This window comes from Protopterus annectens, chromosome 13.part0, assembly GCF_019279795.1.
Source record: "Protopterus annectens isolate FY-2018-M chromosome 13.part0, PAN1.0, whole genome shotgun sequence".
Taxonomy (NCBI): domain Eukaryota; kingdom Metazoa; phylum Chordata; order Ceratodontiformes; family Protopteridae; genus Protopterus; species Protopterus annectens.
In genome coordinates this window covers 672443449-672515537 of record NC_056747.1, presented here as the reverse complement: position 1 = coordinate 672515537, position 72089 = coordinate 672443449, and positions in this window count along the sequence as shown.

Here is a 72089-nt window from a genome sequence, read left to right as displayed (position 1 = left end):
CATATATTTTTTATGTGCAGTGTCCAAATGTATCTCATCACCTTCTAAAATGTCTGTACAATAGTTACATCTACCACATTTTACCATACCCTTTATATTGTGGTGTGAAATCTAGAATTGTTTTTGTTGTTTTCTAAAATACCTTTAATGTTCTCAGCTGTCTTACAAACAAAGTGAGGTTCATTCTGTATGGTAGAAAGTAAAGATGCATTCACCTTGAATATATTCCAGTTATTATTCACATTTTTTCCATTTCATTTGTATTACTAGAATACTTTAAAACCATAGCTCTCTCAAATCCTTTATCCTCCTTTTTATCTTTTCTGTATGTTCATTACCATAAACAAATCCTTCCCCTAATAAAGTCTTCTACTTAACACCCTACCCTTTTCTAATCTCCTTAGAAATACTTTCCACTAACTTTTTTGGGTAACCTCTTGATGTAAACATATTACAAAGTTTCTCCATCTCTGTCTTTAGTAGGTCCCGATTAGAAATCATTCTAGCTATTCTAATACATTGCCCCTTGAATATACTTTTTTTTACACTAAAAGGGTGACAACTATTAAAGTGTAGGTATGTATTGCTAAAAGTCGGTTTTCTGTATATATTGGATATAAACCCATTGTTCCCAAAAAATGGAAGCATCTAAATAATGAATTTCCTTATTGTTGAATGGGTATGTAAACTTTAAAAATGATGTAGATGTCTCTAAACATTAAATAAAAGCTCTTAGTTTTCAGTGGGCCCATCCCAAAAGAAAAACATATCATCTAAAAATCTAAGATATAGTTTGTGTTTAAAAAGTACCATGTTAAAAACCTAGTTTTGTTTCCAAGTCTTTAAAACTAAATTAGAATAAGTGGAGCACATGCAGCCCCCTAGTTACACCTTTAATCTGCCTGTATAACTCCCCCTCATAATGAATGAAATTGTTACACAACACTAATGACCATACGGTCAGTTAGAAAATTTACTTCAGAGCTAGAAAGTAATTTACAGTTTGTTAAACTTTCTCAAAATAAATCCGAACCCTCTAGTTTCAAAATACAACTAACTAAATCTACTATATCTATTATAAGAAAAAATAAGGTTCTCACTCCACAATTCATGTTTCAAATGACCCAGAAAATCCCAAGAATCTTTTAATATGCATGGACAAGATAAAATAAAATCAGTTTCAGGAGCATATCTATGCAAGTAGCCAAAGGATATGTTTTAGCTCCTTGGGCTACTACAATCAACCTGAAAGGATGATCCAAAACATTCTTGCAAACTTTTGGTATTCCAAACATTGCTCCTAACTCATTTCTTGCCAATCACTACCTAGTATAGCACTCCATTCTCTGTGATGTTATTTACCTACAACTGAAAGATCCTTCTGAATGGAAATTTTCGTGCTCTCATCCAACCTAAATTCAGACTATTCTGTCCTCTTAATTCCTCCTAACTCATTTCTTGCCAATCACTACCTACTATAGTACTCCATCCTGTGATGTTATTTACCTACAACTGAAAGATCCCCCACCACAATCTAAAAAAAAAATGTTTTTGTATTTCCAACTGAATGATTCTTGTTGAGTAATATATTTTTAATTGTATATATTTTTCTTTTTTGCATTATGATAACACTTTGAAAAATGGGTATGTGTACACATAAATATTTGTACTTGGCTGTACTATGTACTACTATGGATTTTATACTTCCTCCCTATGTATCTTTATTTTTTTCTGGTGCTTTTCTCCCTAGGACTCCATTGAAAATGATCTCCTTGCAGCCCAATGGAATATCCTGGAAAACAAACTGCAAATAATAATAATAAAAATAATAATAATAATAATACTGGGGGATGTATATATAATCCATTTGATAACTAAATGGACCATTACTATTATATTTACTTTAAATGTCTTTCATTTCCTACTTTTAGATGGCATTGCAGTTATTAATTTTAGCTTCATGACTGATTATGTCATTTTAAGAAATTAAGATTTCTTATGAAATGTTTCATACAGAGTGGTTGTAATAGAAGTTTATGTCCTTTTAAGAAATTAAGATTTCTTATGAGATGTTGAGTGGTTGTAATAGAAGTTGTAATTAATGTTTGTTAATTGACTTTTATTGGTCTAATTAATTTTATTAATAGTGGTTATATAGGGATTGATTTGTTTAATGGAAACTCAGTTCTGATGAAGTCTGTGTTCAGATGAAAATTCTGATTTCAACTTCATAGCATTAAATGCACTGTTTTATTATTTTTGGTGGCTAATAAAGATTTATTTTGATTTATACTTTAGTTTTTACCTGTGATTTTTACTGTTATAATTAGGTGCAAATGTGAGCGATAATAAATTATGTAATAAGTTATGTAAAAGAGAACCAGCATTTTAGTGTCAGTGGCACAACTTGTACAGTAGGTCAGGATGACAATTTTATATATTGCTTTCTTTTGTACAAGGTTAGCTCAGTGTACTTTAATATTTAGCTGCATACTGTAAGTGAATTTTCTTCATACAATCTGACTTAAATTATTAATTGTTTTAATTTCTCTGAATTCTGTGGTTACTGATTTTAATTATTCTAGTCTTTTAAAATGCTTTACTTGTTTGTACCTGAGAATGGCTGCAGCTATGCTATTACTGATTTAGTAAAGCACAACTATCTTTCTCAATGTACTAAATGTCATGTGTATATAAAGATAACACTGGAGACCTGTGCTTCTGATGTCAAAGGCTGGATGATGTGCTTACTATTACTAGTAGTAAATACAGACTTACTGATAATTGCACTGTTGTTAGATATGTTAATGACTGGTAGGATGAGATAAATAATATTAGGCAAAGTGCAACTAGAACACATTTAGGAAAGGACATGCCCGCTGTCAGTAAAGATCACTCAGCCTCCATTACACATGATACTATGGATGACTTCTTTGAAAATTAGGATACAATTATTCAACAATCTTAGGATTCACAGCATGCAGAAGAAAATAAAAAAAGGAAGAATTCCACAACAGTTAACTAGAGAGAGAAATAAATTAATGCCTATAATGCAAAGAGAATATATACTAAAAAGACACTGGTTTGTTACATAATACACAAATTACACAGAATTATAACATTGTTTAATCTTAAAACATTCAGTCTAGAGAAAATGATTTATATTTTTCCAACAGAGAAGATAGAAAACAGAGGCAAGGGGCAGTCAAAAATTAATAAATCAAAATTGAACTTGGAAGTATTAAAGAACATTACTGTAAGAAAAAAAAGAGGAGAAAGACCAAAGTTGACAACATGGCTCAACCTGTGAAAGTACAAAGATAGCTGAACAAGGATTCTATACCTGCAAATGAAATAAGTAATTAAAACGGTGAGATTAATAAGAGTAATGGTGGTGAAGATCATTCCTTTGTAATAACTGATGGAGCAGACATTACTGAATTAGAAGTGGAAGGTTCTTAAGATCTGGTCATAAATTGTATGCTAGTAATTGGAAATTCAATTATTAGAGGAAGTGGTACTTACCTTTTCAGAGAGTTTTATGAGCATTGAATAGTGTTATGCTTTCCACAAGCAAAAACAGATGTGAGTAGAATATGGAGCTGTTTTTATTCAGGTTGGTACAAATGATTTCATCTTCAAGGACTTTCTGACTATTAGTAGGGAACTTACAGCCCTCGTAGATAGTATAGGTTTTACCAATATTAAGAGGTATTTCTCACAAATCACATATAGGAAGGAGAGTCAGGTCAGTGTGAATGAAAAGATTTTTGGGGTAAATACCGACACAAAAAATGGCCTATTTTAAGAAGCAGAAATGTGTAGAAGATACAAGCCTAATTTTGGGCACACATATATTTAGACAGAATGGAGTCTACCTGCCAAGACAAGATAAGGGAATTTTTGCAGCAGATATTTTGCACTATTTGAATAACACAAGACAGTATTTTTGGCAGGTCAGAAATTTAACATTTCACAGATAGCAACATTTGATGCATCTGTGCTGGTTGTTAATGCTGGGTGCATTAGTAATAAAGTTTTTTAATTGGAACATTTGCTACAGTCCCACAATATTAATATCATTGTTTATGAAACATGATTAAAGATCAATGACTTAAAACCAGTTCTGTCAGCGTAAATGTTTTTTTTCTGTAACAGACATTCTAACAAAAAATTAGGTGGAGATGTTATGATAGGGATTAACGATTGTTATGAAATCTTCGATAAGCACATACTCAGTGATAACACCAATACTGTAGATTGTGAACTCTGAAAATAAAGTCAGCCTTGGAATAAATAATTGTTGAAGTGTATAGACCATCAAAGTCAAACGCTGAAGATCTAGAGGGATTCGTACATTTCTTCCATGAAATACAGGAGGGAAAATAATAGTAGCTGGGGACTTAAATCTACCATAAACAGACTAAAATAATATTGATTCAACAACATTGGCAAGGAAATTATCGCAACATATTTTCAAGAACAGCAATTGTTGCAGACTTAAAAAAACTACCAGGGAAAGTACCATACTGGACATTTTGTTCCTAAGGAAATGGCTGTTACTTCATTTCAGGTTTTACCAATGTTTACATGCAGTGATCATAGAATTATAAAGGTTAAATTACAGCTATATAATTCTGCCATACTGAAATCTAAACCAATGCACAGAAAATTAATAAAAGATTTTAAGGAAGCAAAACATTCACTTTGTACAACTAATTGGAGAGATACATTCAGTGGAAAAACTGCAGAAGGAATGTGGCAAGTTTTGAAAGGGAAACTAAATGCAAAAAAATAAAAAAAAAGTTTATTATCAGGATCTAGGTATACAAAGTCAGGAGGAAATATTTCCATAACAACAAGATACTTAAGATGAGAGATAAAAATATAAGAAGTGGAGCATGAGATTGAACTATAACTTTGAAAACTAAACTAAACAAACTGGACAGACATATTAAACATGGTGTGAGACAAGATCACTGCAATTTTGAAGATAATTTATATAAAGACATTGAGCATAATAGAAAAACATTTTATAGATATATAAGATGTGGTGGGATTAAAGACCTGCAAATCAATAAATTGTGTGTAGAGTCTAAAATGTATTTTCAAACACAGCAGATTATAGATATATATACAAAATCTTATGTAAAACAGTTTGGCTACAGAAAGGTTTTGATAAATTGTCCTAGTAACATCTAGATAACTTCAGGTACTGAAAATTAGACAAGATTATACTGAAAAAGAACTACACAAACTGGACCCAAACAAAGCACATGGAATAGTTGTAATTAGTAATAATGATCTGAGGATACTTCATCATAAACTTACAGTACCATTATATCTTTTACTGGCTTGGCCATTTAAGTATGGGGAAATTTCTCAACATTGAAGATATACACTTGTTAAACTCATCTTTAAGAAAAACAGGAATAGGACAAGCCCCATGTCATACAGACTCATAAGTTTACTTTCTTGTTGAAAAATAATGGAGAAGGTTATTTTTGATAAACTGACAGAATGAAAAAGGCTGCGACTTGAAATCATATTTCAGCATGCATATGTTGAAAACAGACTTTTAACCACCTCTAACATGATGCTCTATAGCAATATAATAAGAGCTGTAACTGAAAGATTGTGTTATGATATAATTTATATAGACAACTTCAGCGTTTGATAGGTTCACAAAACACTGATCAATAAATTAGAACAAATAGATACTGATATGATCTCGATAACGTGGATAGCTGCATGGCTTACAAACAGGACATGGCAAGTATTATACAGCAACTGGACAGGTAAAATTCTAGGTTACAGTCAGAGTGTCTCACAGGGTCCCATACTTGTTTATGTCATACCTTCCAGATCTACCGTTTTCATCTGAGGTGTTCTACAGTCTTCATGCAGATGACTTGAAAATGTGTAAACTTGCAAAAGAACTTGACTAATTGATCATGATAATTACATTAAAAACTAAGTATATGAAGTTTGGGAGAGATAGATTGAAGGGTGAATATTTAATACAGCACTCAGTGACTGTAACTGTAGATTTGTTTAAGGCTCTGGGTATATGGGTAGCTCCAGCTTTGTGTTTTTTTTAATCATATCAACCAATTGGCTAATGAGTGTTATAAAACTATAGGCTGTATAAAACAATTTACAAAGTCTAGGAAATCATAAATGATGAAATTATTGTTTGTAAGTTATATTAGACCCAAACTAGAGTATGGAATAACAATATGAAAAACCTTATAAAAAAAACAAAAAAAACAAATGTGAGTAAACTGGAAAGAGTACAGCAGACATATACCAAAGGGCTCCATGGATGTGAAAATATAAGTTTTTATGAAAGATTAAAATATCTTAATGTGTACAGTGTCTAATAGATAGATATTTAAGAAAAAAACGTATTTGGGTACATGTGGCATTTAGAGACAACTAAGTCTGGGAATGTTTGGGGTTATTAAAGATACTGGAGAATCATCAGACAACCTATGCAGAAAAAAAGAAGTTATGTATTCTTACTATTATTGAAACAATACTGATTTCATGAACTTCAATCGCACTTTGATTTAGGAATGAGGTCCATTCCCATCATGGTATTAGAAACCCAAAAGACTTGGAGAAATTAAAAAAAGATTGAATAGGAATGAGAGTTGTATTAAATGGTTCTCTAAGTGTGTACCTGATGCATGGAATAGACAACCAAATTATATTACAGCACGCACTAGTTTGCCTGATTAAAAGCACAGTCCTGGAAATATGATGTATATCACTGTTGATGCAATTCCATAAAGGTGTCCCTACTACCAACCCCACAAACTATAATCCCATCAACCTAATAAGCATCCTTTGTAAGGCTATAGAACACATTGTAACAGGCTTTAATTAACATAGACATTAAAAATGTCATTAAGCTACATCTGCAGCAGTTTGTAAAAAATAGTTCCTGTCGAATGAACATGCTAAACTTCTTTTTAAAGGTAGTACAAGCTGTTGAGAACAGTCACACTGTACACACAGTGTGCCTTAATTTGGCCACATAATCTGACACTATCCCCCATGCTAACATAATTAATAAATTAAATGTTTTACAAATAGAGTCCTATATGACAACATGGAGAACAAATTGGCTAAAAGACAGAACCTACATGTTGTAGGTGACTCAGAAAGCATGAAGGTGACATGTTGTGTCCCACAGTGCTCAGTTCTGGGACTGCTTTTGTTCAGCATTTACTTCTCTAACATACAGACCTATGACTAATCAGGTTTATGGATGACTACAAACTAGGAGTTATTGTCAAATCCCACACTGACATAGCAGCCCTCCAACAGGAACTTAAGATTTATAAATGACTGATGTAATGAAAATGGTCTTAAATTAAATGCTAAAAAAATGCAACATTGTAGCATTTGAGAGACAAACTATTCTCCCAGCAGATAGCATCAACAATATCATGCTTCAAAATAAAAATGTGGTTAGGGACCTGAGAACCTGGGTTGTTAGTCCCCTCTCCTTTGATCAGCATGTAACAATAGTTGTCAGGAAATCATTCTACTTGGCAAAGCTGATCCCCAAAGGAATATCATCCAGATGAAAACAGGTTATTGTCCCCTTGTATTTCAAAGATACAATTCCCCCTTTAGCATACACCTTACCAGACATATCAAAAAGCTGGAAAGAATCCAGAAGTTCCTAACAAAGAGGATCACAGGCTTAAATCTCTAAACTACCAGAAAAGACTCTAAAATCTAGCCCTCGTTTCTGTGTCTTATAGGCTCCTTACAAGAGACCTGTGCCTTCTGCTCTGAGCAATGAAGGATCCAATATTCCAAGGTCTCCTGTACCTTCACAAATCAAACAGTCCACCAAATACCAGAACAAAGGATCTAGTCCTGCTTCAGCAAATCCATAAAACAAGGTGGAGAGAAAGTTTCATTACTCAACATTTCCCCCACTTCTGGAATAGACTCTCCTTACACAGAAAGCAGTGTGATGTGCTATCTTCCTTCAAACAGGACCAGGATAACTGGATGGCTATTCAGAAATTACCTTGTGCTTGGTTGGCCTAGCCCTCCTTGCAACAGGAGGTATAGTCTAGGGTGGGAACTGGCAAGGCATAATGGTTGTAAGACTCAGTTGCCTAGCATCTCCAATGATTCCTAATCAGATGAACAAGTCTTGTCAGACATGATGTGCATTCATCATTGGCCTTTACTACAAAATTCTGATGAACATGTCACATGGCAAACAACTTTTACTACTGGTAACACCCTTTAAAGTCACAACTGGATTACCATCACTATATGCTAACTAATGACTACATATAGGTCCAGCAAACTGCACGCTTTGCAGAGAATGTGTACTAATATTGTAGATATAAACTCAATACCATTATAGGAATGATTTTCACAAATACACACTTTCCAAATCACAATATCCAAACTCAACTCACTGCCTAGACACTTCACTGACAGGTCTATCCCTGATACTATCATCTATGTTGACTTCAGAAAGCTTGTGTAAAAACAAAAATACAGCAACAGCAATGCAATCTTATCTTGTTATTTATTTCATTGTTATTAAGTAGATAAGCATACAAAGTGAGATTGTTTTCAGATGTGATTTAGGAGTTTTGGTCAGGTTAAATAGATTTCTTGAAGCTGTAAAGCACTGACGTGAAATGTACAGGAAATAAATCCAAGATATGGGGTAAAGCTTATTACCTTAAATATTAACTAATACTTCTCCCCATTTAAAAAAAGTGCAGATTATGTTTTGTCTTTGTGGTTCAGGAATATCAGTTATAAACGTATTTCTAGTGGAAAGCTGCTAAATTCTATAGACTCCTTTTTCCAAATATTAGGGCATTAAATCAAAGATTGTCCCACGTGACTAAATGGATTAGCCTACAAGAATAAACTAGGAAATTATGACTAGAAGAGGTGCAACTGCAAAGTGATAAAGTGAAAATAAGGGAGTATCTGGATAATATGCATGCGTTTAGAAAAACTACTGTTAAGCAACTTGTTTTTGATAACTCCAGACCACAACAACTCTTAGCACAATTACTTAGGCAACAGAAAGTAAAAATGGTTGTTGCCAGACTTAGGAAACTTATAACAAGAAAAACAACCAGACATCCTGTAGCGGTATTAGAGATATTTTGGACATTTTATGAAAATTTGTATAAAGCAGAAAAAGGTGGAATCAAGAACAAGTACAACTGGAAATATTTATAGACTTAAGTAAGCCAAGGTTAGAGAAAAATACAACTCAACAATTAACAGTTAAGACAAGAGGAGATAACATTTAAACAGTGACATATAATCAATCAGAGAAAAGTCTCCACAAATCGATGGTATTCCTGTGGAAGTTTGGAAGCTAGGTGGGAAGAAAGTGATAATCTAGAAGGTTTTGTTTAACAGTATTTTTAAATGAGGGTAAGTAGAAGAAAGCTGTGCTAGCTGTAATACCTAAAGATGGTAAAGAACCATCAGTACCCAGCTTCACATAAGCTCTTTCTAATTTTAAACCACGAATATAAAGTATTTATGTCTATAATACCTATAAAGATGGCAAAGGTGTTGCCAAAATCGATAGATATGGATTAATGTGGTTTTGTGGAGAGAAGGCAAACATTTAACAACATTAACAGAGCAGTGATGATCCAGAGGGAAGCAAAGTGCAAGAAAATACTGCTGTTGTTGGTGGGTCTTGATGCAGAGAAAATATTTAACAGAGTAAGCTTGGATCTTATGAGTAGGGCAATGGAAGCATTTGCATTCCCTGATGCAATAATAAGAATGATTAGGAGGCTATATGAGGGAATGGAGGCATTAAACTGTGATAGTTCCTCTCTGATAAGTTATGTCTGAGCAGAGGAACCAGGCAGGGGTGTCCTTTTTCACCTCTGTTATTTGCATTATATTTACAGCCACTGGCAAAGAAAATAAGGGACTTCAATGATATAATCGGTATGGTAATCAAGAAAAGTTGGCATTATTTGCAGATGATATTATTCTGTACCCGATAAAACCAGAAAAGGACATCTCAGTGTTGTGCAACATTTTCAGCCAGTTATAAGTTGTTTTTTTTTTTTTTGGGGGGGGGGTATACAATTAATAAAGACAAAACAAATATTATAGCTGTAAACTATGTACCTGCACATGAATTGGCTCAGTAATACCCATATTTATGCAGACACAATAAAATGAAGTATTTTGGAGTATGGGTTAAAAGGGATTCTGTTATGACAGCTAAGGATATATGGAAAGAGACTAAACAAAAGATAATACAAAAAATGAGAAACTGGATGCTCTTATTTATGGATATACATAGCAAAATATACAGTGGATATAAAAAGTTTACACACCCCTGTTAAAATGCCAGGTTTTTGTTATATAAGAAAATGAGACCACAATAAATCATTTCAAAACATTTCCCACCTTTGAAGTGACCTATAACCTGTACAATTCAATTGAGAAACAAACAAACCTGTTAGGGGAAAAATATAAAAAATAAAAAATGTACAATAAGCTGGTTGCATAAGTGTGCACACCCTTAAACTAATACCTTGTTGAAGCACCTTTTGATTTAATTACAGCATTCAGTCTTCTTGGGTACAGACCTGCCATCAGTTAAAGAGACTCTGATTGACCCCAAAGTTCAGCTGTCCTAGTAGAATTTTCCTGACATTTACTCAGTTGCCTGCTACAGCAAAAGCCGTTGTTCACGGAGAGCTTACAAAGCATCAAAGGGGTTTCATTGATGAAAGGTATCAGTCAGGAGAAGGGTACAAAAAACTTTCACAGCACTAGATATACCACGGAACGCAGTGAAGACAGTCATCAAAAAGTGGAGAAAATATGGGACAAGAGTGACGTTGCAAAGAACTGGACATCCCTCCAAAACTGATGAAAAGACAAGACAAAAACTGGTCAGGGAGGCTGCCACGAGACCTACTGTAACACTGAAGGAGCTGCAGGAATTTCTGGCAAGTACTGGTTGTGTACTACATGTGACAACAATCTCCAGTATTCTCCACATGTCTGGGCTATGGGTTAGGGTTGCAAGATGAAAGCCTTTTCTTACACAGAAAAAACATCCAGGCCTGGCTAAAAGTTCAAGACAATACATCATGTCTCCCAAAAGCATGTGGGAAAATGTGTTATGATCTGATAAGACCAAGGTTGAACTTTTTGGCCACAATTCCAAAAGGTACGTTTGGTGCAAAAACAACACTTCGCATCACCAAAAGAGCACCATCCCCATGGTGAAGCATGGTGGTGGCAATATCATGCTTTGGGGTTGCTTTTCTTCAGCTGGAACTGGGGCTTTACTCAAGATGTAAGGAATTATGAACAGTTCCAAATACCAATCACTTTTGACCCAAAGCCATCAGGCGTCTGCTAGAAAGCTGAAGATGAAGAGGAATTTCACCTATCAACACAACAGTGACCCCAAGCATACATCCAAATCAACAAAAGAATGGCTTCACCAGAAGAAAATGAAAGTTTTGAAATGGCCCAGCTAGAGCCCAGACCTAAATCCAATAGAAAATCTGTGGGGTGACCTGAAGAGGGCTGTGCACAAGAGATGCCCTCACAATCTGACAGATTTGGAGCGCTTTTGCAAGGAAGAGTGGGAAAATATTGCCAAGTCAAGATTTCCCATGCTGATAGAATGCTAATCAAGAAGACTGAATGCTGTAATTAAATCAGAAGGTGCTTCAACAAAGTATTAATTTAAGGGTGTGCACACTTATACAACCAGCTTATTGTACGTTTATTATTTTTTATATTTTTTCCCCTAACAGATTTGCTTGTTTTTCAATTGAATTCTACAGGTCATAGGTCCCATTAAAGGTGGGAAAAGTTTTGAAATTATTTATTGTGGTCTCATTTTTTTATATCACAAAAACCTGGCATTTAAACAAGGGTGTGTAAACTTTTTATATCCATTCTAAGTAGTGAAAATGTTTTTAGTCCCTTTAGTTTTAAATACAGATCAGGCATTTTTTTTATCAACTAGAGGAGAAGTTTTGGACAGCAATTAATAAAGAGTTGAAGGATTTTATTTGGAAGGGGAAGAGGGCAAGGGTCAAGTGGGATAAACTGATCCTTCCAAGAGGAGGGTTGAAATTTACTGGAGAAAACTGGTTAAGAAACCAAGGTATTGGGAGCAAATAACTACAAGGGGAAACATAATAGAATGGGATGAGCCAAGAAGACATATGGAATGCAAGGTAGAGACTGCCTTCCCTATCAGGAATTGACATCCAGGAATAGTTAAAGAGAAAGACCTGCTCTGATAGAGTTTTTAATTGAATCTAAAACAGCAGCTTCTGTTTAAAAGGGGATAATTAGTAGGACATATAACATTTTGCATGATAACTACAGGAATCAATCAGAGGAGGTTAAAAAAGATTAGGAAGAGAGGCTGGATAAGCAATTCACAAGGAAACAATAGGAGGACATATGTATGCCTTTCAAATATACAACAAAGTCTAGAAGATTTAGGATTTTTGCTTGGAAGTGTTTGCATAGGTATTTTTATACCCTAAGCAGACTTCAAAGAATGTTTCCTCAGATGGATGGCAAATGTTGGAGGTGTGATGGAGAAAAAGATGTAACTGGGAACATATGATTCGGGTGTGTAATCAGTTGGCAGACTTAAACATTCCATACAGAGTACTCTATCAGAAATACTGGGTATACCTAAGGAAATTATATTTTTTGAATTGGGATACAGGATCTAGAATTTCCTAGACACAGTAAGGCCTTGTTAAGTTTAATTCTGGTGGCTGCCAAAAAAGTAAGTTCTGTAAAATGGAAATCAGAGTATAAACCAACTGTATTTGAAGTAGTGAGTATTGTAATAGAGAATATTATAACAGAGATAAAACAACTGGAAGTGGGATCTTTAATAAAGGGTAGGAGTAATCTACATAGAAAAACAAAATGGAAATTTCGGGAACAATACATGCAGAATAATATTTTGGAGGAGGAGTAAGGTTTAAGGGAAAGCAGGAATTCAGCAATTCATATAATGTTAGATTGATGATAATTGTATAAAAACATGTATGTTATGCAAAAATGTTTGTAAATGTGAACATTTTAACATGATTTGTTTTATTTTATAGAAATGTATGTCTGCCTATGTCTTAGGTGATAATTCAATAAAGGTGTTAAATAATAATAAACTAGAAAAATATGAGCAAGTAGTCTGGAATTTCTTTTTCCAGTATGGCACAGTTGGGATTTCACCCACTCATTGTGACTACAGGCATCTTCCATACCAGCAGTGCAGCCTTCATCTGCATTACATTTCAGATGTCCTGCAGCAGATGTAGGTAGAAAATTGTGAGTTAAAATCTCACTTGGGTGGGCAAAGTCTGAATTTACTTGGAAAACAGCTACCAAGGCCATTTAAACAGTCAGTTTGCTTTGCTCCTCTGTGTCTTTTAGTTTGTCAGCATTCCTGTTATTAGTTGACCTATGGTTGCATACCACCTGTTGTGTTAAGTACAAAGGTCACACACTGTCTTCAAATTTGGTCAGGACAGAATGTCTAGTTCCTATTAAAAATTCCATGCATGGAATCAAATGTCCACTAAAACATTGCAAAGGCAAAGTGTTAAGTGAACACTAAGATAATATCAAGTGTAGTCCATTTTCAGCAGACTGGAATAATAGAAAACTTCTTTGAGTTTACCAATATTGTCTGCTGTAAATACTTAGAAATAGCCAGCCACTGAAAAGAAGAAGAAGAAAAGGAAAATATTAACAATGCCTGACATGTATACACTTGAGTCTAGCACATAATTTGCCTCCTGTGAACAAATAAACATGACAAGCTCTCTTGCAGTGAGTGGACTTTCAAAATTATCAGATAGCCTAGTTTACAGAAATCTGATCTGAAATTATTTTTTTTCTGAATATACAAAAGTAGCTCTCCAGAAATGCACCGTGTATTTTCAGATGTTCAAAATGCCTAAAGGTAGTATAAAAGCTCCAATAATACTGCTACATATGCCAGAATATTTTGCTAAGATCCTATTTATATACATTTGAGTACCTTTTAAGAAACAGGGCACATGCACACACACACACACACACACACACACACACACACACACACACACACACACACACACACACACACACACACACACACACACACACACACACACACACACACACACACCAACAGAGGAGCATGCACTTTCTGTACTGTTGCCATGCCTTTGCTTCATAAAGGGGAATGAAAGGGAGGCTGCAGCTGCAGTGATTGCCTGTCAGTCAGCAGGAGCACAGAAGAGAAAAAAATACCTGAGAACTTTTCAGAAGAACTGTAGAAGAAAATGAAAGTCAGGTCAGCAGTCACTCCACTGTTTAATACTTACTTCCCAAGTTATCCTAGGTTTTCTCAGGGTTTTTAAAGACATTTCTTTAGGTAGCAATGACAGCAATAGTGACAGCAGCTGTAGGGAAGAATACAAAAATGTTATACATCCCAGAAATTTCATCAAGACAGAAAAGTAAATTATTTCAGCTTTTCTTGTCTCCCCAGTTTTTGACAGCCCCGACAGTTAGCTAGGTCAACAGTCACTACACATACAAGTTCTGCTTTCAACTTCTGATGGATATGTGGAAAGCTTTTTACAGTTCTCTTTTATAGACTTGATCCTCAAACCATTTCAAGCCCTATGCATATAGCACTCCAAGTAGCTTTCCCACTTACAGAAGCAATGCCATATCAGCAAAAGGGAACATGGTTCTAGTCACGATTCTTTATGGTACTAAATTAAGTCAAATAGATACCAGTAATAAACCTTTCAGCTTTATCAAATTGTTTTGGCAGTTAAAAGTTTAGAATGGTAATACTAAAGACTTTACCCCCATTACTGCTTCAGCACATCTGGATGACTTCTTTGGATATGGTCGATGAAACGCTAACGTGCTTTCAGCTAAACTAGCATGTGTTAGAGTTGTATTCAATATGTCCTCTAAACTGAACAAATTTTTGCTATAGCCTTTTACTGTAAGCGTGCACACTACTGCCCCCCCCCCATTTCTCTTCCTATTGTACTCCTAAGTCAATTACTTAAAACTACTTTCTTTCTCTTGGAGAATGTTTAGCTATGTACCTGCAGCCCATACTTGTAATGCTTTACCTATAAAAGTGGTGGTCCTTGTCACCAAACTGTAAAAGATTAGTAGCAAAAAATTTCTAGTTATTAGGAAGATAATGTGATACACTGACTTGGAATTGACTGAGCTTGGTTTTCCTGATTGTTTTCTTGGAAGGCGGCCTTGTTCAGTTTTCTGGCTCATCCCACTCCATTGGCCCTTGCTGTGCTTGGGCTCACTCTGCTCCCCTACTTTACCCCCATTCCCACCCACCCCTGACATCATTTTATTTATAGCTAAACCTGCTTTGCCCCACCATTGCACTAGCCAATAGACATCCCCACTCCACTACTCATACCTAGCATCACCATTAACTGTAACTCCCACTCCCCTCCCCTCCTGAGCCTTATCTTCTATTAACTCTTTGTTACTTAATTAATAAAACTCCTTCAATCAATCCTGATTTCTTCTACCAATGTTAAATACATTCTTTACTTTTTCTTTCTGACCTGAAACTAAATCATTGCTATACCGTTCAAAACTCTATTTCTCTCCCTCCTTTTTCTAATTCTTTTCTCAGCTCTAACCACTTACCATAATTTTCACCTGCTTACCACCCCTCTCCCACACACTCTTATCCCACTACCCACCATACAAACAACTACTCCACCCCTATTGCCCCTCTCTATTTAACCATTCCACTATATCATTTCACAAGTACAAAGTATTGTATATACCAAATGCCCAACCTCTCATCAAAACAAAACATCAGTTCCTTTGCAAATGATTCTTTCTACAAATACTTCAAAGGGCAATATTGCTCCTCTCTGGTGGCATTCATCCCAACCCAGGCCCTTGCCAACAGCACTCAACTGCCTCACAAGTAACTCATTACAATCACAAGCCTCCAAAGAAATCTATCTTTTTTGTCAATGAATATAGAAAGCATTGTCAATAAAAGCACCCACCTTCATGCCTGGATTTCTCAATATAACCCAGATATATGTACCATATTTGAAACATGGGTAGCACCTCATATAGCAAACTGTGGAATTCTCCTCCCTGGTTATAATATTCTTCGACTGGATAGAAGCAAAAAAAAGGGTGGAGGAGTAGCTATACTCTGCTCAGACCAGCCCCCCCCCCCCCATAACTATCCATGGCATTTGCCCTGCCAAAATACTTATGGCAACCTATAACCTAAATCAACACAAAAAAACTTGCCATTACAGCGATCTATATGCCCCCAGGTAAAACATTCTCATACTCAAGCAGTTTCTTTCTTGGATTTCTATATCCATTCCCTATGAAACCATCATCTTTGGGGATATCAATATTGACTGGAACCTTGTTAATACTACCACCCCAGCTACTCTATAAACTTTTATGGCTTTACCCAGCTGATCACCTCACCCACACACTGGCAAAAACATTCTCAGTATGGCTTGGTCATTGACTGGATATTAGTATCCAACCCCCAGTACTATTATTACCCTTCCACCCTATCTAACTCCCTTAGTGACCACCTCCCTACCTCAGTAGTAAGACACTCTTCCATTCTTAACAAGAGCCACCAATACAGAGAGTCTTGTAACCTTAAAAACTACAACCCTGTCATCCTAAATGAATTACTGTCCACTGTAAACTGGTCATTCCTACACACATCACCCCTTGATGAGGCTGTTGAAAGCTTTCACAATACATTCCTAAAAACACTTAACACACTGGCTCCCAGTAGAAAAATTAGGCTAAAATGTAATTATGCACTATGGCTTAACCAGGCAACTCAATCCCTTATGAACAACAGAGACAGTCCCTGGAGAGCATGGAAAAAAATAACAACTCAACTTTCCACCTGAACTTATATAAACAGCTTCATAACCAAACAAAAAAGCTGGTCCTACTGGACAAAAAAAATTGCTATCAAAAATCTCTGAGCAACCCACATTCCAAACCAAAGAAATTCTGGCACTCAAACAAATTACTATCTCCAGGAAACCCCGCTTCACCAAACCCAATCCCTAACAAACCTTCTAGCGAAAGTGCAACTCTACTTAAGAACCTTTTCATCAAAATAGAAAAACTTACTAAACCAGACACTCTCGATATTAAGACACCACCGTCCACCTCATCTCTTCCCTCATTCTCTCTAGCACCCGTAGCAATGTCTTTCATCAGCTCACTTCTTAACAAACTCAAATCCTGTTTACCATCAACCAACAAACTCTCCATTATTTCTCAAACATGCAGCCAAATCCATAGCATACCCTGTATCTATACTTAATAGAGCCATCCAAGAAAATACATTACCAGATAACTTGAAAAAAATTCTTCATAATACCCCTCCACAAGGGAGGAAATTCTACAGAACCTACAAATTACAGGCTTATTGCCATATTATCCCCCTTATCCAAAATACTGGAAAAATGTATACATAGACAAATACTAAACCACCTCTTACAGGAAAACCTAATTACACCCACACAGCATGGTTTCCGACCCTCGCACAATATTACCACTGCCCTCCTATCTTTCACACACATTGCCAAGCCAGAGATGATAATAAACTCATATCAGCTCTATTCCTTGACCTATCCAAAGCATTCGATACTGTTTCCCAGCTCATCTTCCTAAATAAACTTTCCAACCAACAACTCTCTACCTCCAAGTTTAACAGCTACCTCTCAAACAGACAGCAGTCTGTCAGATGGCAAACATCCTTCTCCCCTTTCCGTATTGTTAAGACTGGGGTGCCTCAGGGCTCTATCCTGGGCCTACTACTTTTTAATATATTTACAAATAACCTCCATGTCTCCTGACCCCACTCTACATTAATACAGTACACAGATGATTCCACAATTATTGTCACTTCCAACAATATACAAAATCTCCACACTGTCACTCAACAATCTCTGTACCTAGTAGAACAATGTCTAACTGAAAACAACCTGCTTCTCTACCGCAAAAGACCAAGCTTCTCCTTTTCCTTCCAAAAAACTACAATCCAGATAAAGAAAATTTCACCATCTCATCCTTAGATAATACAATTATCACCACCGACTCAAATACCAAATTGCTTGGTGTTACTATAGACAACCAATTAAAATTCAACCTTAATATCTTAAACTGTATCAAAAAGTCCAATCAAAAACTAGGTCTTCTGTACCACAACAACAAATATATACCTAACTAATCTAGACCTAAACTAGCTCAAACATTTATTCTACCATCCCTGCTATATGCTGTTCCCATACTTACTAACCTTCAAAATAATCTCTTAACCAAACTAGAAACCACCTATAACAAATAGCCAGATTTGCAGCCAGTAATAGCTACAAATCCCATCATTGTATATCCCTGAAAAGCTTAAGATGGCCCGAGCTCCCCCTCATGCTTCAAATATCACAACCACAAATTGCACATAACATCCTGAATAGCCCCAAATCCTGCCCGGCCCTTACATTCATATTTACACCCTATACACCCAATTGTGACCTCAGAAGCACACAAAACCTACTTCAGGTGACCAATCCAAACAAAAATATTGAAAAATTACTTTATAGTTGTTCAATTGCATACTCATGGAACAAATTTCGATTGTCCCTTCACTCCACTACCAAAAGTGGCAAAAACAACTAAAAATCCATTTCCAACATGCATGGATCTGTACTTGACAGGAAATAACCTAATGAATTTTTCTTCTTCTTTTGATTAACATATCTGCCTAGTACTTCGTATATAAACTGTCTACACATATTACTCTCTCTGCAGTTAATACCTATGTTGTTAAATGCATTTTTGATGTACTATGTAATGATGTTACTCTGAATTGTATATTACATATTAGAAAATATTTTTTTTATTTTAAGGCATTGCCATAATTCCTTGTATATAACTTAATGCTAACCAAATTTCTCAAACATACTGCTGCTGTATTCTCAAAATATTATACTTTTGCCTTGTAAATATTCCTGTTGTATATTTCTCTTTCTCTGTTTTTGTATTAAGTATCGTACAACTTGAAATGTTAGCTGTTTTTTTTTTCTTATTTTTACTAATTAATTTCCTGGAGCTTTTCTCCTTGGGTCTCTGTTGAAAAAGGTCTCTCTGGGCGCAGTCGGACTAACCCAGTTAACAAATGTAAAAATAAATAAATAATAAATATGTAAGGTGTTTGCCTACACAGTCCTGTGTGCCCAGAATTACCTTCAACCTCAACTGAAACACTTCAGTTCCTGTTTATAACGCTCATTTTTGGATTTTCTATGCCACTCCAACCCGGTCTTTAACTTCCTAATCACTCAAAATCTGTATATATTTGGATGCCATCTTGGTGATAGAAGAAATGTAGCTCTGTCTACAGCAGTCTCAGACCACAATAATCTACTTCAGTGAACTGGGATTACACTACGCAAAACTAAAGCAGCTCTGCAGCAATCTAATAACACAGTTCTTGGAAAGAGTTCTGACCTCTGAAGTTACTAAAATTTTCCTTCTGCAGGATGAACTCCGGAAAATAGCCATTTTATGTCATTTCACAACACTTCTTGCAGCTTCAACCAGACATTAACGTTAGGCTTCTGAGTCATACCTTCATATATTCATTTGTTTTCCCATGCAAACTACAGAAAAGGAAATTTCAGTGATCACTAAACATGCCTGAATCAAAGCTGCAGACCACCAGACAACCTGAAGGAGTCCTGTTTGTCCCCTTGGCCTAAAATTATTTCATTTCTCCCAGCAGTTGTAAATGACCTAGATTGCTGAATACAGCCAAACAGCTTGTCTCAAGAGTTTGCCTCTCTTCTCCTCAGTCTCCACAAAGTTCCTGTCAATAGCTTTTTCAGCCTTATGATTTGGGAGTATATCTGCAGTCCTTCAAAGTGCAAGGTACCATATGCCTTCTAGGGGCAACATTTTCACATTAGCCTGAAGAAGATAAGTATTTTTTTTTATTAAAAGCTTTTGAGTAAAACATAATTTCTGGAACTCAGCAGAACAGTACAGAAAATAAAATGTGGTGTTTAAATAAGCAAGAAGGCACTGTGAGTTATCCCTTGCAGAGAGACACCATTCATCTGGAAATGGGCAGTGGAACACATTTTTCATCTATAAGCTATCTCCCAAGAAAGGAGAACAGATTAGCAGATTCCAAAATCAAAACAGATCAGCAGAGAACACTTCTGGTAGAAGTTTGTTATAGGTCACAATTGTCCATTTCAATGCTTTTGTTTCTTAGTCTACCTCCAGAATGCCAAAGAGATATTCCTGCTTTTACTTCTATGGACTTATAAGCCCTTTTAATTCAGACATTCTTACTTAAGGTCAGAGCAGAGGAAGCAGACTTAAGCCTAACTGAACTAACTTGCCATAGGCAGCTACTGTATAGCATGCTTCTGCAACTATGTTCTCATTCTATTTCTCTCAGTCTCTCTCTCTCTACAGAAAGCATCACAGATTCTAAAGAATGATTGACATAATTCATTTTCATATCTGTCAACTTCTGAGTCTTAACGATTTGGCAGTGGATGCCTAATAGACATTTATTTCAGCCATCATGAATGACGACAGGATGCCTTTTCCAACAAACACGACTTATCCAAGTGTAAGAAATTATGTTGGTGAGCCCAGGATCAGTTTATATTGACAATTACTCCTGACCCCATCCCAATATGCTGGATTACCTACACAATTTCTTATAGTTAACTCATTAACTCTAGCAACACTGATTGCACAGTTGTGTTAATCATATTTGCAACAGTAGTATTGTGGGCTGCCATGTCCCTCAAGTCAATGATACTTGAAGGGTGGCTGAAAAACAGCATTTTTGTCTCACTATAACTTAATTGTGGTACTGAATTTGTGGTAGTCAGTGTGTTATCAATCAACTTAAAATGTGAGACAATGACTTAAGCTGAATAAGAAGTGCAGAAAGTACTTTTCATGTTCAGCTGAAAATATTTTCCCATATTTAATGGTCATCTGACTCTCAGCTCTAGTCAATCATGTTCCAGTCTGCAGGAAGTCAGGAATGTCACATTTAATTAACTGACTGCAAGTAGGTATACATGAGTTTGGTGAAGGCTTATCTGTGTACAGTTTCTGCATATGTACCATCAGTAACTTAGATTTCACAGTATCCAACTTTAAAATACTTTCTTAAAAGTATGCTGCATCTCAAGTCTCCTCTCATCCATCAACCACCCTAGGACTTCAACATTACTTAAAATATTAACCTTAGGAATTTGTGTGCATAATAGCTCAATATATCTAAAGCTTGCATTCTGGAAGATAATTATTATTGTTTGTTGCTTTGAGTAGAAGGATCTCTGATTTGCATGCATTAAGGGTCATGTCATCTCACATTATCTTCAACAATGAGACAGTACCAAAGAATATACATAATTCTTTTTTGAGTAGTCTCTGCTGCCTCTTTGAACCAGTCTTCTTCCTACCCAACATGCAACAATGGGGAATATTTACTTCACAGTCTGAGTATGCACAGGCAATCAAGTTACTGCATAGTAGACATAACTAAAATAAAAAAAAAATCATCTCATTTAAAAAAGAAAAATAGTCTTTATCAAAACATATGGTCTCTAGATGGCTTGCTAATTATATAGCATTTTCTTATGACAAGTATAAATAAAACAGATGAAGAACCTATGATTTTAAAGGGCTATAAATTCCATGGGAAAATCTTAACTTGTAGTAGCAAAACAGCCAGTTATGATAGATACTGAGTGTGATAGCAATACTCTAATATAGGTGATATACAGATGAGAAAGAAATCACGGTAACCTGTAGTTATTATTTCTGGTTTAGCCCTCATGAATTAAATTCACACCACATTGTATACATCTAAATCAAAACTATCACTTATTTCTGTGATATCTTTCAAATCATAGGTATAGTTCTGCAAATCACCCTATCAATAACATTGATATTTGACAAGGAGGATAATGTGTGGCAGTGGATTGGTCAGACCATTATAAACAGCATACCATAAACAGCTCAAGAAAGTTATGGGGCTGCTGTTTCCTCATATCCTCATGAGATAAAATTCAGTCTCTACTAATAAGACAGTTTAATATGAAGCATTCTCTATAATTTAACAACACAACAATTTCTTACAGACCCATGACTATCTCTTAACACTCAAAGGCAAACATGGGTGTGGTTCTCATTTGAAAAGGATCTTTTGAAGTTGCATATTTGATAAAAGTCATACACTTATCTAGCATATGTCTGCTCTGAATTTGCAGCACAGTGCCTGTATATATCAGATAAATATGTACCTGTTAACTTTTATTCCATTTTTGATCTTTTATCTTATTATTGTATCTGCAAGTGGAATTGTGTACCTTGGAGTGAAGCCTGTTTTTGGATAAACTGTGTTGATAACTTTAGTATTCCTCATGACATGTAGTCCAAAGCAGTCAAGCCCACTAGGGTACTGGCTTATGACCTCACAGCAGTGCACCTAAAAGAGAGGCCTCTGTAATCCAACATAATGTTTTCTAAAATGCTTCATTTTGAAAGTTCTGATTTCCCAAATGGGGTCCAGAAATTTTTCATCATTGCTTAATGCTTTTGTGGTGCAATGTTTTAAATAATAAACACACAACTCTTAAATATCACAGAAGAAACAAAGCACTTTTAAAACATGATGTTTACTGGTATTTTGGGCATTTTGCCTTTATGGACATGGAAGGCATTTTATTTGACCTATCATTGAGAGTTTTGAGATTTATATGCTGAATAAAGATAATTCATAATGCATTAAAGATTTATAGTGCAATTTGAGCTTGATAAAGTAAATATCCTTGTCTGCTAATCCAGGTGACTGAACTGCTATACATTTCAAATGGAAATCATTTGTTAGGTTTTTGGTCTGTTATGTCAATATTTCTTTCAAAAATGCTGCAGTTGAATTCTCAACACAACTGATGAAAGGCACTCCCAGTTATCGGCCCCCTGTCTAGGGATTTTATGCTGTGTACACAGTTGCGCAAGATGAACTCATCATAACAGTAGATGTTTGAATGATCTCTAATGCAGTAGCCTTAGCTATATCCTGCTCCTGCCAAGGATATAACAGCCAGCCAGCTTCCAAACCTACAGGGCAATTTCCACACACCCAAGCTGTCAAGTAACTGAAGCTAAGCTGGCCAAAAGACAAGTTGGGGCATGAAGCTCTTCAGAGCTTTCCTGCTGGGAGTCACATGAAGGCTGAGCCCTGAAAGGTTCATAAGATCATATGAGGTTACTAGGCTATCGACCCGGACATCATTTCAAGCCTAGCCATTTCATCCCATTGTAATGCCACACATACTCTAGTCCATACCCAGGGTTGTATTTAGTAATGACTGCCCATGTCCAGGAGGGTTGTGGACACTATCCCGGTAAGAATTTATGGTGCCCCATCCACTCATCCAGGTTCCTTTGGAACAGTGTCATAGAGGCAGTATGCTTCACATGAATTGGCAACCTATTCCAAAGATGCGGCAGTCACTGGGAAATACATCTGTCCCTCCAGCACATCCTATTCAAGTCACAGGCCATATTTAAGTCCCTGGAATGGGTAGCTCTAGTCTCGTTTGATTTAAAGATGTGCAGCAAACTCATTAGGTTTGGGTCAGAGATTGCTCTGTAAGCCAGGCATAAGCCTCCCCTAAGAAATCTATACAATACTGAGTATAGTGACAAAGACTTTAGTCGGTCTGTATAAGGGACATGCTGGAGTTCCTTGATCTTCTTAGTTAGAAACCTCTGAAGTCTCTCCAATTGTGGCAGGTGCTTTGTACGGTACATGCCAAAAGGGGTGTTATGCTCAATAATGGGCCTGACTAGTGATGAGTATAGAAGGGTTATAACCTCCTTTGCTCTAGAGGCGATGCCTTTGCTAATCAAGTGTGCTATGTAGAAATGCTTCTTTGCTACAGTAGACATATGGGGGTCAAAGTTAAGGTTGCAGTCCACTTGTGATCCCAGATCTCAACACTTCGTAGGTACTCAGGGTATTGTTAATTTGATAGTGTGAAGAGACATTGTTTTTACCAAAGGGAATGATGATGCATTTCTTTGCATTCAGTTTGAGACTGTGACTAAGACACAAGTCATTGGTCTATATAAAACCCTCCTGAGGTATACTGACATCATCTGGGGATTCAATAATTGCACCCAGTTTGCAGTTATCCACAAACCTGGTCAGCCACAGACCCTTAGTTTTGGCCTGAACGTCTGAGAAGTATATACCAAATAATGGGGGGTCCAGCACTGACTCTTGTGGCACCCCACTGGTGACAGGTCTGCTGGTGGATGTCGAGTCAACCACGTTGCTAGTGTGTGGCCAGTTTTTGAGCCAGTTGGCAATGCATCTTATGACAAACGGGTTTATATTCAGTTTGCTAAGTTTATCTGTAATGCCTGAGTATGGGATTGTGTCAAAGGCCTCTACCAAGTTGAGGTATGCTGTGTGCACAGATTTACTCTTGTCAATGGCCCTGGTCACATTTTCAAAGAAATCCACCAGGTGTAATAGGCAGGATCTTCCCTTAATGAACCCAAATTGTGTTGGATCCAGGGTTTGGAGGTTGCCTATGTCTTTATTTATGAGGTCCATGATGATACGTTCCATTGCTTTACAGATGAGGCTAGTCAGACTTATGGGTCTAAAATTCCCTGGGTCTGTTGCTAAGCCACCTTTGTGGAGGGGAATAAATGTTGCTGTTCTCCATTCTGCAGGAACAAAGCCAGTGTTTAGGCTGTGATTGAACAGGGGACTTAATGGTGATGCTAGTTCATGTCTCAGTTTGTTAAGAAGACACCCTGGGATGGTATCTGGTCCCAGAGAGGTTGTGATTTTTGCCTTAAACAAGGCTTTAATGACCTGCTCTTTAGATGTGTAGGGTGGGAGGGAAGTTGGGGGCAATGCTTTGGATAAGTTTGAAGGGGATAGGGGAGTGACATTTTCACCATATCTGTCCACTAGCAGGTTTGCTATCTCTGCAGGATCAGTGATTGTGATACCATTAGTCACTAGTTTGACACATGCTTGGGTCCTACCTTTTAGGCTATGTATGTAGCTGTAAAACACCTTATGATTATCCTTGGCTGCCATTGCTTAGTTTTTCTCAAAGTTACCCTTAGAGGATTTGACATGTCTTATTTGCCTGTTGAGGATGAGGAGGGTGCTTTTCCATAGTTGTGGCCTTGCCTTAGTTCTTAGACAGCAACTTATTGCATTTGTTGTAAAGTTGGATGCCCACCAGGGTGTTTTTATACCTAGGGCTCTGGTTTTGATTCTCTCTGGAACAGCCAAGTCTATACACTTATACAAGTGATTGTACAGGGCTTTAGTGTAAGCTTTGGTGTAGTTACCATTTCCAGCTGGAGGTGAGACTTGGAATGCATTTATCCTTTCCCCTAGGAGGGTACAGTTTGCTTTGGTGGAGTTTTTAAGTCTGACTTTGCCCTTTGTGAGTTCTGGTGTTAGTGCTAGTTTGAAGGCGACTGATATATGGTCAGATTTAACTAATGAGGGTCCAACTGTTGCGGTGGTACATCTGTTTGTCATGTTAGTGAGGACCAGATCTAGTATGTTTGTTCCTCTTGTTGGGGTTTGTAGTACAGCTGTATCTAGGGGAAAAATTGTCGAAATTATCTTTCCAGCTATGGCGCCTAATTGCATGGCAGTAACCCACTCTAACAAGGGGCTTAAATACCAGAAGCTAAAAACTTAAAAAAAAAACAATCAAAAGAACCAATGAGGGTGCTTACTCCATGCCAAGTCAGAATACAACAGCCATAATAAACAGACCCAGATGCAGCAAACCTGTATCTGGACTATGCTACAGTTACTAACTACACTAATTTAGGAGGGAAACATAAAATGTTTTAAACAGCAGAAAAACGGCAGTGAGATACTAAAAATGTTTTAAAAAGCATAAAAACTGCAAGGATGCATTAAAGAATAGTTTAAACAGCAAGCAAATCAGTTATTTAAAGCACCACTTGGCAGGAAAACATGACAAAGAGAATTAATGCTTTGCAAACAGTGAAAAGTAGCAACAATTATTTTGCAAACAGTGAAAATAGCAAAAAAAAAAAAGCTTTGGAACAGTGAAAACAGCAACAAAATATGATTTAACAGGCACAGTAAGGCAAACAAATGCAGTACAAACAGTGCAGTTTAGTTTATAGTATTTAAATACAATATTAAATATGCAGAACACAACAGAAACTGCAGTAAATAGTATAATCAATCGAATAAAAAAAGCAGGCAACTTATGGTTTTTGGGAAGCTCAGAAGCCTCTAGTCCTCTCGTATCTCATCTCAGAGTTGTGGCTGTTAGCTCAGCTCAGTTGAAAACAAGCAAAAACTGACTCACAGATCTTAAATACCAGACGCTACAAACTTAAAAACACTTTAAAAAAAAAAAATGCAAAAGAACCAATGATGGTGCTCTCAGCTGTCCAGATTTTTGCCTCATATTTTTGGTCTGTTCCTCATAAAATTTGTGGTTTTGTTGCAAATCATTGAAACCTGAAGTCACTAAATTGCACTAAATAATAGCAGATATTTGAGTTTCAAAATTCATATCCTTCAGAAAATACATAATAATGCTAAACGTGTTATTCTAGCAATTTTCTCAGTTTCTAGGAGCAATATTTAAAATCTATCCCTATTTTTGGGCCTTTGTCCCCTTATTATTTTTGGCTTTGTCCAGATTTCTTGCACTGAGAGGTTGAGAGGTATGGTGTTACTACAAGCCCTAGACCAATCACCCTTCACCAGACAGGTTCCAGTCAGCACACTTGTCTCACAAGGGTACAGAAGGCCCCCTTCCAATGAAAGATGGCTTGGAAATGTGCTCAGAATACAACAGCCACTACAAACATACCCAGACGCAACAAACCTGTTTCTGGACTATGCTACAGCTACTAGCTACACTAATTTATGCATGAAACACTAAAAAATGTTTTAAACAGCAAAAAAAAAGGCAGTGGGACACTAAGAATGTTTTAAACAGCAGGAAAACAGCAAGGAGGCACTAAAGAATGCTTTAAACAGAAAACAAATCAGTTATTTAAAACACTGTTTGATGGGAAAATGGAACAAACAGAGCAGATAACAGTGAAAAGTAGCTACATTTACTTTGCAAACAGTGAAAATAGAAAAAAAAAAAAGCTTTGCAACAGTGAAAAGAGCAACAACATATAATTTAAGATGCACAGTAAGGCAGACAAATGCAGTATAAAAAGTGCAGTTTGGTTTACCATATTTAAATACAGTATTAAATAAGCAGAACACAATAAAAACTGCAGTACATTGTATAATCAAGAAAAAAAAAAACAGGCAACTTTTTTGGGAAACTCAGAAGCCAGTAGTCATCTGATATCTCAGCTCAGAGTTCAGCTCGGTTCAAACATCCACAGGGTTGTCTCCTTCTATGTCACTATAACTGAATCAGGTTAGAGTAAAAGTTCTGTCCCCTACAAAGCCATTCTGGAATTCATTCAGAGGCTCATTTTGCCACAAAACTTTATAAAGTTTTACTTTAGATACATTTCCATAATTGTATGTATCACTAAAGTTAGGGTCACATGAACACCACAGCTGCAGTCTTTGAGGTCAATCCCATTCCTACAGATTATGTTAGCTTGATTTATATATATATATATATATATATATATATATATATATATATATATATATATATATATATCATAATCATCATCATCATCATCATCAACCCCCTTTTTCCCATTTTTCTACATGGGGTTGGGCTATCGTGTTAAATGTCGCCAGCTCTCTCAATTTAGTGTCACACACTGCCTTCTACAACATTCATGCCTCACTTGTCGCAGATCTTCTTTCACACAATCCATCCACCTCTTTGCTGGATATCCTTGCTTCCTCTTACCTTCTTCCTGTCTGTCCCAAATCTTCCTCACCAGATTGTCTTCTGCTTTTCTGCACGTGTCCAAAGTACCATAATCTGTTCTCTTTGATCTTTTCTGCAATTGGAGCTATTTTGGATTCTGCTCTTATGTCCTCATTTCTTTGTCTGTCCCACAATGTGCATCCTACCATACTTCTTAGGTACTTCCTTTCCATCACCTCTACTTTCTTCAACTGTTCTGCCTTTACTGCCCAGTTGTCTATACCATACAATAGTACTGGTCACACCACTGTATTGTACACCTTACATTTTAGCTTCTTTGGCATTATTCTGTCATAGACTACACCTGACATTCTTTGCCAGTTGACTGCAGCCTCACTGAGTCTAGCTTTGACCTCTTCATTCAGACTTCCATTTTCCTCAACCACCCCTCTCAGATACTTGAAGCTGTTTACCTGTTCCTCTATCTTACCTTCTATCTCTATTCTCAAGTTCTTGCTCAGATTCTGCCTGTAATGCTACATTGTCTGCATACAGTAACTTTGTTGATATGCCCCCTCAGACCTGTTTGCTAATGTAGTCCATCACCAGTATGAACAGCAGTGGTCTCAGAAATGAACACTGGTGTACACCCACTCTCATTGGGAACCGCTCTCTGAGGCCAAACACTGTTTGTACTTGAGTCATTGGATCCTTGTACACAGCCTGCACTAATTCTACCAATGTTTCTGGGGCTTCAAACCACAGCAGTACTGCCAAGATCAACTTTCTTGGGACCTTGTCATATGCTTTCTCCAAGTCTAGGAATGCCCAGTTGGATTCTCTCCTCATCTCTAGCTTCTTCTCAAGTAACTGACTCACTGCAAACATCGGGTCAATTGTGCTGCATCCAGATCTGAATCCGCACTGTTTATCTCCCATCTTACATTCTACAGCTCTGAGTATCCATTTATCAATCACCCTCTCCACAACTTTCATGCAGTGTGATAAGAGTTTGATGCCTCTATACTGCCCACAGTTGTGGATGTCCCCTTTGTTCTTGTACATTGGCACAAGTATGCTTATTCTCCAGTCATCTGAAATATGCCGCTCTCTCCACACTGCTATGAGTACCCTCAGGAGCCATTTCTCCCCTATCTCACCCAGCATCTTTATCATGTCTATTGTAACCTCATCTGAGCCTGCTGCTTTCCCTGACTTCATTTTCCATAGTGCTGTTCTTACTTCTTCTAGGGTGTAATCCTCTTCTTCTCTCACTATAGGCTCTTTCTGGGGAAGAACAGCTTCTGTGGGGTTTTCTTCATTCAGAACCTGCTGGAAATACTCCTTCCATCTGCCTTTGATGTCCTGTAGACTGGTGAGCAGGTTGTTGCTGGCATCCCTTATGAAGGGTTTCTGACTATCTTCCTTATCTTTCTGTCTTTGCCTTGCAACCTGATATAGTTGCTTTGTGACACTCACTGAGTCACTTTCCAGAAGCTGGTAGAGTGCCTGTGATGCCCTATTCTTTGCTATTGCAACTTCTTTCTTACCTCCTTTGTCATCCAACCAGTAGTCCTTCCTAGCCTGGTCAGACTTTTCTATCTCCCTCTTCTTCCTGCATTCATTCTTTCTTTTGATGACTTCCTGGACTTCTGCATTCCACCACCAGCTTTCCTTAAGTACCTTATTTCCATACCTGGCTCAGCCACATATATATTCTGTAGTCCTAACACATGCTGTTCTTAGGCCCTGCCATTTTTGTTCAACTCCACCTATTTCCTCCTCTTCTTTTTTTTTTTTTTTTAAATATTTTTATTCATTTCCAAAAACAAGAAAACATGAATGCAGGTTATTTATGACAATTAAGTATTTACAAATTATTTAAAAAGGTAGGCTAAAACCTCTAAACAGATATCAAACATTAAAACTAAAATAAAGTATTTACAAGGGTGTCTATTGTTGACACATAATTGACTTTCTATACAATTGTTTCCTGATTATAATCTGCTGCAGTCATTATTCTCCAGTATTTCAGTTACTTTTTGCCATGCTACATATAATGATGTAGTTCTTTCAGTTCTTCCTTTAATAGTGTTCATTTCCAATTGCGATACTGCTGACACCATATTCATGAATTGCTTAAAAGTTGGAGAAGCTTTGGATTTCCAGTTTGATGTAATGTTTTTCCTTGCAATAGCTAGGAGAGTCCATAAGATTACATATTTTGTTCTTGGCACACAGTCGGGTACAGGTGCATTAAACAAAATAATAGATTTGGAAATCTGGAATTTATCATTGAATACCATTTGCAGAAAATAATTTATTTTATCCCAATATGGTTTAATCAAATGGCATTCGTAGAACATATGTTGCCATTCTGCTTTTATTGATAAATCACATCTCCAGCAGCCAATATTTTTCTTAAACATAAGTTCCATTTTATGAGGGTTTACTTAAGATCTGTGTATGAATTGCCATGTAAAAAGTCTCCAATGTAATGAAAGTGATGTCTGCTTTGCAGAGAGAAGAATTAGTTTTTTATCTCTGTCATTTGGCACATGTCCATTAACTGATCTATAATAATTCCATATTTTGTCATTATTATGCATTTTTATTTTTTTGTTTGTTTTATAAATAGATGATAAGTATCCCTTTCCAGTAATGGGTTGATTCGTTAGTAATATTATATGTTCTATAAGGTTAGTAACATTTTGTCTTATTGATGGTTGCATTGTTTCTTGTTTGCTTAATATATACTGTCTTAATTCTTGTACATGTAACCATGAACTATCTTCCATATTTAATTTCTGTTTAATCTGGTCTATTGTCAGAGGTTTTCCAGAGTTTAGCAATTGATGCCAATATATTAATCCCTTTTCTTTAACCATGTTGACTACTTCCATATTAAATGTTATTATATTACCTTGTGTGTACGCTACTGGATATAAAAGAAATGACCATGCTTTAATATCAGGATTCCTATTAATAAGATTTTGGAAAATTTTTAATGTATAAGTAATGCATTTGGAACTTATATTTTTATTCTTATGTATCATCATATATTCCTTCATCAGCCATAGAAAATTGTTTGGTATGAAATCTGTATACTTATTTGCTACTACAAATCCTGATTTTAACCAGATTCTCTCATGAACTAGCTTCCATTTTGATGTATATTTTGTATTTAGCCATAATGATATTGTTTTAATAATGGATGAATGCAAATATATTTCAATGTCTGGTAAACCTATGCCACCTATATCCCAATCATCTAGATGATACTTCATAACTATCCTTGGTTTTTTTGGATACCATAGGAATCTTACCATTAAATCATTTAATTGTTTTAGGTGCGATTTAGCTGGTGGCAAAGAACAAGCTTGTATGACATAAAGAATTTTTGGAAATATGATCATTTTAATTATATAAAGCCATTCTTCCATTGAAAAGAAGAATTTATTCCATCTTTGTATTAGATTTTTAATATTATTTAAGGTCTCTCTATAATTTGTTTTAATTGTAGTATCTAGGTTGTTAGTTATTATAATTCCCAAGTATTTAATTATATTATCGGTAGAGATATATTTATGGTATTTTTTATTTAGATCTTTTTTATTAGTATTTATAAGCAATACATTTGTTTTGTTCTCATTAAATTTAAGACTCGAAAAGTTTTGAAAGTTTTGAATTGAGTCCCATAATGCTTTTAAACTGCTGCTATTATTTTTTAAGGTAATTAAAATATCAGCAAAAAGTTGAATTTTAAGCTCTAGGCTGTTGTCTAGTTGTATTCCTTCAATATTTTTATCCATACGTATATTATTTGCTAAGGGTTCAATGACTAGTGCAAACAATAACGGAGAAAGAGGGCAGCCTTGTTTTGTGCCCTTAGTTATTTTAATAGATTTAGACAGACAAGATCCCAGTTTTATATAAGCCAATGATTTTTCATATAATGATTTTATTAACAAAGTGAAGTTGTTTGAGAAGCCATATTCTTCTAAAGCTAACCACAGATAATCCCAGTTCACTGAATCAAATGCGCTATTTATGTCTAAGCTAATAACATTCATTTTATTTTTTGTGACATTTATATAATCAATTAAGGAAAGAATTATTTTAATGTTGTCATAAGTGTTCCTATCTTTTATAAAACCTGTTTGATCCTCCTCTATCAAAAGTGGTAGTAATTGTTTTATTCGAGCAGTATGTATTGCCATAAAAATTTTATAATCTATATTAAGAAGTGAAATGGGTCTGTATGATGAACATTCACTGGGATCTTTATTTTGTTTCAGAATTGGTGATATTAATGTGTACTTCCAAGAAGGAGGAATGTCTTTACTATTTTTAACTGATGTAAAGACATTCAATAACAACAGCAAAGCCTCATTTGATAGTAATTTAAACATTTCTGGGATGATATTATCTATACCTGGAGCTTTGTTTAATTTTAGCTTATTTACTTCAGCTTTAAGTTCTGTCATTGTTATTTGTTTATCTATTAGTTGTACCTGCTCCTCTAATAACCTAACTTTAACATTGTTTTTGAGAAAAGCTTTCAATACTGAATGTGTTTCTGTTTTCTCATTTTGTTTATTAAGTTTATGAAAAAATAGCCTAAAAGCTTCTAGTATTCCTTCTAAATCAGATACTTTCTTTTTGGTTTCTATATTATGTATTTCCTTGATTTGATTTGTTTTAATAATCTTTTTAGTCCTATTTTCTATTCTTCGTTGGTTTTTAGGGTTCATTGAATAGTAACATAGTTTAATTTTTTCTAAGTTTATCATTGTTTTGTGGTGTAGCGTCTCTGAGTATTTTTTATTAGTATCTTCTAGTTCTTTTATTAAGTTGGTGTTTCCATTTTGAATATCAAGCTTTAAATTATCTACTTTTGACTGTAATTCCATTAATTCCTTATTCCACTGTTTTTGTTTATTTTATACCATCCCACCGCTCTTCCATATAGGTATGCTTTCAATGCATCCCATATATATATTTCAGATACATCTTTTGTAAGATTGATATCTAGGAATGTTTGTGGCTCTTTAATATAAAATTCCTTAAAATCTTTGAGATTTGTTATGTAAGATGGTATTCTTGTTACTGATATCCTTCTCTTGAAACATAAGTCTATCTCAAACGTTATGGTGTTATGGTCCGAAAATGGACATGAAATTGTCTTGACTTTATTTAATTTAGAGGTTAAATCCTTTGTTATGTACACTCTATCTATTCTAGAGTATGTATTATGTCTATGGGAAAAATGTGTAAAGAATAGTGAATCTGGGATAGCATACTCATTTATGTCAACTATATTAAAAGTTTCAACAAACTCAGATAACAACTTTGTTAAAGGTGATCTCTTACGTGTAGTTTTAGTATTTGTGTCAGTTTCTTTTATAATGCAATTGAAATCTCCAGCTATGATTAAATTGCCTTTGGCATATTGTACAGTGTCTTCTAAGTGTTGTTTGGCCACTCTAACACCTAGTCCTGGTATCCAATAAATATTCACTAATGTATATATCATTTCATTGATAGATATTGTCACTAGACAAAACATTCCTGAGTTGTCATGGAACGTGTTTATAATTTTAGGCATTAAAGTAGTGTTTTTCCACAAAATTGCTACTCCCCTTCGCTTCTGATTATAGGTGGAACTTACTAGTATTGTATAATTTTTATTGTTTATTTTATTTATGTCTTCCTGTGAAAGGTGTGTTAACTGTAAAAATACTAGTTGCGCTTCACATAGCTTTAAATATCTATAAAGACTTCCCCTTTTGCAGCTATTATTTAAACCATTTACATTAAGAGATATACATTTTGCAATTGGATTTATATTAGCTTTGCTTTTATCCATATTCATATACTCGTAACAATGTGTAGATGTGTGTACATGAAGAGAATGACTTGTTCTTTCTTCTTCCAACAGTATTACAGTAGATTATAGACACCCAATAAAAGTAAATTACAAGATCATAACTGAGAACAATATAAAATAAACAACCACCAAACCCCTCCATGAGAAAAAACATCTCATCCGTGAATGATCTAATCATTCAAGCGATCTCTCTAAGTCTGCATTTCAGCATCCTCCCCCGGCCCCACCATATGGTAGTTTTATAATGAAAAGTATCTTATATATCTTTTAAGTATACATGTATCTGTCTTTACAGATTACTTAAATACAGTCTTTATCTATTTTTAATATTTTATAAAACACTAAGGCAACACAACTATACATAGATTTAATACTTAACTATTTGGTTTTGTTTCAATTGTAAAGGAAAATCTTTTATTTTAATATATCTTTTGTGTAGCAATAACGGTTATGCATCTTAAAAATAATATGCTTGCTGTCTATCTCCCTTATAGTGTGAGTGGCATTCATAGGTATCAAATTTATTGTAATGGTCTACCTATATATATATATATATATATATATATATATATATATATATACATATACATACATACACACACATATATATATATATATATACACACATACATACATAAAAAAAAAATGTTAAGCATTATATGCATCAGTTAACCATACCACAAGTTGATTAAATCAGAAAGTATCTGTAACAATGAATATAACGTTACATTTGTATTGTCATTTATCAGTAATCTTATAGTTTTCTTTTAATTCAAAAAGTCATATTTTAGTGGTATGAATGCTACTAATTTGTTTTTGGCACTGGTATTATATAGTTTAAGACTATATTTCTTAGCAATTCCTATATATTTATTAGTGTCACTGGCATATTTCATCGCTAGTGTACCACATATGTCATATGTCAAATAGCAACTCATACTCCTTATGATATTACAGGATTTATCTGCAGCGTTATAACTGCAAGGTTAGAAAATATGAGAAGCAAAGTAGGCTTTAAATATGCTATAACACAATTGTTTGGTACTTATTACTGTCAACTCTTCTACATACACAGGAAAAGATAACCTTATATGACCATCAACCATTTTCCTTCATTTTTCTCTTCATCCTTCTATTCTCCATTTTTAATAAATATTTGTTTCTATTGTGGCTTCTTTGAATTTAGAGAGGGTACTCCATATCATATTATAGATAATATACAACATTCAAACAGAGAACATGCCCAACATATTCTCAACTCAAGTGGTCCACACCATATATTTACAACACTGCAGTCAGAAATATACTAATGAATATGCAATAACTAGCAGCTTTGCAGCATGTGTGCGTCTCTAACAAGTACATACCTATAGGATATTAAAAAGAATAGATAGCACGCTCTTGTTTCATAATTAACAAATGCACACAGCCTGGTATTTACTTTAATAGACAGAAATTAGACCTGTTACTTATATGCATATCAGATACCAACAGCAATATGTTAGTAAATGCCTATGCTATTCAAATCATATTTTAATGCTGATTGATATGAGATGTAGCTGACAATGGCTTTAGCATTTGTGATGTTATATAATATATATTCAGTATTATAAGTAAAAGTATGTTGCATGTCTATTTGCAATCTAAGGTTCAAGGCTGATCAATTTAGACATACAAGACAATCTCTTTAGCCTTGGTTATATAATGGGAGTTACTGTGTCTCTACACAACCATTCATTTTCAGTGAGGATGTTCAATATTAATATAACTTGCCTTTAATAAAAGCATACTTATAATTCAGCAGTTCTTTCCTATATATATATAACAATATCATAAGCAAGTCTGAGATTTTTTCTTGCTCATTACTGCTTAATGATTGTGCTACTTGAACAATTTAATATTTACAGAGTATCTTGATAATTAAACAGCAACTCCTTTTTACCCTTAAAATGCCTAATATCACATAGCTACATTCATGAACCTTAATTGACTTACTATCCTTAAGGTTGAGTACACTAGCTGCAGTGTGTTTACAAATATGTTATATAGTTCCAGCTAAGGACTTAAATATATTAAATTTTTATAAAATTAAGTTAAATTATAGTAATTTACGTGGGTGATCTTATCAGAAAAGATTATAGTAAAGTCTGTATGTGTTAACTATTCATACAGTTTCTTCCAAGTGATATACTTCTTTTTAAGCTTTGTGTGCTGTTTATGTGTACAATTCAAAATGAATAACAAATATTACAATATAATAAAACGTCATGTATGTGTTGATACCTTCTAAATTCATTAGGTACTTCAGTGTACTTTTAATATTTGTTAAAACTGTAAAAGCACTTTGCCATCTCATAAATAGTGTGCTGGTTACTTAAAGTAGCTTAGGAGCTAACACCACACCCATACTGTCTTGTTTTAGTGCTGACATCACTCATGAGTGTTTACTTTCATTTTGTGCTGTTAGAAGGTTTAACACACTGTAATGGATTCTAACTGAAGAACCTTCATTCAGGGGTGGTAAAATAAGAGTTCCCAGCTCGTGACCATGGCAGGAAAACAAAAACAAAGTAAGTGAAGTTTTTAGGGCTTTTTTAAACTGAACACCAGCTCATTAAACTTCTATTAGTTTTCTTAACATTAAGGGCAGATATACAAGCCAAACAGTTGTTTGTTAGTCAAAAAGGCACTTTTAGCATCAAAGAATAGATAATTACTTTTCAAGGCACTTTTTGACAGTTATTACTATCAGTTTTTATATATTATTATGTGTATTAAATACATCAGTTTAGATATTTCATGCAGCTTAGTGTAAATAATATAAAAAGGAATCATGCTCATTTAAACACACCACATTAATATGTCAGTGGTAATACATCATATTCTATACTAGCAGTAAAAGGCAGGTAATTTATAAATGAACTATCTAAACATCATTTAGAGTTAGAAAAATCATGACTGTAAGTATTTACACTGTAATAGAGAAAGATATGTTACCTTGCTTTCTTAAGGGTTGTTTCCTTTAGTTATAAAATGTCCTGCTTATTTTGTATTTATATTGTTTCAAAGACTGACACGTGTAAAGCATGAATGCTTTCAAAGAACTTTTTTGCCTTACAGAGCAAATAGAAGACAATAATGTTTGTGTTTTTCATATGTCTTTTATCGTTTCTTCTTCTTCTTGTCAGCAGTGCTCCATTCATTTTTTTCTAAGTGACACTTATCCCCAAATTGGGAGAAATCCATTTCTTCCACATTATCCAAGGTTTTATTAGCGGAAAGATAAGAAACTGTTGCTTGCAGAGTGTCAAAAGTTTTAGGACCTTCAGTAAAAAATATTTTTATTCTTGCAGGGAACAGCAAGTGGACTTTAAGTTGTCTTTTTTTCAATTCCTTTATCAGAGGGAGACATTCTTTTCTTGCAGTTATAACTCCAGCAGAATAATCATTATCAAATCTGATTATGTTGTCTTTGTATTTAACTGGAGAAGTTGACCATGCTGTTTTTAAAATAAGTTCCTTGTCCTGTGATGAAAAAACTTTACTATTATTGATCTCGGGTGATTTTTGATTTGATGGTTGATGAAGCAGCTCTTAAGGATCTGTGGGCTCTTTCAATTCCATAAGAAAGAGCTTCAGGCAATTTTAAAACTTCTGGTAACCAGGTAGTAAGGAAAGTCACCATGTTATCTCCCTCTGTTTTCTCTGGTAGCCCATAGATGCGAAGGTTATTTCATCTGGACCTGTTCTCTAGATCCTCTATTTTATTTTGTAATGAAGCATTTTGTTGTGATAAAAAATGTAGCTGAAGATCTTGTTCTGAGAGTCTGCCCTCAGTATCATTTAAGGATCTCTCTATGTCAGCTATTTGAGACTTCTGTTGCGTCATTATTTCTTGTAGTTGCTGTATTTGTTTTGTAGATCTCTCCTCAAAAGTGTCCAGTTTGGTATTCATTTTGTCAAATTTCACTGACAAGTCTTGTATAGCATTTAATAAAGACTGTATCTCCTTTTTCATCATCTGGTCCTGTGTGGTATGCTTAGAAAAGCTCATTTTCAGTAGATTCAGATACCTTCCTTCTTGTTTTTGACAGGAAAAATAATGTTTAAAGCCAAATTATTTGCACTGTAGACTTCTAGTGATACTAGTAGAAGTAATTTAACAAAATAGATTTGTCTACAATATCTAGTTTTTAAAAATTCCTGTCAGAAATATCTTTTGAGTGCAGAGCTGAGAAAAGATGCTGCCAACCAGTCTACATCCTAGCCACGCCCCCTTTCTCCTCTTCTTGAGGTGCTAGAGCCCCGAGTAATTCCTTGAACTGCTGTACTTTCTCTCCAGTCAACTTCCAGGTCTTCAGCCTAGTCTCTTTTGACCTTAGAGCCTTCTCTGACCACTGCTTGCAGCTGAGTGTGGCAACTAGTGGTTTATGCTGTGGGCCAACTGTTTTGCTGGGGATGACTTTGCAATCATGGATTCTACCCCAGTGCCTTTTCTTTACTAGAAGGAAGTCTGACTTTGCAATCATGGATTCTACCCCAGTGCCTTTTCTTTACTAGGAGGAAGTCTACCTGAGTTGCATGTTGGCTAATCTTGTATGTAATCTTGTGACTGTCTGTCTTTCTGAACCATGTGTTGGCTACTATTAATCCATTTGCCAGACAGAAGTCTAGAATGGCTTCTCCTTTTTTATTCCTGTTGCCCCACCCATGTAGACCCAGGCAGTCCTCATATCCTGTTCTGTATGACCCGATATGTACATGCAAGTCACCCATTATCAACACCAATTCATGTTGTCCTGCTTTATCTAGTGGATCCTGCAACTGCTGTATGAATGCAATCTTTTCCTCACTATCACAACCCAGTTGTGGGGCATAGGTTGAGATTATGAATACTGCCTTATCATTACACTGGAGTCTGATTGCCATGAGTCTATCATTAATTCTGATGACATCCATCACTGCCTTCTGAAGCCTCTCTCTCACCACAATTCCTACACCATTTCTAGACTGTCCCTCTCCAGAGTTGTAGAGTCTGGATCCCAAGCCAAGTGGCTTTCCTTCACTGCCCTTCCATCTTGTCTCTTTTATACACAGGATGTCCGGCCTCCTCCGTATCATCAAGTCAACCACTTCCAAGCTGCATCCTGTCAGCGAACCTACATTAAGCGTAGCAGTTCTCAGTTCATGTTTGGCAGGTTGGTTGGTTGGTTTTCCGTCCAGCTTTTGCTCAGCAGAGCTATCCCAGGTAACCCAGGCTGAGCAACTAAACACCGGCCAGCCAGTAGCTTATTGACCGAGGGCTGATGGGCTTTATGGAGGGCACATACTGGCCAATAGGGGCACATATACCCCTCCCAACTTTAGCATGGGTACCTGGCATAGGTCGGAGTAGGCAGGGTCCTCAATCCACTTATTACCGGTAAATACCCATACCCATTTTGGCGATATAAGTCAACATGACCGAATCACCAACAGCCATATTTTACACTGTCGAGTGGCTAGCCCTGCCATGGCACGCAGCCTGTGATCCATGTTCTCCTATCTTGAGGATACTGCGTACCACAGTAGATGCCCAAAGCGGTTGGTCTGTACAGCTCTTCCCCATAGGGCACCATGTAGAGTCTGTGCTGCTGCTCACAGGTCCATTCATTGGTGAGTTTGAGATGGAAGCACTCAACATGTTTTTCAGATATGGGAGGAACCCCACGGAGACATAAGGAGAACATGCAAACTCCAAACAGGCATTGATCATAGGTCAGGATCAAACCTTGTACCTTGTGCATGGGAGGCGAAGACCTTAACCATTATGCCAACTGGTCTCCTTTTTGGTGGGAAAGGCTTCAGAAGGTGTATGTATATATATATATATATATATATATATATATATATATATATATATATATATATATATATACACATATATATATATATATATATATATATATATATATACATATATATATATGTGTGTGTGTATTATGAATTTGCAGAGTCAAAAACAAGTGTACAGCAATTTTTTAACATTTCAACACTTTATGTTTTAGAAGTATTTCAAATGTTTTTGGTTTTTAAACATGTTTTTCATTAATATTGATTATTCTACCTGATTGGTGGGAATTTGTATAAATGCTACACATAAGCTGGTAGTTGTAACTCTGAAGAAGTCCTGGTTATATTTGGGACAAAATCATTTAGTTGATTACATTCACACTAAAGTTCAAGTTCTACTAGCTTGGTCTTCAAGTTGATTATTCACTTCACTCTGCTGCAGATGTATGATTTGTTTTACTGTGTGGTTTACATCATTTATATTGTACTTTTGAAGTGCCCACCATATCTCCTTAGTGTGGTTATCAGTTCTTGCTATAGTCAATTGTTGCAGCACCACATTTTGATTTTTTTCCAGTGACTCACTCTATAGTTAAAAAAATCACATCTTTCTCAGTATTTTCAGTGCTTCAGTTTATGTAATGGCTTATGCAGTGTGATATGTATTATTACCATATCCCAACTCCATCGCAAACACACATACATTACATCACAAACCCTCTTTCTCTCCCTGTCTACCTCTCCTTTTCTGTACCAATATACATGCTCAAATCTGTTCTCTTATAAATATATTAAAGTTAAGAATCTCACTTTTTAGTAGTACTGAAAGTAAGATACAAATACAAATGGGACCTCTATGCACCCCACCTCCATCCTGAAACTTAGAGGAGATATTCACCCTGACCCTAGACCTGCACATCAACTACCCACCATGGCCAACCCATTGCTTTCCAATGCTCCCAACACAGCTTTCCCATCAGGTAATGAATCTAACCTCATTCTTTTCAACATTATCCTCAAATGTATCTGCAACAAAATTCATGATATACATCCATGTCTAGATTTTTACTCCCCAGCCATTCTTGTCACCACTGAAACCTGGCTAAAACAAGAAATAACTGACAACAAAATTATTCCCCCATGTATTAACATACTCAGAATGGACAGAAAAATTAAAAGACTGGGGGGGGGGTATTGCTATTATTTATAAACACAACTTAGAAATACCTCCAGCCCATCTAAATATCCCAAAATTTAATAATGCTGAACGTCTGACTACATATCCCAAAATCAACCAAAATTAATCTGTATACATCTCAGCTGTTAATATTCCACCAGGCAGTAACATTATCACTGCCAAAAATTTCCTACACTAGATATCTGACAACATCCTCCACGAAACCCTCATTTTAGTTAACATGAATATAGACTGGCAATCCATAAACATCAGCAACGCCAATGGCTCTATTCACCTATTTGGCTTCACCAAACTAATAAGCTCAACCACCAGTCAACAAAAGCACTAACAGGCAGTCTGCGCTGGACTGGATATTGGCAAACAAGCCCCATAATTTAAAATCCTCTGGTTTTTACCAGATACTAAGTGACCACCTCCCAACCTAGGTAATCAGACAACAACGTGCTTCACCCAAACAAATAATCTATAAACAAGTATGCCATTTAACCATATTTGACAAAGACACATTTACTACAGACCCATTCCACTACAACTGAAATGTATTGAGTAATGCCCCTAAATGAAGCAGTAATTCACTTCAGTTACACCTTCCTAAAAATACTAAATGATTTAGCACCAGTTAGGACAAGAAGGGTAAAATCTAACACAGCACCATTGCTGACAAACAAGACCAAACAGTTCATGCTGCAAAGAGATGAAGCATGGAAAGAATGGTATACGAATAAAATGCAATATGCCTACCAAAATTTTAGGTAACTCAGAAGCCGTACCAAGATCTTTTTAAATCTGACAAAAAAACCATACTGCAGTAATCTGCAACAAAAGCACCAAAACAATACCAAACTTTTTTTTGGTCCTCTGTAAATAAACTAGTATACCTTGGCCATACCACTACACCCTGTCCTTCATTTTCAAACAACAGAGTCCATTACTACTCATTTCAAAACTCATTTTATCCAGTCAGTTCTATCACTAATCAATGACCACCAGACTTCACCCCCTCCAGCTTCCATCTGTTCTGGAAGCAACACACCATTGTTTAGTTTCAAGCCCATCCCAACACCAACCAAAAAAAAACTACTAGCTAAATTAAAAGCAACAACCACAGCTGCTGAAAACCTTCCCACTGAGTTCATCAAAACAGGTGCAAAAACATTAGCCTTCCTTGTCTCCACTCTGATTAATGGGTCAATAACTGAAAATTATGTCACATCCATCTGGAAAAAAATCCATTATTATACCCTTTCACAAAGGAGATGCTTCAACAGAGCTAACAAACTATAGACCTATTGCTGTCCTATCACCTCTCTCTAAAATCCTCAAGAAATGTATTCACTCTTAGCTTACAAAACATAGAACTAAACACAACCTCCTCTCCAACATCCAGCATGGCTTCAGGCCCAACCACGGTACTATTACTGCCCTCCTCAAATTCATCATACAGAAATGATGGAAACCTTGTTTCTTCACTTTTTCTTGACCTTTCCAAAGCATTTGACACAGTATCCAACAAAAGCTCCTTTCTGACCTTGCAACTCTAGATCTCACTTACCCCTTCCTCTCCTGATATAACAGTCATTTATACAACAGTCAGCGGGCAGCTAAATGGCAACAAAACCTTTCAGCATTTCAACCAACCTCTGTGTTCTCCATGGGTGAATATTCGGCACCTTTCTATTTAATATTTCCACAAATAAACTTCACACCACTACATTTGCCAATCTAGTACAATACATTGAAGATTCAGCCCTTATCTGCTCTGCCCTATCCATAACAATATTACAGGACATCACCCAAAATCTTTCACTGACATTGAAATATGTCTGCTTAATGTAAAAAAGCAAGCTTATGATTTTTACTCCAAAACAACACCTTAACCAGAAACTTCACATTTCATATTACCTCAAGTAATAACACAACCAGAAACACACATTTCATATTACCTCAAGTAATAACACTAGCTTGGCTTGTGGTTTCCATTTTAAACTACTCAGAGTCATAGTAGATGACAACCTCAAAATATGATCACCACATACTTCATCCCATCAAGAAAACTCACCAAAAACACATCTACCTCTATAGGGCCCAACACTACCTGATACATCAAGCAAGGATTACCTTAGCAGCAACACAACAAACCTCCTTCCTTCTAAATTATATTTCCCTGATTCTTACAAATATTAACACTATGTATTAAACTAAACTAGCCTCCTTCTACTACTACAAAATAGCTACATTTGCAACCAACTAACCTTATAAAACACACTACTGCCTTGCATTAAAACAATTACACTGGCTTAAACTCCTAAACCAGTTGACATACTCACAACTACTCATTGCCCGCAACCTATTGTACTCTCCAGACAAATGGCCAGCATTACAAAATACTCTACTGTACAATTTACCCATGAGAGACATTTGCTCTAGCAATAAACTCTTACTATTTATCAGTAAGGCATTCAACATGCTGGAGAATCTCTCTACTCCCATTATGTGTCAGAACTCTGGAATGAAATCCCCACACAGTTAAAACAGCTAGAAAACCTACACAGTTTCAAAACTTGGCTTAAACAACAACTACTCTAAAGATGGCTCCATTCTTCCTGCTCATCTGGGTAGCTTTACTCAGAATACTTTTTTTCAAATTATAGCCATTTTCTTTCCTAGTCTTATTGTACCTTATTGCTGCTCCTCATACTGCACTAATTTCCTAAACTCTTTGTCTTTCTCCTCCTCTCACACCCTACCACTATTATTCCTCTTCTGTCATGTTATCGTTCTGCTCATTTCCATAAATTCATCTCTCTTATCATCAATTTTCAAGCTACATTACTTGTCTGCCTGTAAATTATTACTCATCTCAAAAACACCCCAGTTCGTTCTTTTCCCTGCAGTCATCATGCTATAAATACATTAACTGCCAATACATTTTATTTTTATATTCAACAATTACCCAATTTATGTTACTTTCTCTTATTTTTGTGCTAAAATGCTATGCTCATTTAATAAATATTTAAAAATTATATAAATAAGCACATGTATAGATGTTTTTTTACCCTGCAATTATAAATGTGCATCATGTGTAACTTCATTGTGGAGATTTTCTCCCCAGACCTCTGCTGAAAATGGGTTTTACCCAGTCAGACTTTTCTGGGTCAACAAAGGCAAATAAAATTCTTCCAGATGAGATACCTTTTCATTTTCTTAAACAAAATTACTGGAAATTTTTTACTTTATAATATGGGCCCCAGTTCTGATGAGCAAATACTCATCCTTGTAAATTACTGGACCTGAATTTTTCAATTTTAGAGACACTATCCTCAAAAGAAAATGTATGCCCCTGGTTAAACTGTCTGGGAATTTTCAGAACAAAGCACTGCCTACTATTATTGGAAATTTGGAGAGGTACATGTGTAAACTCTGGGGTTTTCTTCATCTTTGCAAAGGTCAGATGAGAGATTAGAGAAGATGAGGCCTACATCCCTACTAAATGCTGCTCATGAGTCATTACCTGAGGAGATGCTATCACTGCTATGCCATGTCTGACTTAGAAGGTAGTTTTAACAAACTAAGACTTTTGCACTTTTGAATAGAGCATTATGCTGCTGTACATGCATATTTTGCACAAGTAATATCCTGAAATTTCTCTCTTATTTAGCTAAACTTTCTAGCTTATACACATTATAAATTCATTAAGTCACAGATTTCTTTTGGTATACATTCAAAGCCCCCAAAAGTTCAAAGTTAAAAATTTATTTCCTTTGTAATATGGAGGTCTTCTAATGACGTTTTCTCTTTGTATCACAAACACTTGTGAGATATTTCTGTTAGACTAACTACAATTAGTCATCTGGTATGAGGAGGACCATCCTCATCAGGAATTAGGACTGGAATTGCAAGTTTTCTGTCAGCTCAGCATAATTCCCAGGTTACTAGCACCTCTCCATTACTCACGATGTTCTGCTAAATAGCTTTCTCTCCAGAGCTCTTTTACTGGTCATCATACCCACATCAGAGAAAAAAATGGCTGCAGGCTACATTGTTTTCTAAAAGACATTTTATGAGAAATATTTCTGATTTTCAAAGTATTTGCTATATTTTCTGTTGTTTATACTGCTGTCCATTGTCCAATATACTGTTTAGGTTAGATCGTTTACAATTTTTTTTCTATGTGTTTTGCCAAAGAAATATCATCAAGGAATAAAGAGGTAATCACTCCTTATACTCATCATTGGTCAGGCCAGTTATAGAGTCCAATGCCCCATTTGGGATATACCTCACCAAATGGGTCTATATCAGAAGCTCAAGTTTTTAGAAACTCAAAATTCCTATTTCTGAGATGATATGATCAAGTTACTGAAAACTCAAACAACAAAAATCTACTTTTGTCTATGTTTTTGCAGCCTCTCCTGCACCCCCACACCCCCTACATACTATATATACCAACTCTGAGATTGCACTACAGTGAAGAAAAGGGTAAATTCCCCAATCCTCCCTGTACCCCGATCTCCACTCAAAAGCTTTGCATTTTTGGAAAATCAATCATATGCCCTCAACCATATCAATGTTGAGTTTCTGAAAACTCAAGCTTCTGATAGGGACCCCACCAAACATATCAAACAAATAAAAAGACCCCAAGGTTCCAGACCAAAAAGATCAAATGCCTAAAGTCCCTGAGCTACCAAGAGAGACTGGAAGCTCTATTCTTTTATTTAGTGTCTTGTACACTTTAAGGAGAGTGCTCTGTCTCACTTACTATGCCAGTACAGACAGTCCTGGACCTTCTGTTTTCTCTGCAAGTCCAATATCTACAGCATTACTAAAATCAGGAACCTTAATCTTCACCAACAGATATATAAAATATAGTGGAGGTATGAGTTTATAACCCAACACCTCCAAACCTTGGGAATGAACTTCTCCTGCATGTTAAACAGTGTGATTCACTATATTCCTTTAAACATAAACTACACGACTGGACATGGATCCACAAATTTACCCCAGGACTGACAGATATGATCCTCCTGGAGAAAGGAGGTACAGCCTATAGAAGGGTACTGGTAAGGCAAGAATGGTCATGAGACTCAGTGGCCATGAAGTATATATAAATCTAATAATCTTTGTATCCCCCTACCATCTTGCTGACCATCAAGCTACCCCCTACTGGATTTAAACCTATTCATTCCCTAGGGGTAAGAAGTTCTCCTCAAGTTCCCTAACACGAACGCCATCTGGAGGGAACATCATCCAGGCAAACATTAGAGTGTGGTAATCTCACTGTCATCCCGGTAATAAAAACATATTTTTCTTATGAAGGTACTAACTTTAACCCTTAATGGTAATGTGGGCTACAGTTTCACCACAGGGACTGCCTGTTTATCTATACAGCTGACAGGAGTTACCATAACTGGCACGCACTTGTCATTTCTGAACCCCCCAAGACGGTCATCTCTCTGGAAGTGGGGGGGTCTGAAACATCCAGGATCCACCCCCTTCCCTAATGAATGAGCACACTCATTCTCCCAGCCTGTGTCATGAAGTGCCAGAGCCTCTATATGAACTCAGGTTAACTGGGCAGTTGTCAAAGCTTTAGGGCTTAATGTATCCCTCTATGCCACCAGTGAGGGACTTTTTTTTTCAGTTTTTTGGCATTTTTACTTCACCATTCCTTAAGCTTCAGAATTATTTAGTCACAATTTGTTGTTAGCATTTGCTGTTCTGACATTACCTTTTTGCTTCTATTTGTGTTATTCATGTTGTTATTGTTGCTTTACACATAAAAAATGTCTGTAGCTCTACAATTGTTGGCTGAATATTTTATGTTACATTGTATGTTATACAACTATCTAGCTTCCTCTGTTAATAGTTGCTTTTAAGTGATTGGCCAATGTAAGAGATGCAGGGATTTATTGCTCAAAGTCTGCTTTTGCTCTTTTCTTCCTTAACTTCTGTTCTGTCTTCAGAAATGGAAAATAATGATTTTAAATATGTTGTTAAATTCAGACGTAAAACTTTTCCTCAAGATAGACAAAACCTATGCATTCTTTATCTCAAGGAGAAATTTAATTAAAAAATATGTTATCTTTGAGTCATTCTAAAAATTATACCTAACAAAAAGAAAAGCTAATTTTGAAAAGCTTACATTAAGCATTTATGGGGCTTTAGTCTCTGGGTCAACTCCATCAACCCCAAGGACTGAGCCAGTGTCTCTCAACTCCAACAATGTTAGAAAGAAAGATACAGATAGAGGAAAAGTACAAGCATAGGAAAGACAGAAGTTTTAGTTTATACAGGATTTTCACTCTCAGTAAACAATATATGGTACAGCATTCTTCTACCTCTACTCCTTCTAGTATCAATAAAATGCCTATAAGTGTGTTTGAGTATTCACCTCATAGGTCAACTAGACAGGAAAGCATTTTCTTGGTGTCTAACACTTTCATAGATTAGTAGTAGGCTAACTCTTCTTGAGAGCCATTTTAAGCCTAGCCAATTACCCCATATAAGTATCAAACTCTGCACCTTGTGTCTGTAAGGTAAACACTATACCAACCTTCCACCCTTTTTTCCCAACCAGATCCTCATCTACCAAACCTTTTAAGTCCTTCTGTAGTCATACTTTTATTGTGGACACAGACTATGGAAATGCATCTGTCCTATTCCCTCTGTGGTACCATTTTCTGCTTTCTATCCCAGTTTCCCTTACTGGCCACTGTTCCAGCATAATTTTTGATTAGGTCAGCCACTACCATGCAGCTCCTGAACTTCGATAGGCATGCTGACAGTGGTGGTGGTCGTCACAGCTTCAGAACCTCAAACTTTGAGGTTGATGCTATGTATGTTGATGAAGTCATTAGCATTAATGGTTTTAGTGCTGATGCTTTCAGTATTAATAATCTCAATTACCCTGGGAGTCAGGATTTGCCAATAACAACTGATTTTGTTAAAGTCATTGGTGGTTCCAACTTGGCTTTTGAAGCCTTGGTCTTGCAGTCTTCAACATCACACTTAAGTTTGATGTGTCTGTCAGTCTCATCATTCCAGGTCGATCCACTGAGGCTGGGCTCAGCATCAATTCTTGTTTTGTCAGTGCCAACCTCAATGAGCTTCAGCCGTAGTCTGTTAGGGTCAATCACTTCAGCCCTAAGAGTTGTTTTGATGTTCATTTTGGCACCAGCAGTGACACTGCAGAAAATACTGCATGTGCTTTCTTTATTGTGTACTTGTGTTGACATTGGCCTTGAGCACAGACATTTTCCTGCGTGTTCCATCAGCCACAGTTTTCTGCATAACAGGACAGTGGGTCCAAAAAAACACTTGCAGTATCAAATAGATGTATCTGGATTTAGTCTTCTTCCTTCACCTCATAACAACCTGTAGATCAGTATGCAAGCCAGACTGCCATTTTGTAGTAAGCTGTTGAGATGTAAGCATGCATGTCTGTGTAGTCTGCCAGTTAATCAGTTTGTTTATATTTTGTACTGCTACTATCCATTCTGATATGTTTCTGTGTAATAAAGCATATAAATAAACTACCCAGCCTATTCATCTTCAATTGTAAACCAAGATGAGCGACATGGTGTCAGAATGGGATCCAGATTCAAGAGCAAGACACCATGTTGGATGAGTATAGAGGAATGGATCATCCCTACTGCACACACAACTCACAAACCAGGTCAGAAACAAATTCCAGGTATCAAAACTTGCTTAAATTATTTCTTACTTGAAGAATATAAAACAAAGCACTCAGAATGGTCAAAAAGAATTTCTAGTTAAATGAAATGTCAGGAACTGCTACATAGTCACAAAAATGTTTGAAATGAAGTCAAATCACATATAAAATAAGGAAAACGACCAAATTGTTCTGCTATGTGCTACTTTTTCACATTAATTAAAGCTATTTGAGATATCCGAGTTATACAGAGTGTTTGCAAGTTTGTGCAGTATTGCAGTTCAGTTAATTTGCAAAATACAGCCATTTCAAAGCACATTTGGTAAAGTACAATATTGCAAAGAGTTTATTGTGCATTTAACTGTTATTACAAGTACTGGCTGCATGTGCATGTTCATATATAATTGCAAGTGGGCCTGGATTGCATTGTGTTTTACTATAATTTGTTGGCATGGTTAAAGGATTTCATAGACCAGCTCCTCTTGTATTTGATAATAATACTGCAGAGAATTGGAGAGTGTTTGAGCAAGAGTACAGTATTTTCATACAAGCTGCATTTTCTGATAAAGATGACCATACAAAGGCACTTATTCTGCTTAATTTAGCTGGTTCAGAAGCCACAGAAAGAGAGCATTCATTTGTGTTTGCAGTTGAGGGGGAAAACCATCATATAGTGGTACTGGCTGAAACAAGGGATGACCCTGAGTGCTTAAAATGTAAATTTAGAGAAATGTGTAACCTCCAAATGAATATTACAATGGAAAGGCACTTATTTTGCACAAGGTATCAAAAGTCTGGTGAAATGTTTGCAGTATATATAACTGACTTGAGAAACAAAGCAAAAATGTGTAGATTTGGTGATTTAAGGGATGAGCTGATAAAAGACAGACTTGTGTGTGGTATTAAAGATGATGCTGTGAGAAAGATTTTGCCTTGTAACAGTGATTTAACTTTGAATAAGGCCACTGAGATTTGTCAAATTAATGAGCTCCCAGAAAAGTACACAAATATGCTTACAAATGAGAAATGCATGCTTCCAGTATCTTCTAGCGCTAATGTTGACAGTATGCAACAGGTGGTTAAATGAAATAGGCCCAAGCACATGGCAGCTATGGAGAGACCTGCAACAGTCCCTGGGAACCCCATAGCTTTCTAGCAAATTTCAGAGTGCGCACAGTCTGGGTGAAGCATTAAGAATGAGTCAGCAAAGTCAAAGAATGTGCCTCTACCCAGTTTCATAGTCAACTGTTGTAACTGTGATGTAAATCATGAACCCAAAAGAGAAAAGTGTTTAGCTTTTGGTCAGCAGTACCACAAATGCAATAAGTGGAATCGTTTCCAAAGGTTTTGTAAATCAAATAAGGCTCATTCTTTTATTAAAAGAGAACATTCAAAGAGACAAGTTGATCAATTACAAAGCTGTGACCCTAGTTTTTATGTTGATGGTGTGTCTGTGCTTAACAAAACAGCTAATGCAGTAGATTTATGGGCAAAGAATGAAGTATTTTGTACTGTTCAGTTAAATGGAAAACCCATAGAGCTCAAAGCTGACACAGGTTCAAAGTGCGATGTTATGTGAGCAAAAACATTTGCTAAAGTATGTGCTGGTGAGAAGCTTGATTTGGCAAAGTGTGTGAAGCTTGTTGCTTTTGGTGGTGAAGAAATTCAAACGGAAGGTTCAGTAGTGCTTTTATGTTACTCTGCTGGGAACAGCTATGACTTGCAATTTTATGTAGTCATTATTAGGCTTCAGAGAGAGTTGGAGAATGGGTTCTGATTTCATTTAATAAGGATAGTTTGAGAATGGGTTCTGATTTCATTTAATAAGGAAGTTGCACTATGTAAGCTTCAAAGACCACTGTTCGAATTTTGCCCAGTCTATGTTCTGTACCTATGCTGATCTTTTCAAAGACAAACTAGGCAAACTCCCAGTTGTGTACTCCATGAAGTTAGACCCAGAGGTCAGCCCAACTGTAACACCAGCCTTGAAAGTTCCACTAGCCATGCAGAACAGAGTCAAGGCTGAAAAATGATGCAGCAAGGTGTGATTTGTCCAGTTGGTGAACCTACTGAATGTGCATCTTCCACTGTAGTAGCTCATAAGAAAAGCTCAGATATCAGAATATGTATTGATCCAGGACATTTGAATAAAACACTGAAAAGACCTCACCATCCAATGCATACAGTCAAAGAAGTCGCTTCCCTCATGCAAAATGCCACTGTTATTTCTGTCTTGGATGCAAAGAGTTCATTTTGGCAAATTTCGCTTGACAAAAAAAAATCTTCATTGCTAACCACTTTCAGTACTCCTTTTGGCAGGTACAGATTTTTGAGAATGCCATTTGGGATAAATTTTGCCACTGAAGTTTTCCAGCATGCCATGGAACACATTTTTTCTAGCTATCCATGTGCTATTATAGTACATGATATTCTAGTAGGAGGTAATGATGAAGCAGAGCATGACAGAAACCCAGAGAAAGTTCTAGAAAGAGCATGTGAAGTGAATCTTAAGTTGAATCCTCAGAAGTGCAAGTTTGGGCTATGAGAAGTTACATATGTTGGTCATTTATTGATCAGTTCAGGCTTACAACCAGATCCTTCCAAGCAAACAGCAATTCTTGAGATGCCAGCTCTAGACAATGTTCAAGCCCTACAGTATTTTCTTGGCATGGTTAGCTACCTAGGCAAGTTCATTCCAGACTTGAGCCAACTTTCAGCACCACTTAGAGAGCTGACACACAAAGATGTATCTTGGTCATTTGATGTCCTGAAACAGAGAATTGCCAGTCCACCAAATCTCAGATACTATGATTTTCACAAACCAGTAACTCTTTCTTGTGATGCTTCGAAGTTTGGACTTGGTGCAGTCATTCTTCAAGAGGGTAGACTACTAGCCTATGCATCCAGAACTCTGACCCAAATTGAGATGTAGTATGCTCAGATAGAGAAAAAACTCTTGGCAACTGTGTTTGCATGTTCGAAGTTCCATGATTAAATTTATGGGCGACCTATCAAAACTGAAACAGATCACCAATCTCAAGTCACTATTTTGAGAAAGCCTATGCATACAGCTCCTGTCAGATTGCAATGCATGATGTTGAAATTGCAAAAGTATAATTTCAATCTTGTCTACACAAAAGGCAAACTTCTTGATCTTGCTGATACTTTATCCAGATTGCCCAGAAATATCACTGAACAGCATGAAAATGAGAAACTTGATTTTGAAGTCATGGAAATGAGAAATTTTTCTTCCACATGTCTTTATGGGCTTAGAAGTCATACAGTCTCAGATCCAGTTCTTCAGAAGCTCAACCACTTCATCAATAGAGGATAGCTGTCAAAGTGATCTTGTTTATCTCATGACCTGCAACCATATTTTCCTTACAGACATGAGACTTTGTTTGACAATTGTGTCATCATGAAAGGTCCAAAAGTAATTGTTCCAAAGTCTTTACAACAAAAGTATATTACCAGTTTGCATCTTGGCCACCCAGGAACTGATTCTATCAAAAGAAGGGCAAGACAACTAGTATTTTGGCCATCTATGACAAAGGATATTGAAAGAGCACTTTTGTCTTGTTCTGTATGTAATAGTACTAAGCCACATCAACAGAAAGAACCACTTCAGCTAAACCAGATTCCTGAACTACCTTGGTCAACAGTAGCTACAAAAAGTTTTGAATGGAATGGTCAACATTACTTGCTGTTAGTAGACTCATTCTAATTGGTTGGAGATTGACCTACTTCCTAATCTAGTGTCCAGTACTGTCATTACTAAGTTGAAGCGCCATTTGGAGTCCAGGTAGCCCACACAAAGTTATTTCTGACAGTGGTACACAGTTTACAAGGCAGCAGTTTAAGAGAGTTGCTGAAGAGTAGGACTTTATTCATGTTATGATTAAGCCTGAGTACCCAAAGTCAAATAGCTTGGCAGAACATGCAGTTCAAAGTTCAAAACAATTAGAGAAGTTGAAACAAGACAATAGCGTTTTTTTCTGAATCTCTTGAATCTCAGAAATATTCCTCGTGATAAACATCATGGTTCACCTCCACGTAGACTTATGACGAGACAAACCAGAACTACACTACCAATTAGCAGTAATCTATTGGTTCCCTGTGTCGAGAACAAAAAGCCCATCTGTTGAAGAAGCGCTTATCCCAGAAGTCCTATTCTGATAAGACCAGCAAACCACTCAATCCATTATGAGAAGGGGAGATAATAAGGATGCAGACGTCCAAAGTTTTTGATTGGATTGAAGTTGTGAAAAGTGTATTTCCAGAGCTGAGATTGTACATTGTGGAATCACGAGGAGTTGAATTTAGGCAGAATCAGAAACATTTAGTAAAGGTGTCCTAGCCTGTACTGCAGCATTTAGCCTGGGAAAAAGACTCTAAACCTCAGAGTGAGTTATTCGGTGTTCCAGTTCCAGAGGACATTCCAGCAAATATCTCTGTTCCTGTGAAGAATTCAGCAACTCCTGAAACTGATTGTTCACCAATGGCTGTCTCTGTTGCTAAACCCAGTCCTAATTGCTATATCACTATATCAGGTTGCATTTCCAGACCATGTTCCAGATACATGGTGACTTGTACATGAACGTTGTGTTTATTTCTGTGTCAGTATAATTGCATGTCTTTTTCAGATGTTATTTTATTGTGGGCAATTCACTAAAGAGGAAGAATGTAGATCAGTATGTATGTATACCTTTAAGAAGCTTTTCATGGGCTGTAAGAATGCATGTCTGTGTGATGTGTTTCTGTGTACTAAAGCATATAAACAAACTACCCCACCTGTTTGTCTTCAAGTGTAAACCAAGACAAGTGGCAATACCCCTGCAAGGTCAGGTATAGAGCACAGGTGAGGCAGGAATCTGTAGGACTCTGCATAAGAGTCCCCAACCCAGATACAGATAATGGAGATGGTGTTGACTCCAAAACATCCGGCAGATGAACCCACGGGTTAGGGAGATTCTGGAAATAATGAAGCAGAGGTGGCATGGCTCACACCTTCCCTCTGCTAATACACTGTTAGCTGCTGTTGTCAGGAATTCACTGGAAGAAAACTATATTGTGGCATGTTTACTAAGAAGACCAGAAAAAAAAACACTAAATATCATCCTTCCTTTCCCTAGGGATTGGGATTATTGGGTCCAGATTCACATGCCATACTCTAGTGTCACTGTGGTCATCCTTAAGAAGGTTCATACTTTGCAAAGTTGTGCTGTCTACCCACCCAGTAAGGATTATAAAGTGATGAATAGATTTACGAAGCAGGTTTACTGATTGCATCATCTACTTTTATTCTAATGGCAACAAAGTATTTGGAAGATCTGTTTTTCTTCCAGTAACAGCTAGCCAATGAGATGTCCCAGTTACTGAAACAGTTGCACAATGGTGGCCTCAAAAATAACTTATGCTCACATGCAGCAACTATGTCTCCCATGAGACCTCAAGTATAAGCTATGCTCATAGCCAGCAACTATGTCCTCCATGTCCATCTTCAGCATGTGCCTAGTGCAAAATTCAGCAGATGGTACACTTAGAGCAGCAGGCACTAGTGTAACTCTCTGCTATTATGCTGCTGCACCTTGTGTATTTTGAAGAAGATTTTAAGGTATTTTTCCTTAATTCCCTTTCAATGGATCCACCTTATTCAGTCCAGGAGACATTAGAACACATTGAGAAAAAGGGCTAAAACTCTTACAGTTGTAGGATTACAATTCCAGACTGCACCACACCACTTTTCAAGAATGCTGAGAAGAGTCCATGCCAGCTTGGGTGTCAATGTGGGCAACAGCAACAAGACAGAGACCTGGAAGGAACCAATGAGACTACAGGAACTTCCAAAGCAGATACCACCCTAATGGCAAGAAAAAATTAACAGCAGCAAGGATATCATGGTTGTATGTCTAAGGAATAGCAGTCAAATGCCTGAGGACATACCTCTGGAGTCATCTGAGGAGTGAATGTCCCATTGCTTGCTTCCATGTGTAACCATCATGCAGGGCAAGTAGATTTTGACAGTAATGTTCACAGGCTATATGACTCCCTTTGTCACTTCACCCATGCCCCTCTCTCTCTTCACTTTCCAGACATCCCACCCAATCAAAAGACTGTGACAAGAAAAGAGGTGTTAAACCGTATCAGCAAAAGATCCACCCAAAAGTTCCCACCACACCAGAAAGGATCCTATTGTTACTTTATAGATACTTTTTATTGTAAAGAAGACAAAGTATTTCACTTCAGTTTGTCTAAGTGGTTTAACCAAGTACATATCCAGTCAAATGTACTGAATGGTCATGATGCAGTTCTCCCTTCCTTGCTTGTCAGTAGACTGGATGTTTTCTTTGGACTGCCAAGATGCTCATCTGCACATAAGGACTGTCAAGAAATCTGGGAAGTTTTTTTCACTTCTGGCTAAGAACCAGTCATTATTAGTTTAAAGCCCTCAGATTCCAGATACATTAACCTTTGTCAGCCGCTATAAATATTGTTATTTCTTAACTATATTTCATTTTTCTTTTATTTATACCTTATTTTTTAAACTCCACTTTCATTTTATCCCACTCACTAGCTATAACTTCTGAAGAAATTATCTTCCCTAACACCTTTTGAATAATTTCCACTATCTAGTCCTCAAATTCCTCTCTTTTTAACAGATAGGTGGGGAAGTGCCAGTACCTCATTTACATTACATTATGTTACATTTTTTATCTTAGTTGTTATTGTTGTGTGATCTGAAATAGTTTCAATTAAATGCACATGGTCTTGTAAAATATAATTTCTGTCTAGTCTTGCCCAGTTATTATACCTAAAGTCACGTCTTCCATATCAAATATTTTCATAAATTTCTTCAGAAATCTGCCTTCCTTTGTTATATTTTGCCTTCTATGTTCCCTAGATACATCCTCACAGTTGTAAATCAAGTTCCAGTACTCGTAATATACCCTGCTGAAGCTTGATTATTTCTCCCAAAATTTTCTTAAGCTCCATAATAACAATTTTAGATAGAATATAGATACATGACAGCATAAACCTGGTCCCTTGCTAGTAACCTCTTGCTACCACAAATCTACCATCACTATAATTTTTTCCTCTTCTATCACTACTGTAGCTCCTCTAAAATACTCCCAGTACTCCCCTTTTTCTTTGTCCCTGATTTTCTGCTGAATATCCATCCTGAAATCCTTTCATTATCATATTGAAGCTCCAATGCCATAATTGGTAAGCATGTGGTATTTATAGGGCAGTATTAAACTCACATGTTAATTTTTCAAATGTGTCTGCTGTAGCATTGCTATTTTGCACTCTGCATTTCTTAATATAATTCAATACTTTTACCTTTTTCTCTATAGCTATGAGGCTACTCATGTTCTAGTGTTGCTATTATATTAAGAAGTTATTATTCCCACTTATTATATGCAACAGCTTTTTAAAATGTGTTTCCAGCTTTTGTGTTACATGCACTCCCTTATGTTTGAGACGTTGATCGTTTATATAGTTATTTCTTGTCATTTCCATTTGAACTTATGTCACATTTTACAGAGGTTTTTGTTTTAATAACCCTAACCCCCCCCCCAGAATACCCCTAGAATATATTAACTCAAAACAAGCACACAAAAACTATGTACATTTTCAAATAATGAAGTTTAATCCATCTGAATGGAATTTTCCCAAATCGACAGCTGCACCAACAGGCATTAACTAACCTAAACTACGGTAATCCATGCTAAAGCACATGTTACAGTATATGTTCCTACTTATTGCTGTCTGCTCTTGTCTTATTTTTATTTCTTTCCTAGATGTGAAAAATAGCTGTCAGAAAACATTAACTTTTAGCCTTTAAAAAGTGCACTGGCTATCCTTAAATAAAAACAAATTATACATTGATCTAATAAATGCATTCAAGTATTTGGTTACCAGAAAATATGCTATCTCTTAGTCACTTCCAATAGTTTCAAACTTTATTTTATACTGAGCTGCTTGTCCTTGTACCTGTTAATTGTATGTTTTTCTCAGTAAGCAAAATCCAGACGTCTTGATTTATTGCCTTCACTTTTAGTCAGCTTGTTTCCATTGAAACATTAGAACAGAATGTAAAACTGAACATTTGTTTGTTAAAGGAAAACTGTTCATTAGATTGTGGTTTCTCAATTAAAAAAAACTTGTCATCTGATTAAGCAAAGAGCATTATCGAGACATTCAGCTATACAAAAGTAATTCAGACCTACATATATTATAATCAATGCACTTCTACACCCTATCCCTCACTCCAACAGGCCACAATTACAGCATATTAACTTAAATGAGCTTTTGTCAAGTCTTTTTTTATATTGTAATGCCTACATTTCTTAAAAACAAAAAACAAAAAAGGACTTGTTTACTTCACTGTTAAGAACAAAAATGTTTAATTTACAGTTAATCTTGTTCTCTCTCTCTCTTTTTTCCTTTTATTATTCTTCCAAACATTAATGACATTATGTGGGGTATGTTCCTGTTAGTCCTCCCACGTTTAAAATTTCAACAAAAATCCAGTCTTTCTCAGATTCTGCTTCTTGTAAAGCCATAGTTCACAAATGTAATTGATATTTTATAGTCTTATATTTATTCACTAATTTCAGTGTTCCTAGTCTTCTTACTGTTCATCTCCATCTCCCAACCGCAGTTCAAGGCCAAGGTACACCCAATTCTTCTAGTTAATTCCTGTGCTTTTTTTTCTGTATCTCAAGCATTTCCCTTTGGAATGCTGGAAAAGGTTTCACTGCCAAAGTCTCTCTATGTGCTTTACTATCTGAAGAATAAGAAGCAGAGACCTTTTCTGTTTGATGTTTAACTTTTTGTCGGATAAACTTCTGTATTTTCACCTTAGCCTGTTCTGCATACAAAAGGGCTTTGATCTCCCAGGAAGAAAGAAAAAAAAACATTCTGAAGACAGCTAGCTACAGCAGCTTGAATGTCACACCCATTTCTATACATTCTCTGACTATTGGGATACATTTGCTTCTCTTTTGCCTGGTGTACAGTGAATAATAATTTTCCATAAATACTCTGCTGTCTCCAATTTTTTAATATTTTGTCCTTTTTCCACAGTTTTGTCAAGATCAACTCTTTCTTGCTGGTATGATAACATCTTTACTAATACAGGTTTTGGCTACTTTCTTGTGACCAGGTTTGGAATATACAAACAATGTGCCATTTCAATTAACAAATACTGCTGTGGAATACCAGTCTAGTTACTTATTTATGCTTTAAAAATGTAATAGTCTGTTCCTTCCAGTTTTTTTGGTATGGCAGAAGATCTCACGTTTTCTATTCTTGCTCTGTCCTCCAACTCTATCATTCCAAGTTCTTCTTGAGCAGTATCATACTCAATTAGCCTTTTCTTCATTTACACCTCTGATTTTTTTTTTTTCAGATTTATCAGGTCATCTGAATAACTATTTAAAGTTTCTTCCATTTTTTCAGCCTTTGGTTATTTGAGTTCATAGGTTCATAGGTTGGTACTAGGCTATCAGCCCTAGGGCCTATACAAGCCTAGCCATAACAATTCTCTGGGTGTTTCTTCCCAAACTATTTACTTCCCTGGACTCCTATCTAGCAGGGAGACTGACATGATCCCTGGGGTGAATTTCCTTTCTCCCATCCAATCATCAAGGTTCATTTAGAAGAGGGCCAAAGAGGCACTCTGCTTGACATGTATGTGCAGTCTATTCCAGAGTCTGGGAAGTTTCTGGGTCAGGAACCTATCTCTCCAGCATGTTTTGTTTATTGTGATGACAAGGTTTAGATCCCTGGAGCATGTGGCTCTGAAGGATTGGGATTTCTTTAAGTGTAGCATGTCCAACAGCTCTGGGTTTGACATGGTCTTGTATGTTAAGCAGAGATCACCTCGGCGTAGACGATATGCAACAGAGTATAGCTGGAGTTTTTTAAGGCGGTCAGCATAGGGCATCTGCTTTAGGCCTGTGATTCTTTTAGTGAGGTATTTCTGCAGCCTTTCCAGTTGTTGCAGATGTCTTGAGAGGTACATACTAAATGGGGTATTGTATTCTATAATGGGTCTAATGAGGGATGAGTACAGTGGGACAATGACCTCCTTTTTTCTGGATGAAAAGCACTTAGTGATGAGATGTGCCACATAGAAGGATTTCCTGACTGTTGTGGCGATGTGGTTACTGAAGGTGAGACCACTGTCCACCTGTGTCCCTAAGTCTCTTATCACACTTTCAGTGTTTTGTGTACTGCCACCTATGTGGTAATTCATGGGTACATGTTTTTTCCCAAAGGGGATAACTTTACGTTTCTTGGCACTGAGCTTGGGCCTATGGCTCTGGCACCAAGCATCTGTTTCTGTAAGGCCCTTTTGTAGAGTATCCACATCATTTGGGGATTCAATAATGGCTCCCAGTTTGCAGTCATCTGCGAACTTTGTTAGCCAGAGTCCCTTAGTGTTGGCCTGTACTTCAGAGAAGTAGATGACAAACAAGAGCGGTCCCAGGACTGAACACTGAGGTACTCTACTTGTCTGGAGCTGGATTTGGAGTCAGCTACTTTTACAGTGTGGGTTCTGTCAGTAAGCCAGTTGGCAACCCATCGAGTGATGTAGGGATTAATGCCCAGCTCAGTAAGTTTGTCTATGATTCCAGAGTGGGGGATGGTGTCAAAGGCCTTGGCGAGGTCCAGATAGGCTGCATGGACTGCCTTACCTTCGTCCACGGCTCTGGAGACTGATTCGAAGAAGTCAATCAGGTTCAGGTGACAAGATCGGCCCTTCATAAACCCAAACTGGGTGGGGTCCAGTGTTTTAAGGTTGCCAATGTCTTTGTTTATAAGTTCCATGATAATACGTTCCATGGCCTTGCAGATCAGGCTCGTGAAACTGATGGGGCGGTAATTCCCTGGATCCAAGGTGGATCCCCCTTTGTGGAGTGGGATAACTGTAGCTGTGCACCACTCAGTGGGCATGAAGCCTGAGGTGAGGGTATGATTAAACATGAAACGTAGGTGAGGTGCCAGTTCATTTTGTAGTTCATGTAGTACACAGCCCGGGATGTAATCTGTTCCCATGGATACTGTATTCTTAGCTTTGGAGAGTGCATTTTTTACCTGTGTGGCCTTTATTACCGGAATTTGGCAATCTTATGGTATTGAGATGGGCCATTTAGGGGGTGAGGGGGGGTGAAGTTGGCACTGAATCTATCTGCCAGGATATTGGCAATATCCTTGGGATCAGTATATTTAATGTCATTCTGTTGTAGCTCAGAGCAGATCTGAGCATTGCCATTTAGATTCTTGACATAGTTATAGAATGCCTTGTGGTGGTCTTTGGCAATTTTATTTTTGTAACTAGCTTTGGAGGATTTTATGAGGGATCTCAGCTTCTTACTGAGACTGGTAAGGGAGTTTTTTGCATCCTGGGATTTTTTTCTTTTCTGCTTTTCTTCCTTTTGTTGTAAAGTTTGTTTATGGCAGTGGACCACCAGATTGGCTTCCTATTTTTGGAGGAGAGCATCTTGGTTCTATTTGGGATGGCACGATTCATGCATGAGTGTATGTGCTCATACAGTGCCTCAGTGTAGGACTCAGCAGTCAAACTTTCATTTCCCGTCTGCATGGGTGTCATGAAGTTTGTAACTTCTGACTTGAGTAGCATGAAGTTGGCTTTGGAGAAGTTTTTTATGGAGGTTTCCTTACTGGGGGGGTGGGGGTGGGATGTGGATGTTAAGGGTGATTAGCTTATGGTCTGATCTGACCAACGAGGGGGTGACCATAGGTGTGGAGTATCAATTTCCCATCTTGGTAATGACCAGGTCTAGGATATTGGAGCCCCTGGTGGGACTATAGATTAGTTGATCCAGGGCATTGGAATTTATGAATTCCAAGAACTGTTGGGCAAAGGTGTTGGTACGAGTAGTTTTCCCAGTTAATGGCAGGGTAGTTGAAATCACCCAGTATTAGGGTGTTTGGTTGTATATTAATATTTTCCAGTATGTTTAGAAAGGTGTAGTGAGATTCTTGGGGCATGGTGGGGGATCTGTAGCAAGCTACAATTTGTATTACAGTCTTACCTAGTGTTAGTTGCACCTGGAGAATTTCAGATGCATTGTGTTGGGCAACTAACCTGGTGGTGTGAATATCTTTGGTGAATATGGACACTCCTCCACCTTTAGTGTTTCGATCCTGGTTTGGTGGCCGAAAAGTGTGGTAAGAGTTGTAGCCTGGTATTGCAGGGGTGCTCTCTGGAGCCTTGAACCAGGTCTCAATTACTGCACAGATATCGATGTTCTCCATTTTTAGGAGTGCCTCGAGAGAGTGCATTTTGAGGTTTAGACTTCTAGCATTGAGTAGCATTACCTTCAGATTTTGCATGCTTGTATCTGTTGTGGTGGTTGTGTCCTTTGAACTTTGACAAAAAAGGCACTATAGGGGTGGCAAGAGCCTTAGCCAGTAACCTCAATCCCAGGGGTGACAGGTGCAGACCATCTCTGGCAAAGCATCATGGTCTGTCGAACATGTCATCCCAGGCAGACAGATACTGGTTCCCCTTTGAATGACACCAAAATCTTAGCCAATTGTTGAAGTCAATCATTTTGTCCTTATATTGTGGTATCATTCTGGGTGAAGGCAGGATGCTACTCAGAGCTAGGGTCATACCTGCCTGGGCCACATGATCCGAGAGCTCTTCCATGTCTCTTTTCATGTAGTCCAGGGAGAATATACTCCTTTAATGTTTCATTTATTTTAATCATCTCTGAGCACATTTGACTTATTTTTCCTCTAGCTGGAGCTTCAACTGCTTTTTGTTGAACAGCTGCAAAATTCTTCCTACTCAGCATTTTCTCTTCAACTTTTCTAGCTGATTTTCTTTCAGTCTCTCTCTCAGTTTCTTCTTTGCTGGAATTCAGGCAGTGTACTTACTAGCCAGTAACTAAAGTTTACTAAAACAGGCAGAAATACTAGCCCTTATCTATCAGTTTCTTTTTTTTCATACTGAGCGAGCTAAATAAAATTAAACTGTTGATCAGAATGCAGCCATTCTGGAAAGTCCCAGCCAGTTTCCACTTTGTCGCTTGAATTAACCTATCCTGTTTGGTTTTACATAGGCCTTACCAATTCCATGGTTGATAATTATAATTGTATATTAACCCTAGTAAGAATAACTGATATCATACCATATGTAATTTAAGGGACCCTATGCATGAGATAAAGCATTCAGAAGCTGCCTCTGTCTGTAAATTTTGCAATACCCATTCATAGATCAATAATTTGAACAGGGCTTAGCTTTGTTTTACATGGATGGGAAGTCTGTTCTAGAGCAGCAATATCCTCTGCAAGATATAACTGCCCATCTAAACCATTATGTTGATGTTGTAGAAGAGGTTCTGATCCCTAGACATTGAATTTTTGTTTGCATTTGACTTGTTGATCTGCAGTAGGTACATCAGTATTGGGTTGAAGGATGCAGTCTATGCCAGTCACAAGTCACCTCTTAGTTTGTAGGTACCAATTATAGTGACAAGGCTTTGAATCAGTGTACAGCATATTGTTTATGACGTGTGCCATTTTAATAAGGTGTGCCAGTTGCTGCATGTGTTTAGACTGATACATGCCAAAGGAGACATTGCACTTAATGACTGGCCTAATGAGGACAGAGTAAAGGGGGACAATGACATCTTTAGATATAGACACAATCTTTTTGTTTATAAGCTGTGCAATATAGAGGGCTCTCTTACAGCAGTGGACACATGTTGGTTGAAAGTTAAGTGACTATCCACATATATTCCCAAATCCCAAACAACTGGGTCATCTCTTAGGTGTGTACTGTCAGAGTAGTAGTTCTGCAGGATAGATGACTTCCCAAATGAATCAATAATGCCTTTTTGGTGTTTTTTCAGCCCATGCTTTTGGCACCAGTTATCTGTTTGGGACAACCCTTCCAGTAAGAAGGCAAAGTCATTTTGGGATCTGATGACTGCTCCTAGCTTGTAGTCATCTGCATAATTAGTCAGCCAGAGACCTTTGGTATTGGCTTTTAATTCAGAGTAGAAGATGACAAACAAAAGCAGTCTCAGAACTGAACCCTGGGGGACTCCACTTGTGAATGATCTCTTTGTGGAGGTATATCCCCCTATTATACTCTTCTGCGTCCAGTGGGTGATATAGGGGTTTATTCCCAGTTTATTTAGCTTTTCTGCTATGGCTGAGTAGGGAATTATGTCAAAGGCTTTGGCTAGTTCGAGGTTTGTGGTGTGTACCATTTTAACTTTATCCATTGCTTTAGTGATCTTTTCAAAAAAAGTTCACCAGGTTGAGGTACGCATGACCTGCTCTTGACTAATCTAAACTGAGACATGTCCAATGTTTGTAAGTATTCTGTGCCTTATTATTTCCATGGCTTTGCATATGAGACTGGTCAGACTTATGGGTCTGGAACAGGTCCTTCCTTATGCAGGGGAATGACTGTAGTTCTCCATTCACTTGGTACAAAACCAGTGTGGACACTGAGGGTGAATAGTGTTGTATGGGAGAGGTGGCTAGATTGGGCTTCATATTATTTAAGATACATCTAAGGATATTGCCAGGACCCAATGGTGCAATATTTTCAGCTTTTGATAGAACTTTTAGGACTTGATCTTATGTTTGCAGTTTAACAAGTTGCACACTTTTAGATGACAAAAGAGTGTAAACTTCATAATATTTTTGGGTTATTCTAAGAAATATCCTAGTATATCAACATGTCTTTCAAATTCCTGTTGCATTTATATACATGGCTTGGTTTAGCACCTAACAAATTCAGCAATCTCTCTTTTAAATTGAAAAGATCCCACTGTAGTACAGAATATGTTATTAGTGTATGAATGATGTTGTAGTACAGCTGTAGCTATAATATGTTTAGAAGACATGAGATTTTTGATCATAGAACAAAAATAACATCTAAGGATATGAGGAAAATATATGGAATCTTGGTAAGAACATTTTTGGGAATGGCAATATTAGAAAAAAAACATGATTGATATTATGGTAAATAGCAAAAAGCACAAGACACAGGAGCCAAAAATCCATCACTTAAAACCAACAATGGATAAAAAGAAAAAACATTACTCCAACTACTACAGCAGATCACATAAAAACTTTAATTACAAATGACAAGCACTTTCAGACTTAAAACTCTTCCTCAGGTCTACAAACAATAGTAGACAGAGTCACTTTTTTCTTTTTATCCATGATTGATATCACAGTTGGAATTCCAGAAAGGATGTTGCTTCCTTTGAAAGGAAGAAGATTTTTTTTTCAAAATGCATCAAATATCATTAATTTAAGATAAATGGATTACAAAATAAAAAAGGAAAGTGATGTACTAAGAGTGCATTGAAGTAAATCTAACAAAGGAAAGTTAAAAAGTAAATGAGAAGCAAATTAAGTTGTTAAAAAATAAAATAAATTGTTGAAAAAGGTCTGGATGATATGTTATTGAAAATCAATACAGTGTGCTAAGGCCAGGTGGAATAAGTTATCAAACACTCCTTTGAGGAACCAATGGAACCACAAATTATTTAGTTGCTTTGTTTTTTTATTGTCCTGACTTCTTGGCAATAAAAGATGAAACTGCTAAAGAGGTCTTTACAATAAAAGAAAAAAAGTATCAAACTCTCTCCAGTGGTTCCTCAAAAGAGTGTCTGGTTGTTAATTTTGATATTCTTTGATACTCACATTACAAGACTGGGTGCTTTTTGGTTTGATCATATAGAATAAATTATATTTTGTATAAGGAGATGGGCCAAATGGAGAAGGAAGGGTTTTAAGTAATAAATGAATGGCTGGAAGAAGGTTGTTATGAATAAAAAACTGTATGAAGAGAATTATAAAAGTCATATACAAGAAAGGTGAAGGACAGATATTAAAAGTTGGAGGCCAATTATATTAAGTAATGTGGATTATATATTTTATGAAAATCTCATTTGTTCCACCTTATGAGAAATAATATAGTGTTCCATATTTTGAAGATGGAAAGCTGACTCTGGCTGCAGGTTTTTTTTTTTTTTTTTTTTTTTTATTATTTTGCATGTTGGTGCTGCTGATGTTATAGTAATAAACCATATTACATTGTCTGAATATGAAGAAGCATCATCTTAAGAATTTAAGGATATGCAGTTTTAATGATCTCGGTCATTAAAACTACAAATTCTTAAAGTTTTCTGTTGAGACTTGTTAACCAATATAATCAAATTCCGAAAATCATAGCTCTACCATTTAAAATCCTGCACATCCAAAAAAAAGTATTCAAATCCTGGAATGAGTTGTAACCAGACATTCCCTTTTAGGTGCTATCCATACGTGTCAACTGTCCCTGTGTTTGGAGTTTGTCTCTGATTTTGCATATTTCTTCTCTCCTCTCATCTTCCTCATTACATTTTTTCAGAATGCCCCTGATTTTGCTTCAAATGTTTGTCCTGTTCCTCATAACATTTGATTTTAGGGAAAATCATGATTATAGTCACTCAGTATTCCTAATCATTAATGGTTTATACTTCTTATTGTTCAAAAACTCTGTACTGATGCAAAACATGTTGTACTAGTAACTTTTAAATGAATTAGAGTAATATTTAAAGATCATTTAAGATTTTATACCCTGTTACGTTTGGCTTTGTTCAGAATTATTGAACAAATACATTGAGAGGTACTGTGCTCCCTCACAACATTCACATCTAAATTATTTCTACTGGTGTTATTTCAGCAAACCAGAAATAAGAGTACTAGGTATCTGGTACAAATGCAGTTGCATTTGCTTGGCACCATTTTTGTCTTTATCAGTTCTGTTTTCCTTATGGGGGGATGGAAATTTAATATGTCGGTTACATTCTCAGTAGCTCAACATGTAACATGATGGCCTGTGGTGCAAAAGGTCATGGATTCTATTTGAAGCCAAGTACTTGGTTTAATTTTCCAGTACTGACACTGTAGTTTAGCATGAAAGGTTGCTGCACCACTGGGTGTGCCATCCTTTGGACAGATGTTAAAACAAGGCCCCATCTGCCTGATTTAATGGTAGCTCAGGTGGATAAAAAAAAAAAAAAAAAGATCTCACAACACTTGTCAAAAAGAATGGCCAAATTTCTTCTCGTGGTTCTCCCCTGAAGAGAGGCCACTGGCCTAGTGGGTCTAACCTTGTCAAGAAAAAGTAATATACACACATACATTATGGCTGGCACTTAATCCCAGCTACTTGATTACATCTTGGTACTCTGTTTTAATGCATCAGAATCATTAAGTGGTTATGGTTATTGTTGGCCTGCTGTTGTAAAGTGATCTTGGAAGTTTTACCCCAAAGAATCCACTTCAAGCTCCCTTTATACAAGTCAGGCTAGACATAAGGAGGTCATTCAACTTCTTGTAAACAGGATAGTAGTAGTAGTGTGTCACTGGCATCTTGCACAACTTCTGGGACTTATTTTCATTTTTACATTTTTTTACTATTATAATCACATGGGATATCCAAACTATTACAGCAAACTAATTCTTCAATGAGACATACTTATTTTTTTTATTGCAGTGATGATCACTAAAAGTCTCATTGGAGACTTTTGTCTGCTGTAATAGTTTGGATATCCCATGTGATTATAATCATATATGCTATTACACAGCCATAGATGTGCTCTAAATGCAGGAGAGCCTCAAGGTCAGACATTCTGTTGTGGAGACTTCCAGCACTGATCAGAGCCAACTTAATGAGATCCTGTTTTAGACTTGACATGTTAGTTACATTGGGATGTCCATCAGTTGGATTCAGAATAAAAAAGGCACTGTGGGGACAACAAGGGCATTAGCCAGCATACAGAAGCCTCTGAGCAAGAAGTGTAGACCACATCCTTGACAAAACAAGTTGAACTGCCAAGCTTATCATCCCAAGCTGACACATACTAGGTCCCCTTAGAATGACATCAACTTTTAGGCAGTTGCTGAAGCCAATTATCTTTTCTTTGTACCTAGTCTCATTCTTGGCGAAAGAAGGATGCCACTCAGGACTCTTGTCTGCATTTGTGACATGCATGGAGAGTCCCAATGTCTCTCTCTGTATCTCTCAGGATTTGCATGCCAAATCATTCACTCCCACATGGACCAACACCATCTCATAGTCACATTTGCCAGAAGAAAGGACCTCGAGGCCCTTGAAAAATCACAGATCCTAGCACATGAAAAATAATCAGCCTGTTTGTCCAGCCTACTGAGAAAAGAATCAGTATGCCTGATGACAGCGCCTCCAATCACTAAAATGTTTATATTTGTAGAGTAATTGCACTCTTTTTTTAATTTTTCTAGATGTTTTGGATTTCTAATACCATGACGGGAATGGATTCCACTCAAGTCAAGATACAGTTAGAGTTCATAACATTAGTATTGGTTCAGTCATTGACTCTAGCCAAGATTGCCCTTCCCAACACCCACGATGTACCCAGAATGGTCACCTTCTGCAATTCATAATGGGTTGTAAGTACAATTGTAAGTGTATTAGTCCTATTGCTTCTTGTACTATTGGAACTATATGGGTATCTTTCTTCCACAGTGCTCTTCTTTCTGCTTGCAAATGCTGGGGGTTTTTTTGTGGCTTTGTACAAAAGACACTATAATCATGAGGTGTAACAAATTCAGTGATTAACTCTACTTTTTTCCCATTGGATTACTAGATCTGGTTTTCTTGCATCCATTTTCTTATTTTCTCATCTGTTTGTATTCAATAATCACATGTGATCCGAACTTCATCTTTGTTGATAACACTTTGTGGTTCATGTTTCCAATGCTTCTCAGCTGCTTCTAATTTTGTAGTGTTTGCACAATACCATATGCAACAGTCTTGCCACATTATTATGCTTTTCAGTATACAGACCCTCAGTAATGAGTGTAACACTCCCAGCAATAAAATGCACAACTGTTTCCATTTCTGTTTTTCAGAAGCTGCATTTGTCTGTTTCTCCCACTTTTTCAATAGACTTTGTAAACCAACATGTACTTAGCCCACTATCTTGGAACACTATTAGCCTTTCATCTTTTTGGTTTAAATTCACCTTTTCTTAAACATTCCTGCATCAAATATTGGCCAAAATGTGGTTGTTCTAGGAGTATTCTACTCATTAATAGACCTTCCAATTTTCTGTTCCAATGTACTGGATCTGAGATTACTTAAATCTTGATGTCTTATAGGTTGGTACCAGGCTATCGGCCCTAGGGCCTATACAAGCCTAGCCATAACAATTCCCTGGATATTTCTTCCCACAATATTTACTTCCCTGGACCCCTGTCTAGCAGGGTGACCGACATGATCCCCAGGGTGAATTTCCTATCTTCCATCCAATCATCAAGGTTCCTTTTGAATAGGGTCAAGGAGGCATTCTGCTTGACATGTATGGGCAGTCTATTCCAGAGTATGGGGAGTCTCTGGGTCAGGGACCTATCCTTCCAGCATGTTTTGTTCATTGTGATGACAAGGTTTAGATCCCTGGAGCATGTGGCTCTGAGGGAAGGGGATTTCTTTAAGTGGAGCATGTCCAACAGCTCAGGGTTTTACATGGCCTTGTATGTTAAGCAGAGATCGCCTCTGAATAGACGATATGCCACAGAGTATAGCTGGGGTTTTTTTAGACGGTCAGCATAGGGCATCTGCTTTAGGCCTGTGATTCTTTTAGGGAGGTATTTCTGTGGCCTTTCCAGCTGTTGCAGATGTCTTGTGAGGTACATACCAAATGGGGTGTTGTACTCTATAATGGGTCTAATGAGGGATGAGCACAGTGGGACAATGACCTCCTTTTTTCTGGATGAAAAGCCCTTAGTGATGAGGTGTGCCACATAGAAGGATTGGTTGGAAGTATGCAAGAAGATGGGAGTGGTATTAGATTTTTGCTGTGACTTAGTCTTTGAGGATCTAGGAGGCTTTGGCAAGGAATTTTTTGCAGCCCTAGCATAAGACATTTTAGTGAGGGTTGGTGTAGAGTGTTGTACAAGTGTGTGATACTGTCTGTATCTTTTTGTAACAGTGTAGCCTCCTCTCACAAACAGATGTCTTGTACTAAAAGCTAATTATCTGTGAGCCTCAGGCAGTTGCTACACTGGCTAAGAATACCAAGTGATACGAGCACAGCTCTCAGAGTGACACTCTAGTACTGCTACATATCTGAATGGTGTCACAGCATTACATCCTACCAAAAAGCTACACATCTGAAATGGCAAATGTTAGGCCTCCTCATAACAATATTGAAAACAGGTCAGAAATACACCATAGCAGATTATTTATATTTACTCAACATAAACAATATAACAATTTCTTCACAGCACACCATGACTTCTATCACTTTTCAGATCTGTAACAAGCCGTTTCTTTGTACAACAAAGGGAAATTTCACATCCAAATTCACACACATTATCCCTTTTAGCAACACATTTTGGTACTTTATGCAAGACCACTGTCATGACAGATTAGAGAAAACTAAAATATGATATCTGTACACTGCTTCTTTTTTTTAATTTACACAGTAATACATTTGCAAGATATAATTATGCTTTATAAAATATGTAAATGGCACTGTGAAATGGCATTTATAAAACATCCTAGCAGCAAAAAGATAATTGTTTTGGTGGTTCTAATATACAGAAGAAAAAAAATGTAACCTTACTTTGCATGATTTGTATGGGGAAAATACAGTTTCACAGAAGAGCACTGCTGACCTATAACTGCAAGATTATAAAATGATACCATGAATTCTAGGGCCATAAGAAATGCAATTAGAAGACTCTTCTAATATCATCCGAGCCCAGAATTGTGAACAGTAGTAGTGATTAGTATTCTAACAGTTAAATATATGGGAAATCTCTGGAGTGGAAAACCTGTTTTGTTTACACCTGCAATGTGTGTGTGAAAGTGATAAGCTAAAATAATGTAAAGTCAATCTTTGAGGAGGACCTTGTTGTATCTACATCAATCAAAATTTCCTGAAAAAATGTCAGTCTGCTGTAATACTTTACCAGCTTAGAGAAGTTAGCCTCAGTACTCAAAACTAGACTCCTCTAGGTTTGTTTAGCTGCAAGTTGTATGTCTTCTTTAAAGATTTTGTATATACAAATTATTGTTTTTATATGTATTGTGCTGTCATCTTGACCTATATGTAATTAATCTGCATAAGCACTGTTATATCCCTTATTGTCCAAGTAATGTTATTTATTTCTGTAACCACAAATCTTATGGCAAGTATCTGTTTATATTTATTACCTGTGGAGAGGGTGTTATTTATACTGCCAGTTATCACATTCTGGTATCTACCTCTTATTAGCTAAATCACTCTGCACATTACATTTTTGTGTTTAGTATTTTATGTGGCTATAGACAGAGTGGCACACACAGCTGAAGGGTTTGACCTAAGTTAGTGGCAGTTCTACCTTGCTAAGATGACAGCTATGAGAAGCTGGAGAATTTAAATTGCCTTCTCTGGGACCTTTGTGTGTGGAAGTAATTTATTTCAAAAGCACTTAGAGTAGGGAACTACTGGAAAAAAAACTGTGACTCACAGAGAGACTGAGGGAAGCTAGGTCAAAGGCTCAACTCTGTGTTCAGTGTGTAGTCAGAGTTTGGATGTGGTTACTGGAAGCCCATACCCAGGACAACAGTGTATATTCCCTTTATACTCTTAAGGCCGTGTTACATTGGGTGAATTGGTTATTGAATTAGATTTGTGGGCACTTGTTGGGTACCAATGGTAAGACTTGAGACACCATCTCTCTGATGACCAGCAGACTTCTTTGGGGCAATGGAGTAGATTCAAGGACTGCAGCTCCTGTCCTCTCACATACCCAGGCTGTACACTAGCTGGCTGTGGCAGGATTCAATCAGTGCCAGCATGGTCATAATATACTGGTGACAGTGGTAGGATTCAAACCTCTCCCTGTGCTAGTCCAGATATCATTTTTTTGGGTCAGTGGTGATGATACTAAAACTTATTTAGTGTAAAGCAGCTCTCTCAAGAAAGGTGTGTGTGTGTGTGTATACCATCTCAGCCATAGGGTAAATATAAAAAGGTTTAGATTTACACAGCATCTGTTTTATTTTAGTCAGATTAGTTTAGAAACAGTCAGAGTACTTGTCGTAAGAGCTCATTTCTAAGACATGAGTGCCATAGCTAAGGAGAATGCAGCAAAAACAGTCCTGTATGCCAATATGTCCAAGGAAGAGATGGTGGTAGCACCCTGGAGACAGAACAACCTGTGTTGCAGGTGTGCAGACAAAGGAAATCTTTTCCACCCTCCCAAAGGACCTCAACCCCAAATGCTTCTGGAAGTCAAAGCAGCCAAAAGTGCAACAACTGGAAATGCAAAGCGGCAGTTGTCAGAATCTGGGGGAGGCAACACCAGCATATGTATGAAATCATCATTTGTCAGGGGAATGCAAGTGGAAGCTAAACCTTATACTCCCAGGTCAGAACAAAACTTTTTCCTCTGTATAATGAAGGGAATAAGTCTGTTTTATTTGGGCATTTGAAAGATTGGGAAATAAACACCAACTTGACCTAGGCCAGCATGCAATGTCTTTAACTGCTTTGCTCAGAGGTAAAGTAATGCACAGCATGCAGTTTTCATATTTAGTATTATACTAAAGATAAAAAGACTTATTTCTTGCGTGTTTTAAATTGACTCCAGAAATGTACAGAAAAACGTTCAGGCAGCATAAAAGGCAGACAGATATAGTGTGAATGAATATATTGTAGACATCAGCACTTATTTTCATAGATGGGTGAAGTAGACGAAAAGTTATCACATCTGAAATACTTGTAAATCTTCTGATGAGGGAACACTCCTTTACTAGCCCACCTGAGGATATAAGGAATTGGTTGGCAAACAGAGACTCTAACACTGCTGACGTGGTGGGGAAGAAGGGGATCTCTATTTAGCTAGCAGGTGCCATTTGTGTAGGAGAAGGTACTCAGCTTTGCATATAGGTATAAAGGAACCTATAGGACAGCTTAAGCCAGCAAACCAGGTTCCACAGGGAAAGAAAAAGACTAGCCAAAGATTCTGGTACACATACGGGTCTTAGTGGTTAATATTACAAGTGTAACCAAAAGGGGCATGTATGGTCTCACTGTCCACTGAGGTAGGGTTGGTAACAAAGGTCTCAAGAAACAGTAAGCAAGGCAAGTACTATGACAGCGGAGATGTATGCAGACAACAGCTCTACCAAACTACCAGAAAAGTCTATATTATGGTATACAAAATGATGGTTTCTTCAGAACTTCTGTTTGGCATGTACTGCAAAGTATGCAGCATGGTGATGCAGTACCAAAAGGGTGGCATGACAGGAGACAATGACAAAGCTACGTTTATATCTTTGCCTGTAAATGAGAGACAGGTTAAGAAGGTAGACAGTGACACTGTGGGACCACTTCATACACCAAGCTCCAAAGTTAATAACTGTATCCTGCTGGTGATGAATTATGT